The 72,089-nt window shown below is 39.4% G+C and overlaps 1 protein-coding gene across 3 annotated transcripts; it reads right to left on the bottom strand.

Annotated features, from left to right (window-relative positions):
- Positions 1-26,340: 26,340 nt before the first annotated feature.
- Positions 26,341-69,790, bottom strand: SOX30 (SRY-box transcription factor 30). Of its 3 annotated transcripts, XM_006058556.4 has the most exons (5): positions 68,502-69,790; positions 66,670-66,909; positions 65,226-65,402; positions 52,396-52,888; positions 26,341-27,392 (listed from the first exon to the last, which is right to left on the bottom strand). In XM_006058556.4, exons 1-5 carry the CDS (start codon positions 69,508-69,510, stop codon positions 27,011-27,013), a joined length of 2,301 nt encoding a protein of 766 aa, XP_006058618.4. In that variant the 5' UTR covers positions 69,511-69,790; the 3' UTR covers positions 26,341-27,010. The 3 variants fall into 3 exon arrangements, with proteins under 3 accessions (XP_006058618.4, XP_044803324.2, XP_025148114.2); XM_025292329.3 differs by lacking the exon at positions 52,396-52,888 and having other exon boundaries at positions 27,274-27,392; positions 68,502-69,776; XM_044947389.2 differs by lacking the exons at positions 65,226-65,402; positions 66,670-66,909 and having other exon boundaries at positions 68,502-69,783.
- Positions 69,791-72,089: the final 2,299 nt, after the last annotated feature.

The following is a 72,089-nucleotide window of genomic DNA, read 5'->3' as shown; positions in this document are numbered from 1 at the left end:
TTACTAGAGTTGCTTGGATCTAATTACTTAATACACAGAATTGTTAGATATATATATATAGGTCTAGGGCTGCCATTAAAAAAAATGACTGAGACATTAAAGGTGCTATGTATCAAGAAAGTTTTGGGGACTTTCCTGGTGGTCTAGTGGTTAAGAATCTGCTTGCCAATGCAGGGGACATGGGTTCTATTCCTGATCCAGGAAGATCCCACATGCTGCAGAGCAACTAAACAAACCCCTGTGCCATGACCACTGAAGCCCATGCCCTAGAGCCCATACTCTGCAACAAGAGAAGCCATGAGTGAGAAGCCTGTGCACCACAACAACCTGTAGACCCAGCTCAGCACAACTAGAGAAGGCCTGCATGCAGCAACAAAGACCCAGAGCAGCCCCAAACAAACAAACAAATAAATAAAACTGGGGGGCAAAGGAAGTTTCAGACCCTCACTGAGGCAGAGTATAGAGCATTCCCATGATTCCCACCCTGGTGCTTATGTTCTTGTGTGACTCGCCTCTTCATGAGTGTACAATGGACCTGTGACTTGCTTCTAACCATAGAATATGGCAAAGGTGATAAAATATATGTGATTATGTGTCTGTGATTATGGTACTTAAAATTGTAACACTCAACTTCAAAGGAGTCCCTCTCTTTCTCTCTCTCACTTGTTGGCTTTGAAGAAGGAAGCTGCCATTTTGTGAACTACTCCATGCAGGGAAGCATGCAGCAATGAAGTGAGGGCAGCTTCAGGCCAACAGGAAGCAAAAAAATAGGCCCGCAGTTGCTCAAACGACCGCACAATTGCACTCATCTCACACGCTAGTGAAGTAATGCTCAAAATTCTCCAAGCCAGACTTCAGCAGTATGTGAACGTGAACTTCCAGATGTTCAAGCTGGTTTTAGAAAAGGCAGAGGAACCAGAGATCAAATTGCCAACATCTGCTGGATCATTGAAAAAGCAAGAGAGTTCCAGAAAAACATCTATTTCTGCTTTATTGACTATGCCAAAGCCTTTGACTGTGTGGATCACAATCAACTGTGGAAAATTCTGAAAGAGGTGGGAATACCAGACCACCTGACCTGCCTCTTGAGAAACCTATATGCAGGTCAGGAAGCAACAGTTACAACTGGACATGGAACAACAGATTGGTTCCAAATAGGAAAGGGAGTACATCAAGGCTGTATATTGTCTCCCTGCTTATTTAACTTCTATGCAGAGTACATCATGAGAAACACTGGTCTGGAAGAAGCACAAGCTGGAATCAAGATTGCCGGGAGAAATATCAATAACCTCAGATATGCAGATGACACCACCCTTGTGGCAGAAAGTGAAGAGGAACTAAAAAGCCTCTTGATGAAAGTAAACGAGGAGAGTGAAAAAGTTGGCTTAAAGCTCAACATTCAGAAAACGAAGATCATGGCATCTGGTCCCATCACTTCATGGGAAATAGATGGGGAAACAGTGGAAACAGTGTCAGACTTTATTGTTTTGGGCTCCAAAATTACTGCAGATGGTGACTGCAGCCATGAAATTAAAAGACGCTTACTCCTTGGAAGAAAAGTTACAACCAACCTAGATAGCATATTAAAAAGCAGAGACATTACTTTGCCAACAAAGGTTTGTCTAGTCAAGGCTATGGTTTGTCCTGTGGTCATGTATGGATGTGAGAGTTGGACTGTGAAGAAAGCTGAGTGCCGAAGAGCTGACGCTTTTGAACTGTGGTGTTGGAGAAGACTCTTGAGAGTCCCTTGGACTGCAAGGAGGTCCCAGTCCATCCTAAAGGAGATCAGTCCTGGGTGTTTTTTGGAAGGACTGATACTGAAGCTGAAACTCCAATACTTTTGGTCACCTCATGCTAAGAGTTGACTCATTGGAAAAGACCCTAATGCTGGGAGGGATTGGGGGCAGGAGGAGAAGTGGACGACATAGGATGAGATGGCTGGATGGCATCACCAACTCGATGGACATGAGTTTGAGTGAACTCTGGGAGTTGGTGATGGACAGGACGGCTGGCATGCTGTGATTCATGGGGCTGTAAAGAGTCAGATATGACTGAGTGACTGAACTCAACTGAACTTGGCAGCCTGCAAGAAAATGAATTCTGCCAATAACCACATGAGTTTGATTGTAGATCCTTCCCCAGTTGAGCCTCTGATGAGACTGCAGCCCTAGACAACATCTTGATTGCAACTTTGTAAGAACCTGAAGCAGAGGAACTAATTAAGCTATGTCTTAACATAGCTTAGTATTGTCCACAAAACTTTAAGACAGTAAGTGTGTGTTGGGAATTTCCTGACAGTCCAGTGGTTAAGACTTGGAGTTTCCACTGCAGGGGTATGGGAACTGGCTGGGGAACTACAATCCCACGTTATGTGGCACAGTCAAAAACAAAAAGAAAAATAAGTATGTATTGTGTTAAAGTACACATTTGCAGGAATATTGTTACATAGCAATAGGTAACTAATACACTCACCATGTGGATATCACTTTGAACAGCCTCATTTAACGAAAATACCACTCTTTGCAGTGTCACGTCTGGCATAAATCAGACACAGCTTTTTAAATAATAATGAAGAGAAGAAACCACTCAAATTTCTAATAGATTTTTGATAAATAGATTATGATACATTTTATCCACTAGACAGAAAAATAGATGACCAATAAAAATCATGTGGGGAATAGCTAATTACATGGAAAAGTTTTCACAATATATAACTCAGTGAAAAAATGATTTATAAAATCATATGTTCTATTATATCTTAACTGTTTTATTTTGGCTGCACTGGGTCTTAACTGCAGCATGCAGGCTCTTTGTTCTGTTGTTCAGTTGCCATGCTCAGGGTTAGGTGTTCCTCGGCATGTGGGACCTTAGTTCCCTGACCAGGGATGAAACCCCCGTTCTCTCCACCAGGGATTTGCATTACAAAAATGGTGTTAAATTGCCTCTGAGAGAGGAAGGACCACAAGTGTTTAACAACCTTTTTGTGCATTTTAAAATTTTTCTACAGAGACAATGCCAAAAAATTTCCTACAAAGAGAACATGTTACTTTTATATACACAAATGTGTACACACCTATTATTTAAATTAAAGTCCCTGCCTTGAGGAATTTATAGGTGATAGGAGGAGACAGCTGCAGAAAAACAAGAGAATATAAAGTTAGAGACTGTACATTCATGATCATTTAGAGACACAATTTGAACCATCTTGATGCAAAAGCTCTTGGGCTGTGATTGGCTTTGCTTGGGTTATATACCATCCTTGGACCAACTGCAATATCTAGAATATGGGGTTCTAGGACAGGATCATGAGTCTACTCTATGGACTTTGCCTGTCATCAGCACCACATGGAGAGTTGGGGAGAGGGGATCTTCCCAAAGGAAAAAGAGTGCCATGAACAGAAGAAGAAGAAGGATAAGAAAGGAGACAGTGAAAGATCAGACAAGAAGCGATCAGTTTCACTTGGAGGAACATGGCACTTGAGCTGAGTGTCCAAAGGTGAGGAGGTGTTCTCAGGTATCTGGCGTCAAAAGGGTGTCCGAGGAGGAGGAGGGAATGAGTGATGTGAATAGTGGTAAAGGGAGTCAGAGAGACCAGATGATCCAGAAGTGGCTTCTGTATCAGCCTAAGGTGTTGAGCCTTCATCCTGAGGATAATGGGGAGCCCCCAAAGAATTGAAGGCAAGGACCAATGTGTCTGATCGCCTTTGCTTACCTTGCAAGGTACAATACCTGATGGATAAGCAAGAACAGTAATAATATTTTCTGTCTCCTGAACTGCCTTAATGAACTCTCCAGTGGCTGTGAGGAGGATACTTTGAGGAATCTTTTATGATAGCCTCCACTAAACCAGTATGTTTCCACATTTTTGACCATGACCCACAATAAGAAATACCTATACATCACAATTCAACTGGATTTCACTGAAATGTGTTTAAAATGAGCAAAACACTCCACTACTCTATCAGCTCCACAATGGCAGTGACCAAAACTGTAGACTCTTTTGATCATCACTATAGCTTCCATATCTGGCACAATGCTTTGACCTGTGGTGGGCTCATATTACTTATTACTATGTGTTTACTGAATGAATGAATACATGGAAGGATCAGTAAGTGATTCAAAATGCATTGCAAACTACAAAGAGTTACACAGATGCAAACAATTGCTGTGAGCATCCAACTAAAAGTTGGGCTTATGAGACTGTATGTCAGATCACCAGAGTGGGCAGTGGATGCTGAGGGCACAATAGAATTGGGATATAATGCCAACAGTCAGTGGTGCCCCATTCACCACACTGGAATGATTCATACAATTTCCAGAACCAGGGTCCCCCTCCACAGCCACACTTCCTCTTTAACAGACTGTGAGTAATTTCAGTGGCATATGGAGACCATGATTCAGAGGCTGGAGATGAGAGGATTTGAAGATTTTCTCTCACCAAAGGTACAAAGTAGTCTTTTTCACTGAATAGGGACCTGGGTTTTTAAAGTCACTGCTTTAGATATCTTGAAAGTGCATTTGGCTCAGGGAGAATCACCAGGGACCACTTAAGCCTATCATATCCTCCCTGCCTCTTGAAGCTTATTGATCAGTATCATTTGCAAGGCCCTTTCCTTATGTTCTCTGTAACCAAAGTTTTCTAAGTGAAAAGCCAAGCCAAAGAAGCAAGTGTAAAAGGAGCAGTTTTCCCAAATATTAGCAACACTAATGGGAGCTGAGAATTACTTCCTCCCAGCATCAATATTCCTGCAAGGTTTAAGGATTAGGAAGGGCTAGTCAGAAGAAATAATGGGTTTCTGTCCTTTTCAAAGAGCCAAAAACCTTCCTGATGAACAAAGTCATCATTAAAGATCATTAGTTTCAGGATTGCACTAACAAAAGTTTAATAGCTATAGATGACTAGGAGAGGGCTTCCCAGGTGGTTCTACTGGTAAAGAACCTGCCTGCCAATGCAGGAGAGGTAAGACACAGGTTCGATCCCTGGGTGGGGAAGATTCCCTGGAGGAGGGCACAGCAATCCACTCCAATACTCTTGCCTGAAGAATCCCATGGACAGAGGTGCCAGGCGGACTACTGTCCATAAGGTTGCAAAGAGTTGGACATGACTGACGTGACATAGCATGCACACACGCACATATGACTGTGAGGAGAATTTCCAATGTCAATCACATAGAAACTTTTTCATTCAAAAAGTAAGCCAAGAATTAAGACAACTTTTGAAAGCTAAGTAAAGTCCAAGATTAAAGGACTTTGGGAACAAGACCGAGGTTGGATTTCAGTCTCTCCCCTGTGCCCTTTAAGTAATCACTTTGCACAAGTTAGAGAACATACCTCTCTACCTCAAATTTCTCAGTTATAAAATTTCAAAGGAGACAAGGGTGTCCACTTTCACCACTATTATTCAACATAGTTCTTAAGTCTTAGCTACAGCAATCAGAGATGAAAAAGAAATAAAAGGAGTCCAGATCAGAAAAGAAGAAGTAAAGCTCTGTTTGCAGATGACATGATACTGTAGGTTGCCATTTCCTTCTCCAATGCATGAAAGTGAAAAGTCAAAGTGAAGAAAGCCCTAAAGATAGTATCAGAAAATTACCAGCTAATCAGTGAATTAAGCAAAGTTGCAGGATACAAAATCAATACACAGAAATCACTTGCATTTCTATATACTAACAATGAAAAATCAGAAAGAGTAATTAAGGAATCAATCCCATTCACCATTGCAACAAAAAGAATTAAATATCTAGGAATAAACTTACCTAAGGAGAAAAAAGAAGTGTCCACAAAAAATTATAAGACACTAATGAAAGAAATTAAAGATGACATAAACAGATGGAGAGATATTCCATGTTCCTGGGTAGGAAGAATCAATATTGTGACAATGACTATACTACCAAACTCAATCTACAGATTCAATGTGATCCCTATCAAATTACCAATGGCATTTTTCACAGAACTAGAACAAAAAATTTCTCAATTCATATGGAAACACCAAAGACCCCGAATAGCCAAAGCAGTCTTGAGAAAGAAGAATGGAACTGGAGGAATCAACCTTCCTGATTTCAGATTATACTACAAAACTACAGTCATCAAGAAAGTACAGTACTGGCACAGAAACAGAAATATAGACCAATGGAACAAGATAGAAAGCCCAGAAATAAAGCCATGCACCTATGGGTCCTTATTTTTTACAAAAGAGGCAAGAATATACAATGGGCAAAGACAGCCTCTTCAATAAATGGTGCTGGGAAAACTGGACAGCTACATGTAAAAGAACAAAATTAGAACACTTCCTAACATCATACACAGAGACAAACTCAAAATGGATTAAAGACCTAAATGTAAGACCAGAAACTATAAAACTCTTAGAGGAAAACATACGCAGAACACTCAATGACATAAATCAAAGCAAGATCCTCTATGACCCACCTCCTACAGAAATGGAAATAAAAACCAAAGTAAATAAGTGGGACCTGATTAAACTTAAAAGCTTTTGCACAGCAAAGGAAACTATATAAGCAAGGTGAAAAGACAGCCCTCAGAATGGGAGAAAATAGCAAATGAAACTGACAAAGGATAAATTTTCAAAATATACAAGCAGCTCATACAACTCAATACCAGAAAAACAAACAACCCAATCAAAAAGTGGGGAAAAGAGCTAAACAGACATTTCTCCAAAGAAGACATACAGATGGCTAACAAACATATGAAAAGATGTTCAACATTGTCATTATTAGAGAAATGCAAATCAAAACTACAATGAGATATCACCTCACACCAGTCAGAATGGCCATCATCAAAAAGTCTACAAACAATAAATGCTGGAGAGGGTGTGGTGAAAAGGGAACACTCTTGCACTATTGGTGGGAAAGTAAATTGATACAGCCACTATGGAAGACAGTATGGAGATTCCTTAAAAAACTAGGAATAAAACCACCATATGACCCAGCAATCCCACTCGTAGGCATACACCCTGAGGAAACCAAAATTGAAAAAAGACACATGTATCCCATTGTTCATTGCAGCACTATTTACAATAGCTAGAACATGGAAGCAGCCTAGATGTCCATTGACAGATGAATGGATAAAGAAGTAGTGGTACATATACACAGTGGAATATTACTCAGCCATAAAAAGAAACGCCTTTAATAAATATCATATTCTAACACATATACAGAATCTAGAAAAATGGTCCTGAAGAATTTACTTACAAGGCAGCAGTGGAGAAACAGACATAGAGAATAGACTGATGGACATGGGGAGAGGGGAGGAGAGGGTGAGATGCATGGAAGGAGTAACATGGAAACTTATGTTACTAAATGTAAAATAGATAGCCAATGGGAATTTGCTGTATGGCTCAGGAAACTCAAACAGGGGCTCTGTATCACCCTAGAGGGGTGGGATGAGGAGGGAGATGGGAGGGAGGTTCAAAAGGGAGGGAATATATGTATGTTGTTGCTGCTGCTGCTAAGTCACTTCAGTCGTGGCCGACTGTGCGACCCCATAGATGGCAGCCCACCAGGCTCCCCCGTCCCTGGGATTCTCCAGGCAAGAACACTGGAGTGGGTTGCCATTTCCTTCTCCAATGCATGAAAGTGAAAAGCGAAAGTGAAGTCGCTCAGTCGTGTCCAGCTCTTAGCAACCCCATGGACTGCAGCCTACCAGGCTCCTCCGTCCATGGGATTTTCCAGGCAAGAGCACTGGAGTGGGGTGCCACTGCCTTCTCCAGGATATATGTATACCTATGGCTGATTCATGTTGAGATTTGACAGAAAACAACAAAACCCTGTAAAGCAATTACCCTCAATTAAAAAATTAATTAATTTAAAATAATTTCAAAGACACTCTGAGGATTAGGAAAAAAAGTGTAGAAAAGAATTTAGTGCTGTATCTGGCACATTATGTGTTAGATAAATAGTTGTGGTAGTAATGATGATGATGATAGTGGTAGTGGTGATAATCTTTATCATTTTGTTCTAATGCAATATAACGAAATACAAAATCAGGTTCATATTCAGAATCCAGTTGGAAAAATGAGTTGGATTCCCAAGGAACCACAGTACCAAGCAGAATTCAAGAATAAGTACACATTCCTATCTTCCTGACTTTATACAAGCTGTTTCATCTTCTGGAAAAGATTTCTTATACCATGTTCACCTCTTCAAATATGGCCTGACTTTGTTTCAAATGCTATTATTCTATGGTACTCTTCTTGGTCACTCAAGTCAAGCAAGCTTTCCTGTAAGCCTCCTACCCTTCATTTGTGTGAGACTCCTCCTACAGGCTTTCAATAAACACTGCTTTCTATTTGAACTAATTTGAGTGAGTTTCTGCTTCTTGCAACCAAAAGAGCTTTGATTCAGATACTGCCAATGTGTATAGCTTTAGGCATATTGAATGTGAGGGTGTTGAAAACACAAGGGAGGATGCAGTCAAGCCAGGCGGAGGGTGGGATGTGGGAGTCACAGGCTGATTATCAAAGGTGGTTCAGAACCCATGAGATCTCTAGAGAGGCAAAAAGAGATGAGAGAAAAGACTGGAAACATGACTGATTTCAAGAAGAACTTAGATAAATTCTTGTCCCACTAAATGAAATCATACTATCACTCAGTGTGGTAGTGGCTGGGCACTGCCTAGTTACCAGGAGAGAATGTAAAGCAAACACAGCCTCTGCCCTTCTGGAAATTACAGCTACATCCTCTACTGAGTACAGATGAAGTGTAAAGATGACTATCTTGCGGTTCTTTGTCTTATTTACAGGGTCTTAAAAGATGAAATAGAAGAACTGGACAAGATCATACCAAGTAATATATTCAAAAGTGCTTCAGAAATAGAAACAGCTTTGTATATATAATTGATACTAGTATTCACTCCATAGTTAGGACCTACTGAGCCAAGCAAATCATTTATATATATATATATATATATATATATATCAGGGGCAAATCATTTATATATATCCTTTGAAGGGAAAAAAAGTACCCCAGAAGTAAACACTATTATCCCACTTTCCAGATAAGGAAACGGAGACGCAGAGAGGCTAAGTCTTGCTCTAAGGTCATGAGGCTGGTGAGTAGCAGAACTAGAAGTAAATTCACATTTGTGTTTAAGAGAGTTTTGATGGAAGGGGGAAAAATTATCTTCTCAATTAATGGTACTGGAACAACTGGATATTTGTATGAAAAAAGGGAATATTGAACTTTACCTCACATTGTATGCAAAAATTACCTTGAAATCGATTATAGAGCCAAAATTAAAAGTTAAAACTACAAATTACTAGAAGAGTCACAGAACATATTCACAACTGAGGGAGGCAAAGATTTAATGGACAGGACACAAAAGCATAAACCACAGGAGAAAAAACTGACAAATTAGATTTCATTAAAAAAAAAAAGCTTCTGCATTTTTTAGAAGATACTATTAAAAAATAGTATAGAAAAGTCACTTCAGTCGTGTCCAACTCTGTGCGACCCCATAGACGGCAGCCCACCAGGCTCCCCCATCCCTGGGATTCTCCAGGCAAGAACACCGGAGTGGGTTGCCATTTCCTTCTCCAGTGCATGAAAGTGAAAAGTGAAAGTGAAGTCACTCAGTCATGTCCGACTCTTAGTGACCCCATGGACTGCAGCCCACCAGGCTCCTCCATCTATGGGATTCCCCAGGCAAGAGTACTGGAGTGGGGTGCCATTGCCTTCTCCAATTAAAAGAAAAGATACTATTAAAAGATATAAACAGCAAGCCACAATCTAGAAGAAAATATTTGCAACGTAAATATCAGATAAAGGGCTTGTAACCAGAATGTATAAAAAGAAGGTAACTCAATCTTTTTAAATGGACAGAAGATTTGGATATACTCTTTATAAAACATGATATATGAATGGATAACAAGCACAGGAAAAGATGTTCAACATGACTGGTTATCAGGGAAATGCAAATTAAGACCACTGTGAGATACCACTTTTTATTCATTTTAGATGGACTAAATTTATTTTTTTACATGACCTTCCTAAAGTCCCTAACTATCCCTTCCCTCCCGCCCCCACCAACCATAAGTTCATTTCCTGAGTCTATGAGTCTCTTTCTGTTTGTAAATAAGTTCATTTGTATCATTTCTTTTTAGATTCCACATATAAGGAATGTCATATGATATTTCTCCTTCTCTGTCTGACTTACTTCACTCAGTATGAAACTCCGACTGAGAATCATAGGGAGAATGACTTCTAAAATGACTGACAATACCAAGTGTTGTTGAGGATGTGAAGCACCGGAACTTGCAGATATTCCAGTTTAGAAAACAGTTTGGCAGTTTCTTATTAAGTTAAACATATACTTATTCTATGACCCAGCAATTCCACTCCTAGGTATTTGCCCAAGAGAAATGAGTGCACACACTCACAAAAGTTTATATGAATGTGCACAGAAACTTCATCCAAAATAATCAAACAATGGCTAACTCAAAGGCTAAACAGATCATGGTACATCCATAGAACAGTATATTACTCAGCAACAAACAAAGAACTATTAATATATACAACAACATTGATGAATCTCACAAACTTTATGCCGAGGGAAGGAAGTTTGGGAGCAAAACACTATATTCTCTTCGGTTCAATGTATATGAGATTCTGAAAAAGGCAAGACTAAGCTGCAGCAGCAGCAGGTTGATCAGTGATGGCCTGGGGTCAGGGTGGGGGGTGGGGATTGCTTGGAAGGGGCGTAAGAGTTTTCTGAGGTTAGAGAAGTGTTCTAAATCTTGACTGTGGTGGTGGTTATAGCACGCACCGCTGCTGCTGCTGCTGTTCGGTCGCTCAGTCGTGTCCGACTCTTGGCGACCCTATGGACTGTATAGCCTGCCAGACTCCTCTGTCCATGGGATTTCCCAGGCAAGAATACTGGAGTGAGTTGCCATTTCTTTCTCCGGGGGAACTTCTCAACTCAGGGACCAAACCTGCATCTCCTATTTGGCAGGTGGATTCTTTAACACTGAGCCATCTGGGAAGCTCATATGGGTGCACGCTTTACTCAAAATTTATTGATCTGTACATACACTTAAAATGGGCACATATTACAATATGTAAATTATACCTCCAGAAATTTTTTAAAGAAATCTTGAAATGTGAATTTTCCCACAGGCACCATAGCAGGAAGGGTAGACATACTGTGGAAGACAAGGAGCTGGCAAGGGCCAGAAACTTTCAGGGACTAATTTTGTTTACAAAATCGCTCTCCATTTGATCTTTCACACTCCTAGAAGCTGCAGTCCCTCCTCAGGTCCCATCAGACATGGAGTGCTGAGCTGGCAGGAGCAGGACTGCCCACAGGACAGCTATTAACATATGGAGAAAGGGGTCTGTTTTTTCCTCTCAGCCCACTGAACCTAGGATGGATCATCTGACTTAATTCTGAGTTCTCCATAAAAGCCCTCATGGCCTCTCCCCTCCTCTGGCCTCACATTCCCACCTCACTTCCTTAGAGGGCTGTCTCTCTGGCTCTCACTTGGCAGCCAGAGGCCCCTCACAGACTTTTCCCCTCTTTGGGCAGCAAAGAGACTGTAATAGCCATCAGTTCTGAACCCTTTACCTTCTTCAGGCAAGCCACAGGAAACACTGGATGGAATAAATCCTACCAGTCACAAGCATTCAGACAGCCTCATAAGTACTGTTCTTTTAAAAAGCTGGAAAGATGGGTTGAGGAGTTTGGGGCTATTTTTAGCACCACACACTATAAAAAGGAAATGCCACTGATGATCTTAGATGGCTATATTTTTATATGGGATAATTCAAGCTTCCTTCTTAGAGTTTCCAGTCATAAGAAATTCTTAATAAAAATATTACCTCAGGTCATACCCTCAAACTCAGCTTAACATTGCTGAAATCCACTGGGGCTATTCCAGTCAGGACTGACTAGGAGAACTAGCATTGCATTTTTGGCCCATTTTTATGGCTACTCCCTTCTGAGTTGCTCAAGTCTGTCCTATCAGAAGAAAACAACCAATTAATCAACCTATGTACAAATATTTATTTGTAGTAACTATGTGGAAGCAGCATGGCAAATAGTTTGTATGCAGGCTCTTGTCAGACTTACCCAAGCTTGGTCCCTGTGTGGCATTAGGCAAGTGGCTCAGCTGTTCTGAGCTTTCCCAGTGAAATGGGTCTTTGTGAACCCTAAGACATTAACCCTGTGCTTAATGTCTGGCACTTAGTAAATGTTCAGTAAATGTTGGTTCATTATTATTATGTGTTCAGTATGCCTCTTACCACAGGGACTGCAAAAGTGTGCTTTTGCCTTTAGGAATTCTATACCTCATTTTGATACTCAAAACATAAAGACAGCAGAATAATAAAAGAACAACAGAAGTAATGATATCTCATGGGTAGCTCAGCTGGTAAAGACTCCGCCTGCAATGCAGGAGACCCCGGTTCAATTCTTGGGTCGGGAAGATCCCCTGGAGAAGGGATAGGCTACCCATTTCTGTATTCTTGGGCTTCCCTGGTGGCTCAGATGGTAAAGAATCTGCCTGCAATGCAGGAGACCTGGGTTTGATCCTGGGTTGGGAAGATACCCTGGAGAAGGGAATGGCTACACACTCCAGTATTCTGGCCTAGGGAATTCCATGGTCAGAGGAGCCTGGTAGGCTATAGCTCATGGGGTCACAAAGAGTTGGACACGACTGAACGACTTTCACTTTCACGTTAGTGAAGGTCCTAAAAAACTTGCACTGTAGTCTTACAGATACTGCTGGTCCCCTGCTTGGAGCTTTATTGGAGAGCAATTTGTCAGTGTGTATCAAAAGCCTTTCAAACATGTTTGTCCTTAATAAAGCAATCTGTCCGATTGTCTGGACATACAAATGAGGAGTGACATAGGAGGACCATGCCATTCCTGCATATAGACTAGATAACTTTAAGGTCTCTTAGAATTCCAAGAGCCTGGGGCATCTTTAAGAGAAAATATTAGTCTGAGTTTGCAAAGTCATAGGGGTTTGGGGTACCTAACTCCATGTATTCTGTTTAGCTAGGTTGTAACAGGTCACTAATTTCACAGAACCCAAGACAGGACTTGGGATTTACAGACATAGAAAATAGTCATGGCAGTTGTGTTTCCATTGTATTTGCACCCATCACCTCTCATTCCAAGAACAAGGAATAAATCTGCAGCTGTTGTCTGAACTTCTTCAATGTGAAACAATTTGAAAACTACAGCTGTTAGAAGCATAAACCTGATTCTGGTTTTGTCCTTGGTCCATGTCTCATGTTCCATGGAAGTCACTAAAAACCATGCTTCTGGGGGTTGAGTCAGAGAAGGCGACTTCTCCTAACCATCATCCTTCTAGAAAACAGAAGTGCTGAGGGCTGATTCCTAAGAGAACTTTCCAGCGTGAAGCAGAGTCTGTCCGTGCCTTGGTTCAATGGAACCAAACTCCCAGGAGGGGTGTTGACATTCCTAAAGTCCTACAAAAAGTTCAGCTGCCACCCAGCTTTGCCCACTGGCTAGCAGACATGGATACTATGGCAAACACCAGCATCTGGCTGCCAGCAGTCTGGCTATCTGGGGAAAGGGGCAGTCTGGAGGGCTTTAGTGCATCTCAAGTTAACCTCACTAATCTACCCTCACTTCCACAGAGAACAGCATACTGTATTCAGGGATCTCAGCAACAGCTGTGCCTTCCAAATCAAGACACTGTTCAGAAAGATGATCCAAATGTGGGCTATGTGTTTCAGCAGGATTTGGTGGGACTTTCCTACTCAAACGGTCTTTTGTGTGCTTCTCAAAGACAGGATATTGACTTCACGCATGGCTAAAGCATGATGGATGACTTGGAGTTCTCAATTTACATTTGGCTTGTGGTCAGAACTGAACTGTCAAAATGCATGGGTATCTGATGGACAGTGCCTGGCTTGTTCAGACTTGTTTCTGATGGAGTGAGTGGATCCTAAGGCTTTTGCTCCATCCAGGTTTGATAAGCTAAACATGGCTGGAATGTTACAAAGTTCCTCTTGAGGCAGCAGAATTCAGTGTCCTGAATTGGCAATCTCTTTTACCCTTTTTATTTATATTCAGCATCTTTACCTAATTCCAGATCTACTCTGACATCTGTCCATTTGTTACAAGGTGTGGTCCCACCCAGCATGGAGGCAGCAGGAGTAGAGAGCCTCTGTTCAAGTCCTCTCTCCCTGCTCCTTAAAGTCACCTGCTTGGTCTTCTTGCTTTCTCAGTAAGATCCTTTGCAAGTGGGAAGTGCTTCTGTCTTCATCAGGGCTCTGTACTGTTTTTTCAGGCCAAGGGGAGTCAGAAGCTGACCTTCCCTACCGTGCCTTGTACAGATTTACACAATTATATGACAAGAGTTCAACACTCCCAGGCTGGTAGTGGGGTGGAGGTTACCCCTACATTCTCCTACAAACCACACTGGACAAGGTGAAGAACTGAGCTTTTAGAGATTCTAAAATGATTCAGATGTTTTGGTTCCCAACAAAATCTGTGGGGAAGACTTAGCTTGCCTGTTGCACTGACCCCTTGACTAGGCCCAATGGCAAACAAGTTCTCCCATGGGAAGAGCTAAGTTCAGTACCTGTGGTGTCACAAGAAGTGATGAACCCAGAATCAAGGCATTATAAACCTAACAAAGGACCCAGGGGAATGAGCACTCCTCTGAACTGGCAGACCCTTCTCTCCACATGCTGAGTCTTTTCACTCAGTGTGATAAAGGTGCTGGGACTGAGATGTGTGGGCAGCTGGCCTGAGAAGAAGGGAGGCCTGGGTTGGGGTAGAGAATGGCTTCATTCTCCATCATGGAGCCCTGGTTCTATGTGTAGCCTCTGTACTGCTCACTGGCATGGGCAACAGTAAACCCAAGTGAGAGCCACCTCAGTAGAATGGAACTTATCCTTAGACCCAATCTTTGTGGGGTTTTTGTGCTTTGGCCTAGTTAGAGTGTAACCAAAAGTGGGGTCCAGCTGCTCGTTGCTCAAAAGCCAATAAAGAGGCAAGGTTGGTGGAGAGGAAAGTTTGCTTTATTTTGGATGCCAGCAACTGGGGGAGAGTGGGCAGACTCTTGTCCAAAGGCTGACTTGTCCCATTCCCCCAACAATCAGTGGGCTAGAGCTTTTATAGACTGAGGGAAGCAGGCTACATGTAGAAACAGTACAGTCAGCTCTGACAGTCATCTTGAAATTGGTCACTGGTGGTCTGACCAGCGTCATCTTGATTGTTTTAAGTACAGCTTGTCTGGCTTGTTTGTTCCCATTTCCTTGAGGCCAATTCTCAGAACTGTCACAGCTGATGTCATGGTTACAATCTGGTCATAATGTAGTTAACTTCTCCCATGTGGTGAGGGTTTCAGTATCTATAAGGCAGCTCACAGGATATGGCTCAGAATATTATATAGTCCTTAAGAAAGAACTGGGGCTTCCCTGATAGCTCAGTTGGTAAAGAATCCACCTGCAATGCAGGAGACCCCAGTTCAATTCCTGGGTCGGGAAGATCTGCTGGAGAAGGGATAGGCTACCCATTCCATTATCCTTGGGCTTCCCTTGTGGCTCAGCTGGTAAAGAATCTGCCTACAATTCAGGAGACCCTGGGTTGATCCCTGGGTTGGGAAGATCCCCTGGAGAAGGGAAAGGCCACCCACGCCAGTATTCTGGCCTGAAGAATTCCATGGACTATATAGTCCATGGGGTTTCAAAGAGTCAGACACGACTGAGCAACTTTCACTTTCACTTAAGAAGGAACTAAATGTCCTTGATTATGCTTAATGACTAAACTATTATTATTTGGTCTCCTTTGACTGTTTTACTTTGTTTTTGCATTTTCTATGGAAAAGTCATTAAAATGACTACTATGATTAAAACTTACTCTTTGGCTGAACTTTTTCTAAGAAAGCAGGCTGAGGACATGGGGTACAAGGACCATAGGGTCCTTGAAAGGCCCTTGAAAGGACCTTCATTTCAAGAGGAACCAAGAGAGCCTCTTAAAAGAGAGCCTCATGGAAACTTTTACAAGATCATACTTTTAAAGCTCTGGCACTGAATTTACTTACAGGAAATCTATTCAAAGAAAATAATTTGTTGTACTCTCAGTGTTGGTAATCACAATACATGTCAGAAATAATTTCAATTCCAGTAGAAAGGGATTGGTTAAAGAGATTATACCTATACAAGTAAACCATTAAAAATGTATTCTAGATTAGCACTTCCTTATAGAAATATAACCCACCACCAAGAAGTTCAAACCTGATCAAACCTCTAGATCTAATCACCAATTTATAGAGAATTCAGAAGGCAGAGAAGTATGTTAAATGACAGCAAGGCAATACAATCAGGAGAATTCAGAATGTAAGTATTCTACACAAATCTAGTCTATTCTCCAACAAGAAAAAAATAAAAGACCAAATGGGAACATACAGAGAAAAAGACTTAGGATATATGTGAACCAAATGCAATGGGTAGACTTTCCTTGAATCCTGAATCCTTTCCTCAAATATACAATTTTTTTTTTAAAAAGGTCATTTATGAGACAACTGGAGAAGGTGAACACTGTGGGCGTGTGATATTAATGAACGATAACAATTTTGTTGGTTTTTTTTAAGAGTCCCAATCTTTTAGTACTGAAATGTTTATGGATAAAATATAATATTTGCAATTTGTTTTTTAAAACTCCATGGCAGAGGAGAATAAGAAGCACAGAATTGGTGATTACTGAATATGAGTGATAGGTGTAGAAAATTTACAATAGCATTTATGCTCTTTTATATAGTTTGAAAATTTTCATAATACTAACTTTATAAAAATCATGTTGTAGAGGAAATCTAGTATCGTGGAAATGCTTATGGCATATTACATAAAAGAGGGGGTTGCATCTTAAGTTCCATTATGATCTCATTTTTGTAACTATGTATATGTCAGAAAAGTCTGCAAAATTATATGAACCAAAATGACTGATGAACTATGATTAATTCTGAGAGGCTGAATTACAGTGATTTATACTTTTTAGTATGTTCACTGCTATACATTTTTACAATAATCATTATTATTACAAGCATAAAATAACAATGAATATATTTAAAATTAGAAAAAAAAATTTCTAATTTTATATCTCAGGGAAGCCTGATGTGCTGCACTGCAGTCAGTCCATGGGGTCACTAAGAGTTGGACACGACTGAGTGACTGAATAAGAAAAAAATATATACATAATTAAATTTGCACAGAAAAGTTACAGAAAGATAGTCCTAGGATTTGGGGCCTTCTTGTGTTTTCCTAATTCACTGAAAAGAGTAAAATTTGTTATAGAAAGAAATTTAGAACAAAGCAATGCCAGCTTTATTTTAGGGCACTGACATGGTTCTGATCACCACCTTCAACGTGGGGTGGGATGGTGGTGTTGCCCACACCACCAACGGGCAATTCTCCATGACACCAGCTGTGTATCCTACAATGTAATTCAATTCTGACACCATCTACCTGAGCTAATGTCAGATCCCACAGGTGAAGGGGTCAGTCTCACAAAACTGTTTCCACCCTACTTCAGACGCCAGTCTTAAGCCAAGGTTACCACTTGTGCTTCTGACTGACCAGCTATAGACTGAAACTTCCCAGTTACCCTCTCCTAAGGTTCAGCTAATTAGCTAGAGTGGCTCACCGAACTCAGAGAAACATTCTACTTATTAGATTACCAGTTTATTATAAAATGGTACATCAGGACCATCCAGATGAAGACATGCAACAAGGCCAGGTATGGGGAAAAGAGAATAGAACTCCCATATCCTCTTAATGCAAGGTACTCTCCCAGAAGCTCCACGTATTCACCAACCTGGAAACTCTCTGAACATCATACTTTGGGGATTTTTTATGGAGGCTTTATCACAGAGGCATGATAGATCATTAACTCCATTTTTAGCCCTTCTCACTTCTCAAGACAATCAGGGGTGGGGCTGAAAACTCCAAGCCTCTAATCATGGCTTGGTCTTTCTGATTGACCAGCCCTCACCCAGGAATCAACCAGGAACCCACACAGAGTCACTTTATCAGAACAAAGACACTCCTCTCACTCAGGAAACCACAAGGGTTTCAGGAACCCTGTATCAGGAACCAGGGTCAAAGACCAACTACTAGACCAAAAGATATTCCTAGTGCTCTAATCACTTTGGAAACTCCAAGAGTTTTATAAGCTCTGTGCCAGAGACAAAAACAAAATCTATATTTATTGCTATAAATCATAATATTACAGACATTTTAATAAAATATTTGAATATGGCATAACTACCAATTTATGTACTCTATCTCTGTATGAAGTTGAACCATTCCCTGGTAGACTTGATTTCTGCTCTTGAATGGAGGACTTCCTTGATGGGACAAGTCAATTGCTCCTCACTGAGTCTCAATTTCTTCAGCTTTAACTTATGTTTTTTATGTGCTCAAAGGAGAGATCCAAGTGTACTGAAAGGCTTTATACAAATGTGAGGAGGTAGTAAGTGGCTGGTCCCCTCCTAACAATTGTATCATCACATCTTAAGGAAAAAGAAAAGCTAAACATGGGGGGCAGGTGAACACTTGAGTAAGATGAAACTAATTTCTCTCCCAGTCATTTTTTCCAAGTTGGCCTCATGATAGTAACTTGGAGGTTTCAAAATGGATGTCCCAGATACAAGATAGAATGGGGAGGGGATGTTGTGTGCTGTTGCTGAAAACACAAGAGGGAAACATCAAGACACAACTGCTGCTAGTAATATGCACCCAGCACTGTGTATGGGCTTCCCAGGTAGCATAGTGGTAAAGAATCTGCCTGCCAATGCAGGAGACATGGGTTCAATCCCTGGGTCAGGAAGATTCCCTGGAGGAGGAAATGGTAATACACTCCAGTATTCTTGCCTGGATAATCCCATGGACAGAGAAGCCTGATGTGCTACAGTCCATGGGGTCATAAAGAACTGGACATGACTGAGCATGCACATCACTGAGTACAGTCATTAATCCTCAACAATAATCCTATGAGACTATTATTATTTTATTGTTATTATAAAAAACACAATTATTATTTTTATTGTTCAGAAAACTGAGGTTTCAAAGAGGTGAAGTTACTTGCCCAATGTAACATAGCTCCAAAGTGACAAAGCCAGGCCTCTTCCCCAATTATGCCTGATCCCAAAACTGACAGAAATTCTTAAACACTAGTCTCTATGGCATCACTAGAGGTAAAAACTGTGCAATGTCAAGAGTATTCCCTGGGTTTCAAGATGTTAGATGGCTCCTTGAATCCCACAAAGGCGCCTCTTTATATGTCCCCATGTTTGTCCAGACTAATTTGCAAAACGTAGAAACCCACTACCACAGCAAAAAAAAAAAAAAAAAAAAGCTTGAACTAGCTAACTGGCTCAAGTAGCAGTGCAGATGTGAAGTTGTGCTCTGTAGCGAAGGGAACCCCAAACTGAGTGTGGGTTCTCTCTATGTCATCCTGTCTCTACTTCCCTGTTGGCATCATGTGCTTCTACAAAGATAAGCTTTACCAAAAATAAAGAGAACATGGCCATGGTGGCTCCAAAGCTACATTCTTGGAGAAAAGTTTCTACAAAAAAAGTAAAGTTGCTCTATCATGTCCACTTAGAAGAATGTTTGCATGAATATGAAGCTGTGAATACAGGGCTGTGTTTGTTATTCTGTTGGCCATCATGTATTTATTTTTCTCGTTTCTAGAATATTTGCTCTAGTTGGCTCTTAAGGAACTTAGAGTGTAGTGGGAGATATAAATAAAGGCGTTGTATAAAGCAGAAACAACTAAGTCTCTGAGGATTAGAGAAAACTTTCTGGAGTGCAAGTATTCTGAATGAGCTAGAATTTGGTCCAGCAGCATGTGATACAAAACACAAAACTGCAGCGGATTAAACTAGTTAAAATTTACTTTTACCTCACATAAAAGCCTTGAGGAAAGTAATTCAGTGCTGGTATGGTGTTTTTACTTCTCTCTTGTTTTTCTACCAACCTCAGCATGAGGTCTCTATGGTCCAAAATGGCTACTCAGATTCCAGCCATCACTTGCATATTCCTGCCAGTAGAAATGAAAAAGGGACAAAGAAAGGGCTAACCTCTCTTTTTGAGGGTATTTTATGGAAGTTGCACGTGAAAGTTCCATTGACATCTTATAGTCAAGAACCTTAGGTACTTCACACCACACCTTGCTTCAAGAGATGAAACATAGCTAAAACTACAGGGTTCTATTACTTTAAAAGAAAAAAAAGCAGTCATTAGGAGAAAATTGACAGATATCTAAACTGAGATATGAAGAATGATTAGCAATTAAAATGGGAGGCTGCAAAAATTGTCCAGAAAGAGGTACTGGTATGTTTCCTTTGCAGGAAGGGTCACTGTGCAGCACTTTTCTTTTCATGTCCTCTGTTCAACATCCTTTGCATTGTGACCCAAAGTCCAATCTAGGAATGAGACTGCTTGCTTTAGCCATTCAGTCCTCTGATGTAAAATGACCTCTAAAATGACATAAAAACCCAACATATCACTGAAATTATTATGGCTGCTCAGAGTATCTGTTCCCCTAGTCTGTAAAAGTGCTCACTGAAATCTTATCATTGAACCTTACTAGGACAAATTACTGAAACCAATTTGGAAGAAACTGCAATCCTAACCCTTTCATGTGATTATGGCATATCCGTCTGAAGCAATATTATGCAAACATGAAAGGTCATTTATGAAGCTATACAGTATGAAAAACAGCTCATGATAAAATATTGAGGAAATGCAAATTTGCGTATATGCAAAAATTGTGTATGTGTTGTGATTACAATTGTGTGAAAATGTGTGTATATGGGCAAATATAAATATAGAAAGACCATCATAAAATAAAAACAATTATTGATGGATCACAGATGTTTTCTTCTCTGAAAATCCCCTTTAGCACAGTTACATTGTTTTCATGGCAAAATGTTAAATACCTTGCAAACTTTACATGGTGTAAATGATAAGACTGCTTAAGAATAACTTGAAGAGCTTATTAAAAATGAATATTCCCAGGTTCCAGCCAGAGAAATTCTGATTCTATAGATATAGGGAATGGCTGTATTTTTAACAAGGATCCCAGATTATTTTGTTGGAAGCAGTGTACTGACCACATCTGTAACATAGCTAGTATCTCAGAGGTACTTTAAAAAACTATAGAGTTAGAATATTAGGTGTGCCCAAACAGCGCAGATTTGCATTGTACTAAAGACTCTGGCGGGTGCTTCCCTGGTGGTTTAGATGGTAAAGAATCTGCATGCAATGCAGGAGACACAGCTTCAATCCCTGGGTCGGAAGATCCCCCTGGAGAAAGGAATGGCTACTCACTCCAGTATTCTTGTCTGGAGAATTTCACGGACAGAGGAGCAAAAGGCCCTTATGTTAGGAAAGATTGAAGGCAGGAGGAGAAGGGAACGACAGAGGATGAGACGGTTGGATGGCATCACCGACTCAATGGACATGAGTTTGAGCAAGCTCCAGGAGATGGTGAAGGACACACAAGCCTGGCGTGCTGCAGTCCATGGGATCACCAAGAGTTATACACAACTGAGCAACTGAACAACAACATAAGACTCTGGCCAATATCCCACCATCATTCTTGCGGAAACGGTAAAAAAGTTTAAAACAAAGACTCCATATTCACAAAAATGCTTTCACTCTGGTTTATAAAGTGAAATATCACTAAAAGGTACAGCTTTGATCATTTTTGTCTTCCAAGTAAGGTTGAAGTGGTCTGATAAAAGCACCCCATACTAATAGCTATGTGTCTCCAGTTCTCTTACAGGCTCTATGCATCCTGGCACTTACCCCATGCCTTTCGAATAGGCCTGACACAAGTTCAGCTATAATCTGCTTTTGTGAGTGAAGTTCAGTGATTTAAAACTCTACAACTGCTTAGCACAACATGAGTAAGTATAGATCTACACAGATCCAGATGATCCAATATTAATTTTAATCATTAGAATGATCAGCTTATCTCAATTTGCCCAGGAATTTCCTGGTTTTAGCACTGGTCCTAGATCCTCCCCTCCCCCCCAACCTCGCCCCTCAGTTCTGAGCACACCAGGACCATTGGTCATCCTATACATTTCCACTACTGTGACCCAAGTGATTATGCACAGCTTAAAAGAAAAGATCCTTTCCAGGAGGGGTTATCAGCCTCCACAGACCATGTCCAATGTAATACAGGCGAAAACATAGCTTTTGGAAGCTCTTCCTTTGAAAAAACAATACATATAAAATGCTGTTCATTATTTTTTAGAAACAAAATATTTCCTGAAGTGGTTTCAGAGGAGCCGGAGGTATAAAAGTATACCAAACAGTTCTCCACCTACATCTCCATCTCCCCGCTTTTTCTGCAAGCATTCATCATTTAGTGAAAAGTTAACTAAGATTCCTATGTGTTGCTGCTAAGTCACTTCGGTCGTGTCCGACTCTGTGCGACCCCATAGACGGGAGCCCACCAGGCTTCCCCGTCCCTGGGATTCTCCAGGCAAGAACACCGGAGTGGGTTGCCATTTCCTTCACCAATGCAGGAAAGTGAAAAGTGAAAGTGAAGTCGCTCAGTCGTGTCCAACCCTCAGTGACCCCATGGACTGCAGCCTACCAGGCTCCTCCGTCCAAGGGATTTTCCAGGCAAGAGTACTGGAGTGGGGCGCCATTGCCTTCTCCGTCCTATGTGTTACACATCAGAAAGAAGACATGTAGGGTTAGGTCAGGCAGTTAGAAGGAAGAAGGTAGAGATAAAGGGTAAATCTGTCTAGAGGATGTGGAACTTCTCATCAAGTAGAATTAGAAAATAACTTGCTTACAGAAAAGTAGTTTTATACTTGAAGCCCTTGGAATCTCTCTAAAATCCTAAAAAGATGATTCAGAACGCTGGAAAAGGATGTTCCTCAGTAGAATCTATCCTAACACATAGGCTAGATTTTTTCAGACTAACACTGTTCACCTCAAAATTATATCTCTTTAAGATACTGCAAGTTGTGCATAGAATCCCCAGAACTTTATTTTGACATCAAATGATAAAAGTTCCAAACTAGTACTTTCAAAAGTACTTGCATTTTTGGCTCAGAAATAATCCATCTGACAGCTGGTTTTCACTGTGAAAAATATACTTTTATGGGAATTTAATACATTTGTCCACTTGAAGCTTTGGATGCAGTATCAACTTTCATTAAAAAGCAAGTTTAGTGGACAATCAAAATTTATAACAACTCTAAGTTTCAGCTCTTCAATCTTTTAAGACCATCAGATACATAATGCAGAAAACAGTTTAATGAGCCACCACCTTCTTTCAGTAAAGGATTTAAGGATTTTTCCAGTTAATGCAGAAAACCAAATTGGAAGCCAGCAATTGAAAACTGAAGCAACCAACTATAAGTAGCATTTTCCAGAGTAGATTCTGTTAGTAGACATTATGTTAAAACAAACAAATAGAAAAAAGTATACTCAAGCTAAGGTAGAAAAGCACAAGATAAACTGAGGTCAACATAGTTCTTCATGGCAAGATTTTTGAGAAGCAAGCAGGGGCTACTCTCTAGTTGTGATGCATGGGCTCTCACTGCAGTGGCTTCTCAGTGGCAGAGAATGAGCTCTAGGTGTGCAGGCTTCAGTAGCTTGGTGCATGGGCTTGGTTGCTCCATGGCATGTGGGATCCTCCTGCACCAGGATTGAACCAGTGCCCCTTGCATTGCAAGGTGGATTCTTAACCATTCGAACACCAGAGAAGCGCCTCCAGTTTATAATAGGAATGAACAAGGCATCGAAACCTATTAGAATGCACTTGTGGTTTCCAGCTTGGAGAATTTCACTCTGACAACTTGCAGAGGCAAATGAATTCATTCCTAGGGCAGCACTCTGTTTGTCGATAGGGTCTCTAGTCAGAGCTAACAACGGTTTGAAGAGCTATAAATGAGCAGATATGGGCATTTGTATCTAGGCATGCTTAACTGCTACTGGATATTGTTTCACCTAAGAGATACCCATATTTCCCAGCCCAAATTATACTGTAGATCTATAAACCATCTAACTGACTTCCGTTCCTAGCATTAAGGAAGAGGAGGGAGAAGATAAAAAAGGGTTGCCCTGACTCAACAGTCATTAAAATGAAGATGGAGGGGTTAGAATTTGCAGTGCAGGACTAGCCTAAAGACAAGATAGTTCGGAAATACTGAACCATGCTCTATATTATTCCACTGCCTTACAAAGGCATTCCCCCAACCAATTTGTAAGAACAAATTCTGTTGGAAATACTGTCCCACACCTCTCAGGATGGCTATCACCAAAAAGTCTACAAATAACCAATGTTAGCACAGATGTGCAGAAAAGGAAACCCTAGTCAGGTGGCGCTAGTGGTAAAGAACCCGCCTACCAATGCAGGAGACATAAGCAATGCGGGTTCGATCCCTGGGTCAGGGAGATCCCCTGGAGAAGGAAATGGCAACCTACTCCAGTATTCTTGCCTGGAGAATCCCATGGACAGAGAAGCCTGGTGGGCTACAATCCATGGGGTCAAAAAGAGTTAGATATAACTGAAAGCAGCTTAGCACATACTATACTATTGGTAGAAATGTAAACTGGTAAAGCCACTGTGGAAAACAACATGAAGGTTCCTCAAAAAACTAAATATAGAGGCGCCGTATGACCCAGCAATTCTACTCCTGGGTATGTACCTAAAGAGACTGAAAACATTAATTTGAAAAGAAACATGTACCCCAATGTTCACAGCAACATTATTTACAATAGCCAAGATACGGATGCAACCTAAATGTCAATACATGAATGGATAAGGATACACAAGCACACACATACACACACAAAATAGAATATTATGCAGTCATAAAAAGGAATGAAATTTAGCCATTTGCAACAACATGGATGGAATTGGAGAGTATTATGCTTTTTTTTTTTTTTTTTGACTGTGCCATGCAGCATGCAGGATCTTAGTTCCCTGATCAGGGATCAAATCCATGCCCCCTGGAGTGGAAGCCCACAGTCCTAACTACTGGACTGTCAAGTAATTCCTTATTATGCTTAATGAAATTAGTCAAATAGAGAAAGACAAATACTGTATGTTTTCACTTACATGAGGAATCTAAAATATAAAACAAATGAATATAGCAAAACAGAAACAGATTCACAGATACTGAGAACAAACTAGTGGTTACCAGTGAGGAGAAGAATTGGCAGAGGGGCAAAATAGGGATGGGGGTTAAGAGGTACAAACTACCATGTATAAAATAAGCTACTGGATATAGTGTGCAGAACAAATATACCCAGTATTTTATAATAACTTTAAATAGAGTATAATCTATAAAAACACTGAATCACTATGTTGTACATCTAATACTAATTAGTATAATATTGTAAATGAGCTATACTTCAGTAAAAAAGAATAAGTTACTCTAAACCCAGTTTAGTCACTAAGGTGTTATTAAAATGAGATGGGATAAAATGGCTCAAACTCACATACAATGGTGTAGACATCTATCAGGTGTAGACATTAAATGTGCTGTAGTTCCAACATGAAGTTACATGTTCATTCTCTACCAAGAAATTCAAGTTTTGGTCCTTAACCACATTCACATAACACTGCACAGAGTAATAATATAAAATATGAAAATAAAAATTTTATTGGGAAAAGGAAATGCTACATACAATAAGTCTATGGTTGATGAAATATATTACATTAACAGCCTTTGCTTAAAGGACAAATACAGGTTTAGCAAAGGAAGAAGTTGGAAGCTTAAAACAGGTATCCATACACAACTTCCAAGCAGTTTTAAGTAAAAAAAAAAAAATCTCAATTTGCATAAATTATACAGATCATTGAGGGAAAGGTATATTGGTTTGTGGTTACTTCTAATCATCAATTCACTTTGTGTCTTGTATTAATAGATCTCTTCTACCCTGATCCCAGCTCTGGTCATTCTGATCCACTTCTAATATGGCTCTCTCTGTTTTTTTACCAAGAGGTATTTACCAAGAGGTCACACTGCAAACAGAATTCTTTCACTCATTGTGAATTAAACAAATCCCACGTGCTCTTAAATAAACTCTATGGTTTTAAAGACAACTGCCTGAACCAAATTTGGAAGAGCTCTTCCACTGAGGCGAGTGCTTAAGTCATAGGTACAATCTGTAAAGAGTTTGGAAATGGCACCAGAATATGTGCATACCATCTTCATTGATACAACTTCAAGTAAGCTAATAGGATCTGTACAATTCAACAGACTATTAAGTAAAAGTAAATTCTGCATGTGGTATGGACACCATTCTCATTTGAAAAATACTCATTTGACTTACTTCTATCCCCTTAACAGAAAACATCCAACAAGAACAATTTTCTCTATGTTTATTTAATTATAACAAAAGTAGAACAATGCACACCAAATGGAAATATATCCAAAAAAGATGATAAAAATGTTTAGGAACAGAAATGACTAATTTAGCTGAAGGAATTACTCAGGTTCCATTAAAACACATTTGCAACTTATAATTGGTTATTAGTGTAAATTAAATTTAGTAACTGAGTCCCAATTTACTACTAAAAGTTATCAAAATATTTTCAAAATGTTACATAAAAACTGAAATATCCATAAGTATTACATAAACACCAAACAAAAAAATTATATAAAGAAAAATAAATGCATCCTGAGATAAAATACAAATCACACTTAAGACAAATTATACACTCCCTTTCCTCTCACATATAATTGTGAGGATTCGGTATTTTGCACATTCCAAGATAAAGTAATGATAATATATGCTGATGCAAATTTCAGCCATAAAAATAAACTATTTCATATCTTAAATATTCCTATGATGAAACATCAGACTCCAGTTTCACTAATCAAAACTTTATGAAGGCATAAATTGCATTTGGTTTTGACTCCTCAAATCATGGCTGAAAACTCTCAGCAAAGCATTCTAGGCTTTTTTTTTTTCACACCAAGTGACCCAGAATATATTTAAGAAATGTTTATTTTCTGTGCATATTTGTTTTAAAATTATAAATTCCTGAGCACTTTTTCTTCTTCCTCCTCATCACTGTCAGTGACATTGACTTGCTGGATACTAGAAGGAGTTGATGTCGGGGCTGTGAAGACATTCTCCAAGGCTCCAATGTCCAGCTGAGGCATGGGATTTAAGTATTCTTCCCCACTGTGGCAATGACTGTTATAGTAAGAAGTCCCATCCATGTTCTCACAACTTCGAGAATCATCATTGTGAGCACGTTCATCTGGGTAGTCTCTAAAAGGATAGTCTCTATTTAAAGCTGAAAACATAGCCTCATGTTTTTGGTACCTGTCTTCATAATAACCAAGGCATTCTGGCATTGAACTTGGAAAATTTCCATAGCCAAAAGGCGGCCGACTATAAGGGCACGTGCTGTAGCAGAAAGACAAAAAAGGAATTATATCATACATTGCCCACATGTTGTCTTGTGTGCAGATTAACTGAGCAAGTTTAACTACACCATCTTTGGAGCCTACAGAGCTCCCAAGATAACTTTTTGCAACCACTTCATGTATTCATCCACATGTTGCCTAGTCCTAACAGGAAATAAGTGGCAAAGTAAGCTTGTAACTATTATCTCTCATCAGCCTCAGACTTCGTATCTTTTGGTAGCCTCGATAAAAGAAAAATTATTAACAGTTATTTGGTCCTTTATCTCACAACTCTTTATGCCATGTAAGGTTTTAGAAATGCAGGCACCTGTTGTGCTTGCTTAAAAACTGACACTTGGTAAGCAGTGTAACAATTGTTCTTGCTACTAATGAAACAAACCTTATGGTGCGGGAAATGTGAAACTGGTTGAAACCAAGAATTCTTGGGGGTGGAGGGAGGGCACTCAGAGGATAGCAATTTAACTTTTAAATTCACATTCAGTAATGAATTATATTAAAAACACTCAATACTAGAATGACTTGAACTGATATTCAACTGTAATTTTTCAGACTTTCTCAAAAAAGAAAAAAATTTGGAGAATGGGGATATGAAGAATTAAAAAGATTATTTTGCAGTTTTACAAACCAATGGTTATTCTTTTAAGGCAAATCTAAAGTTCTGCCATTCAAGCTTACTTACTTTACTTACTTTTTACGTAAGTAAATAATTACTTATGTCGATTTTTTTTTTTTAAGTATTATTCTCCATTTCAAAGGCACAAAACAGGAATCATAGGAAGAGATATACAGAAAACTCTATCCAAAATTTGCCTGGACTCATGGTCTCCATCTAGTGACAGATAAGCATTAGTCGCGCAGTAGTGTCTGACTCTGTGACATCATGGACTAAATATATATAGCCCACCAGGCTCCTCTCTCCACGAATTCTCCAGGCAAAGATACTGGAGTGGGCTGCCATTTCCTCCTCCAGGAGTGACAGATAATATAATTACCATGCTCATTAACAAAACCCAAGACAAGCTGGGTGTTTCATTTCACGCTCCCACTTCTCTTTTCAAGGTTAACTTTGTTTCCTTCTCTTTAAAAAAAAAAAAAGTACAACTAACAGACTCCAATCTCAAATTCTTTGGAAATGCAGGGTTTCTTCAGTGGTGGTGTTCTAACCCAAATCTTCAGTGCTAGAGACTCGACCCAGGTTCAATACTACAAAGATGAAGCATGGCTTCTGAAATGTTCCAGATTTCCATTCTTACTGCCACAGCCTCATTCAGGCATTTTAATTTAATATATATGTACTGAACGCATAGTACGGGAAGTTACTAACACTATGACTTGGCTCCTTAGCTCTTCCACCTTTATGTCTCTTCATCTGTTGGATTCCACAAATAATTCATATTCCACAAATATTCCACAAAGGTCAGTCCCTCAGTTGCGTCTGACTCTTTGCAACCCCATGGACTGCAGCACGCCAGACCTCCCTGTCCATTACTACCTCCCAGAGTTCACTCAAACTCATGTCCATTGAGACAGTGATGCCATCCAACCATCTCATCCTTTGTTGTTCCCTTCTTCTCCCATCTTCATTCTTTCTCAGCATCAGAGTGTTTTCAAATGAGTCAGTTCTTCGCATCAGGTGGTCAAAGTACTGGAGTTTCAGCTTCAGCATCAGTCCTTCCAATGAATATTCAGGACTGATTTCCTTTAGGATGGACTGGTTGGATTTTCTTGCTGTCTAAGAGACTCTCAAGAGTCTTCTCCAACACCACAGTTCAAAAGCATCAATTCTTTGGTGCTCAGCTTTTTTTATAGTCCAAGTCTAACATATATACATGACTACTGGAAAAACCATAGCTTTGACTAGACGGACCTTCGTTGACAAAGTAATCTCTCTGCTTTTTAATATGCTGTCTAGGTTGGTCATAACTTTTCTTCCAAGTAAGTGTCTTTTAATATCATGGCTGCAGTTACCATCTGCAGTGATTTTGGAGCCCAAGGAAATAAAGTCTGTCACTGTTTTCACTGTTTCCCCATCTATTTGCTATGAAGTGATGGGACCAGATGCCATGATCTTAGTTTTCTGAATGCTGAGTTTTAAGCCAACTTTTTCTCTCTTCTCTTTCCCTTTCTCTTTCCTCTTTAGTTCTTCTTTGCTTTCTTCCATAACGGTGGTATCTGCATATTTGAGGTTATTGATATTTCTCCCGGCAATCCTGATTCCAGCTTGTGCTTCATCCAGTCCAGCATTTCTCATGATGTACTCTGCATATAAGTCAAATGAGCAGGGTGACAATATACAGCCTTGATGTACTCCTTTCCAGATTTGGAACAGTTTGTTGTTTCATGTCCAGTTCTAACTGTTGCTTCTTGACCTGCATACAGATTTCTCAGGAGGCAGGTCAGGTGGTCTGGTATTCCCATCTCTTTCAGAATTTTCCACAGTTTATTGTGATCCACACTGTTAAAGGCTTTGGTGTAGTCAATAAAGCAGAAGTAGATGATTTTCTGGAATTTTCTTGCTTTTTTGATGATCCAACTGATGTTGACAATTTGATCTCTGGTTCCTCTGCCTTTTCTAAATCCAACTTGAACATCTGGAAGTTCACAGTTCACGAACTGTGAAGTCTGGTTTGGAGAATTTCCAGCATTACTTAGCTAGCATGTGAGATGCCTGCAACTGTGTGGTAGTTTGAGCATTCTTTGGCATTGTCGTTCTTTGGGACTGGGATGAAAACTGACCTTTTCCAGTCCTGTGGCCTCTGCTGAGTTCTCCAAATTTGCTGGTATATTGAGTGTAGCACTTTCACAGCATCATCTTTTAAGATTTGAAATGACTCAACTGGAATTCCATCACCTCCACTACCTTTGTTTGTAGTGATGCTTCCTAAGGCCCACTTGACTTCAAATTTCAGGTGAGTGAGTGATCACAGCATTGTGATTATCTGGGTTATGAAAATCTTTTTTTGTATAGTTCTTCTGTATATTCTTGCCACCTATTCTTAATATATTTTGCTTCTGTTAGGTCCATACCATTTCTGTCCTTTATCAAGCCCATCTTTGCATGAAATGTTCCCTTGGTATCTCTAATTTTCTGGAAGAGATCTCTAGTCTTTTCCATTCTATTGTTTTCCTCTATTTCTTTGCATTGATCACTGAGGAAGGCTTTCTTATCTCTCCTTGCTATTCTTTGGAACTCTGCATTCAAATGGGTCTATCTTTCCTTTTCTCCTTTGCTTTTCACTTCTCTTCTTTTCATAGCTATTTGTAAGGCTTCCTCAGACAACCATTTTGCCTTTTTACATTTCTTTTTCTTAGGGATGGTCTTGATAACTGTCTCCTGCACATGTCATGAGCCTCCGGGCTTCCCTGGTTGTGCAGACAGTAAAGAATCTGTCCACAATCCAGGATACCCAGGTTCAATCCCTGGGTCAGGAAGATCCCCTGAAGAAGGAAATGGCAATGCACTCCAGTTTCCTTGCCTGGAGAATTCCATGGACAGAGGAGCTCGACAGGCTACAGTCTATGGGTGTCTCAAAGAATCAGACACAACTGAACAACTAACAAATATTACAAGGGGGGACTCAAATCAACTTCCTCCACAAAGCCTTCTTCTCTTCAGCTAGAAACAATTCACCTACTAACTAGTCTTTCAGGACTCAGTATAGGCAAGACACCAAATCACAAGATTTAGTGGACAATTTAATTTAAAAAAATCTAAAATCCAAGTAGTATATACTTGATATGTGCTAAAGTGTGCTGTAATGCAAACATCACATGGCTATATTGGTGTGGTAAAACAAGTTAGTATTATATCTGGAGAACAAAGACAAGAATAATCCTAAAAGGTTACATAGATGAAAATGAATAACTGCAGATGCATCGTGGTGTAGTGGGAAAAGCACTACCATAGTGATAACTCAGTGTTGTTTAAATTTGCAATTCCCTAATGATACATGATGTGGAGCATCTTATCTATGCTTGTCATCTTTTTATGTTCTCTGCTGAGGTACCTGAGGAGGTCTTTTGTCCATTTTTAATTGGGTTGTTCAGTTTCTTATTATTGAGTTTTCAGAGTTCTTTGTATATGTAGATAACAGTCCTTTATCAGATACATCTTTCAGAAATATTTTCTCCTAGTCTGTGGCTTGTCCCCTCATCCTCTTGATAACACATTTTTTGACACTAAGTATTAAATAGCATTGTGGAATTTGAAGCAAAGAATTGTGAGTCTTCCATCTTTGTTTTCCTTTTTTAAGATTTTTTTTACTATTCCAGATCGCTTACAATTCCATATAAATTTTAGAGTCAGCTTTTCCATTTCTGGAAAAAAGTCATTGGGATTTTGAAAAGGATTGTATTGATTTTGCAAATCCTTTCGGGAAGTATTGTCATCTTAATAATAAGTCTGTCAATGCATAAGCATGAATACCTTCCCATTTACTTCAGTCTAATTTATTTCAGCAGTGTTTTATGGATTTCAGTTTACCAGTTTTGTACTTCCTTGGTGAGATTTATTCCTCTATATTTTACTCTTTTTAATGCTACTATAAAAAGTAATTGCATTCTCAATTTCCTTTTTGGTTTGCTTACTGCTAGTGTACAAAAATACAACTGAATTTTGTAAATTGATCTTACCCCCTGCAACTCTGCCAAATTCATTCTTTCACTCTAATAAATTTTTGTGGATTTTTTAGGACTTTCTATTTATAAGATTATCCATATATAGGATCATGTATGAAAAGAGGTAATTTTGAATTAATGTCTTTAATTTGAATATCTTTTTTTCTTGCCTAATTGCTCTGGCTAGAACTTTCAGTACCATGTTGAATAGCAGTGGTGAAAGCAGACATCCTTATCTTGTTCCCCAAATTACAGAGGGAAAGCTTTTGGGCCTTCATCATTGAGTATAATGCTAATTGTCAGTTTTTTGATAAATGTCTTTTATCATATAGAAGAACTTCTATTCCTATTTTGCTAAGTTTTGAAATCAGGAATTAATTTTTATCATGAAAAGGTGCTGGATTTTATCAGATGTTTTTTCAGCACCAGTTGAGATGATCGGATGGTTTTGCTCATTCATTGTTCTAATGAAGTGTATTGAATATGACACTGATTGATTTTCTGATGTTAAACCACACTTAGAATTCCTGAGGGAAATCCCACTTGGTCGTGGCATATAATCTTTTTAATACACTGCTGGATTCAGCTTACTAGTATTTTGTTGGTCATATGTTTCTATTCAAAAGGCATTTTGACCTGCAATATTCTTTCTTGTGATGTCTTTTTCTGGCTTTGGTAACAGAGTAATGCTGGCCTTAGAATCATTCCCTTTTATATATTTTGGAAGAATATGAGCAGGATTAGTGTTAATTCTCCTTTAAAACTTTAGTAGAATTCACCAGTGGAGATATCTAGTCCAGGGTTTTTCTTTGTTGGGAGGTTTTTAATTACTGATTCAATCTCTTGATATATTCAATCTCTTGATATATTTAGTCAAGACTTATTTCTTGGTAAGTCTGGTTCAGATTTTCTATTTCTTCTTGAGGCAGTTTTGGTAACTTGTGTGATTGTCCATTTCATCTAGGTCATCTAACTTGGTGTATAATTATTCTATAATTATCATCCTATAATCATTTTTATTTCTATGAGATCAGGATAATATACCTGATTTTATTTCTATAGATTTCATTACTATAGATTTAGTAATTTATGTCTTTTTTCTTGGCTTAGCTATAAAAGTTTGTCAAAGTTGTTATCATTTCAAAAAGGTAATTTTTTTGACTTTTTTTTCTCTATTTCATTAAGCTATTGTTTTTCTACTCTTTACTCCATTTATCTCCAATCTTTATTACATCCTTCCTTCTACTAGCTTTGGGTTTCATTTGCTCTTTTGTTTCTAGTTCCTTAAGGCATAAAACTAGGTTGTTAATTTAAGATCTTCCTTTTTAAATGTAGGCTAGGGCAGCTGTGAATTCCTCTATCAGCACTGCTTCTGTTATATAATTCCTTAAGTTTGGGTATGTTGTGTTTTCATTCATCTCAATGTATTTCCTAATTTTTCTTATGATGTTTTATATGACCAATTGGTTGCTTAAGAGTGTGTTGTTTAATTTCCAATATTTGTGAATTTTTCAGTTTTTATTTCTGTTATTGATGACTAGTTTCATTCCATCATAGCTGGAAAAGAAACTTTGTATGGTTTCAAACTTTAAAAAATTTCTGAGACTCATTTTGTGATCTAACATATGGCATATCCTACAGAATATACCATTTTCACTTGTTAAGAATCTATAGCCTGTTGTTGGGTTCATATATATATATGTCATATATATATATATATATATATATCTGTTAGATCTAGTTGATTCATAGAGTCTTCTATTTCCTTTTTGCCCTTCATCCATTTTTAGATGAATGATCTTCCACTGTTGTATAAAGTACTCATAGCTAACATCATACTCAATGGTTAATAGTTTATAAAGTTTTTCCTCTAAAATCAGGAACAAAACAAGGATGCCTACTCTTGCTACTTTTATTCAACACAGTACCAAAAGCCCTAGCCAGGGCAGTTAGGTAAGTAAAAGAAATACAAAGAATTCATATTGGAAACAAGGAGGTAAGATTGTCTCTATTTGCCAATGGCATAATATATCTACAAAACCCTAAAAACTCAACCAAAAAAAACCTGTTAGAATTAGTGAACTCAGTAAAGCTGCACAATACAAAATCAATATGCAAAAATCAGTCACACTCCTATACACTAACAACAAACTGCCAGAAAAAGAAATTAAGAAAATCAAGCCCATTTACAATTGAAACAAAAAGAATAAAATACCTAGAAATAAATTTAACCAAGGGTGTGAAAGACCAATACACTGAAAACTATAAGATACTGATGAAAAAAAATTGAAAAATGCACAAATAAATGAAATTATTCTGTGCTCATGAATTAGAAAAAGTAATATTGTTAAAATGTCTGTATTATCCAAAGCAATCTACAGATTCAGTGAAATAACCTATTAAAATCCAGTGGCATTTTTCACAGAAACAGAACATATCATCCCAATTTTTTTGTGGAAACACAAAAGACAGTCAATAGTCAAAACAATCTTGAGAAAGAAGAACAAAGCTAGAAGCATTACAATCTCTGATTTCAAACTCTAGTAACCAAAACAGCATGTATTGGCATAAAAATAATGCATAAGCTCAGTGGAACAGAAAAGAGAGCTATAAATAAACCCATGCCTATGTGGCTAATTAATTCATAGCTATTAATTAACAAAAATAGACAATGGGGAAAAGACAGTAACTTCAATAAATGGTGTTAGAAAAATTAAGATAGCCAAATGCAAATGAATGAAACTGGACCTCTATCTTGTATCATACACAAAACTCAAGTCAAAAACTCCTAGAAGAAAACATAGGCAATAAGCTCCTGATATCCAAATTGGTGATGTTTTTTTGGATTTAACGGCAAAGGCAACAAAAGCAAAAATTAACAAGTGGGCTACATCAAACTGAAAAGCTTCCATACTAAAAGGAAGCCCATCAACAAAATGAAAAGACAACCTACCAAATGAGAGAAAACATTTACAAACCATACAAAACATTTAATACAAAATTAATATCCAAAATATATGAAGAATTCATATAACTCAATAGCAAAAAAACCCCCAAACAAACCTCATTTAAAAATGGGCAGAGGATCTAAATAGACAATTTTTTTCCACAAAGAAGTCATACAGGTAGCCAACAGGTCCAAGAAAAGGTGCTCAATATCACTATTATCAGGGAAATACAAATTAACACCACAATGCTATCAGGAAATGCTGCCATTTGCCACAAAATGGATGGACCTTGAGGACATTATGTTAAGTGAAGTAAGTCAGAGAAAGACAAAAACCATTTGGGCTCACTTATAAGAGGACTCTAAAAACAAAAACCAAACAAACAAAAAAACCCATCTCATAGATACAGAACAGTTGGGTGGTTGCCAGAGATTGGGAGTGAGAAGTGAGCAAAATGGATAAAGGTGGTCCCAATACGCAAACTTTTTGTTTAAAAAATAAGTAAGCCCTCGGGATGTTATGTAGAGCACAGTGACTACAGTTAATAATACTGAATTGTATTTTTGAAAGTTTCTAAGTGATTAAATCTTAAAATTCTCATCACAAAAAAAAAAAAAAACTTACGTTTTATACCTGAAACTAATGTCAATTATATCTCAATAAAAAATAAAGTAGTTAAGTCTTCAACAATTATTACATAACTGGATTTTCCCCTTCAATCCTGTCAATTTTTGCTTCATGTATTTTAGAGTACTGTTATCATATGCTATGCTAAGTCACTTCAGTCGTGTCCGACTCTGTGTGACCCCATAGACGGCAGCCACCAGGCTCCCCCGTCCCTGGGATTCTCCAGGCAAGAACACTGGAGTGGGTTGCCATTTCCTTCTCCAATGCATGAAAGTGAAAAGTGAAAGCGAAGTCGCTAAGTTGTGTCCGACTCTTAGCGATCCCATGGACTGCAGCCTACCAGGCTCCTCCATCCATGGGATTTTCCAGGCAAGAGTACTGGAGTGGGGTGCCATTGCCTTCTCCGACTGTTATCATATATGTATGTAATTATAATTGCTATATCTTTTTAATGTTTTAAAGTAAATATATGGGAGTTCCCTGGTGGCCTAGCGCTTTCCAGGTTTCCAGGTTTTCACTGCTGCAGCCTGGGTTCAATCCCTGGTCAAGGAACTGAGACCTTGCATAGCCAAAATAGAGAGAGATAAACAAAATATGTAATGACTTTGTCTCTTCTAACAATTTTTAACATAAAGTTTATTTTGTTTAATATTATTGTAGCCATCTCAGCTGCGTGGAATATCTGTTTCTGTTTTTTCACTTTCAACCTATTTGTGTCATTGGATCCCAAGTGAGTCTCTTTCTGGGAATTCCCTGGTGGTCCAGTGGTTAGGATTCTGCACATTCACTGCAGGGTGCACAGGCTCAATCTCTGGTCAGGGAACTAAGATTCCACATGCCACATAGCGTGGCCAAAACCAAAAAAAGTTAAAATCTGCTCAGTGAGTACCATGTTTATTTAGTGTATGTGCTGCCAAAGCGAGCACTACCATGTTTATTTAATAAAGTGAGTTTCTTACAGATAAGATTTTTTCCCCCAATTTCTTCTAGGCTTTTTCAGTCTGTCTGCTGCTTGTCCTGTCTGTTGTCCCTTAACCCAGGCAGCTGTGGATAGTATTACACCTTTAAATATTTTCCACAAACACAAGCTGGGAGGCCACCCCAGCCCTAAGGGAGTTCTTAGGAGAGTCAAATTAAGGTTCCCCCCGAGCCAACTCCTCAGGAAGTCACCAGACAGGTCAAAAAGCACAATCAAAATGCTCTCTTTAAGAATAAGGTCTGTGTTGCCTCCTCTAATAGCAACAACTCACACGAGGAACATGAGTCACCATCTCCTTGGCCATCACTGAACAAGATAACCAGGGATGGTTGTGGCAAGAATTCCACAATGCTATCTTATCAAAATTTAGCAGCTTCTTTCTTCATTAAACACCTCTTCAGATGATTCTGACACTGTTTCTGCCAATATAAGTATTGCTTCAGTGGAGAGGTAGATTCTTAGAGATCCCCATCGTGCAACTCTTTGTAACATTCTACCTCAACGGTATTTCACGTCTTGCAAAGTTTTGAGATTATGTTGTTAAATTTATTTCAAAAGTTTTTAAACTCTTCATTTTATTGTAAATGGAATTGTTTTCTCAATTTCATTTTCTGTTTATTCATTGCTACTGTATAAAAATACAATTCTTTTATATATATACAGGTCTTATATCCTGAAAACTTGAATTCTTGTGTTACTTGTAATAGCTTTTCTATGGATTCCTCAAGGTTTCCTGAATATAAGATTGTGTGATACATAAATACAATTTTACTTCTTCTTTTACAATCTAGATACCTTCTAAATACCTTTTATACCCTTTCTTTTTCATGTCTAATTGTCCGAGACTAGTGAGAGTGAAAGTCACTCAGTCATGTCTGACTCTTTGCGAATCCATGGACTATAGAGTCCATGGAATTCTCCAGGCCAGAATACTGGAGTGGGTAGCCTTTCCCTTCACCAGGGGACCTTCCCAACCCAGGGATCGAACACAGGTCTCCTGAATTGCAGGCAGATTCTTTACCATCTGAGCCACAGGGGAAGTCCAATGGTCCTAGACTAAACCTCCAAAGAAATACTGAATAGAAGTGACAAAAATGTACATCTGTATCTTATTCTTGATATTAATTGGATCTTGCTGATCTCCAGTCTCTGCCATTAAGTATAACGTTAGGTGTTTTTTGTTGACTGTGAGGGTTACTCCATTTCTTCTAAGGGATTCTTGCCCACAGTAGTAGATATAATGGTCATATGAGTTAAATTCACCCATTCCAGTCCATTTTAGTTCACTGCTTCCTAAAATATCAATGTTCACTCTTGCCACCTCTTGTTTGATTACTTCCAATTTGCCTTGATTCATGAACCAGTGCCAGCTTCCTAGGCAATATTGCTCTTCACAGCATTAGACTTTACTTCCATCACCAGTCACATCCACAACCAGGTGCTGTTTTTGCTTTGGATCCGTCTCTTCATTCTTTCTGGAGTTATTTTTCCACTGCTCTCCTGTAGCACATTGGGCACCTGCCTACCTGAGGAGTTCATCTTTCAGTGTCCTACCTTTTTGCTGTTTCATGCTGTTGATCGGGTTCTCAGGCAAGAATCAGTTCAGTTCAGTTCAGTCACTCAGTCGTGTTCAACTCTTTGTGACGCCAGGCCTTCCTGTTCATCACCAACTCCCAGAGTTTACTCAAACTCATTCCATTGAGTCAGTGATGCCATCCAATCACCTCATCCTCTGTCGTCTCCTTCTCTTCCCACCTTCAATCCTTCCCAGCATCAGGGTCTTTTCCAAGGAGTCAGTTCTTCGCATCAGGTGGCCAAAGTATTGGAGCTTCAGCATCAATCCTTCCAGTGAATATTCAGGACTGATTTCCTTTAGGATGGGCTGGTTGGATCTCCTTGCTGTCCAAGGGACTCTCAAGAGTCTTTGCCAACACCACAGTTCAAAAGCATCAAATCTTTGGTGCTCAGCTTTCTTTATAGTCCAACTCTCACACCCATACAAGACTACTGGAAAAACCATAGCTTTGACTTGACGGACCTTTGTTGGAAAAGTAATGTCTCTACTTTTTAATATGCTGTCTAGGTTGGTAATAGCTTTTCTTCCAAAGAGCAAGCAAGAAATTTCTTCTAATTTCATGGCTGCAGTCACCATCTGCAGTGATTATGGAGCCCAAGAAAAAAAAGTCTGTCACTGTTTCCCCATCTATTTGCCATGAAGTGATGGGACCGGATGTCATGATTTTAGTTTTCTGAATGTTGAGTTTTAAGCCAACTTTTTCATTCTCCTCTTTCACTTTTATCAAGAGAATTTTTAGCTCCTCTTCACTTTCTGCAATAAGGGTGGTGTCATCTGCGTATCTGAGGTTATTGATATTTCTCCCGGCAATCTTGATTCCAGCTTGTGCTTCTTCCAGCCCAGCGTTTCTCATGATGTACTCTGCATACAAGTTAAATAAGCAGGGAGACAATATATAGCCTTGATGTACTCCTTTTCCTATTTGGAATCAGTCTGTTGTTCCATGTCCAGTTCTAACTGTTGCTTCCTGACCTGCATATAGGTTTCTCAAGAAGCAGGTCAGGTGGTCTGGTATTCCCATCTCTTCCAGAATTTTCCACAGTTTATTGTGATTCACACAGTCAAAGGCTTTGGCATAGTCAATAAATCAGAAATAGATGTTTTTCTGGAACTCTCTTGCTTTTTCCATGATCCAGTGGATGTTGGCAATTTGATCTCTGGTTCCTTTGCCTTTTCTAAAACCAGTTTGAATATCTGGAAGTTCACGGTTCACGTATTGCTGAAGCCTGGCTTGGAGAATTTTGAGCATTACTTTACTAGCATGTGAGATGAGTGCAATTGTGCGGTAGTTTGAGCATTCTTTGGCATTGCCTTTCTTTGGGATAATTACTTTTAAAACCAGTCAAAAGAAGATTCATACTGCCTTTATGCTTATAGAATTTTTTGTTAACTTTTATTAGAATATAGTTGATTTACAATGTGGTTTGTAAATTATAGCTAGTTTCTGCTATATTGGAAAGTGAAACAGTTATACATATATATATGTGTATATATATATATCTACTCCATTTTAGGTTTCCTATACTATCTCAACAGTGGAAACAGTGTCAGAATTTATTTTTGGGGGCTCCAAAATCACTGCAGATGGTGACTGCAGCCATGAAATTAAAAGACGCTTACTCCTTGGAAGAAAAGTTATGACCAACCTAGATAGCATATTGAAAAGCAGAGACATTACTTTGCCAACAAAGGTCTGTCTAGTCAAGGCTATGGTTTTTCCAGTGGTCATGCATGGATGTGAGAGTTGGACTTTGAAGAAGGCTGAGTGCAGAAGAATTGATGCTTTTGAACTGTGGTATTGGAGAAGACTCTTAAGAGTCCCTTGGACTGCAAGGAGGTCCAACCAGTCCATTCTGAAGATCAGCCCTGAGATTTCTTTGGAGGGAATGATGCTGAAGCTGAAACTCCAGTACTTTGGCCACCTCATGGGAAGAGTTGACTCATTGGAAAAGACTCTGATGCTGGGAGGGATTGGGGGCAGGAGGAGAAGGGGACAACAGAGGATGAGATGGCTGGATGGCATCACTGACTTGATGGACGTGAGTCTGAGTGAACTCCGGGAGTTGGTGATGGACAGGGAGGCCTGACATGCTGTGATTCATGGGGTTGCAAAGAGTTGGACACGACTGAGCAACTGAACTGAACTGAACTATCTTTTGTAACTGTATTTTTACCTTTACTGGGGCTCTTCGGTATTTTGTTTTTATCCCAACTACCATTAGAGATCATTTACTTTCAGCCTGAAGAACTCCCTTTGTATTTCTCATAATGCCAATGTGCTAGCAATCTCAGTTTTGGATTATCTGAGAAATGTCTTTACCTTGGCTTAATTTTTTAAAAATGGCTTCACCGAATATAAGATTCTTAGTTGACTGGGGTTTTTCTTCAGTACTTCAAATATATATTCTAGCCTCCATTGCTTCTGATGGAAAGTCAGATGTTAGTTTTATTGGGGTTTCCCTGTACATGATATGAGTGTCTATCTGCCTGACTCTCTCACTTTCTCTTTGGCTTCAGATTTCAGTATTTTACTATGATGTGGCCCTCTGTGGATCTCCTGGCTTTCTTAAATGTATAATATTTTTCATCAAATATGAAAAGTCTTCAGCTATTATATCTTCAAATACTTTGTTTTTCTTCTCCTCCCTTCTGATACTTTTATATATACATTGGTGCACTTAATAATGACAGTTCTGATGCTCTGTTCATTTTTCTTCATTCTTTTTTCTCTTTATTCTTCAGGTTATATAATCACTACCAGTCTACTGTCAAGGTTTCTGATTCATTCTCATGTCAGTTCAAGTTTACTTTTGAGCCCCTCTAGTGAAGTTTTCATTTTGGTTATTGTGCTTTTCAATTCCAGAATTTCCATTTGGTTCTTTTTATAATTTCTATGCCTTTAATGATAGTATTTGTGAAGAGACAACATCATCACAACTTCTTTTACTTCTTTAAAAATGGTTTCCTTTAATTGTTTGAATATAGTTATAAAGTCTTGGAAGCCTATGTTAAATTTGAGATACGAGCCCTACCACAGGTAGCTTCTGTTGCTTATTTTTCTCCTCCATGTATGAATGGCGCTTCCCTTTTCTTTGCATGTCATAATTTTTGGTTGAAAACAGGATATTTTCAGTAACTCAGGAGCAATAACTTTCAGGAACTCGGGACAACAACTCTCTTTCACTTTTCCAAGTCTAGTTTTTTTTTGCCTTTTTTTTTTTTTTGACTTGAAATTTTAGTGAAGTGTATTTCCTCTGCAGTGTAAACCCTGAGTGTCACTTTTTAGAGGGCACAGATTTGGACATGAATACAGTCACCCTAGGATGATAATGGTTTTAGCAGGACTCTATCTCTTTCTTTGATTTTTGCATTTGCCATTACATACAGCTTGAGGATTATACTCATTGCTGGTTGATTGCTCCAAGGTTTCAAAATGTCTTGGGGCAGAGATTGTTCCACAGTCTGACCCAATTAAATTCAGACAGGGGTCAATTGTGAGCAGTCTCTGAGGTTTGTTCTGACTGCAGGAGGGTTCTTAGCGTTTCTTTCCCTAGTTTTTTTGTGTACTAGCTGGCATACAGTTAGATTCTTAGTCTGAGTTCTCAGATCAGGTATCAAACCCTTACCCCTTGCAGTGGAAGCCCAGAATCTTAACCAGTGGACCCTCAGGGAAGTCCCTAGCTTCTTAGTTTTGATTAAGTGATGCCTCTTTTATTTGCTTACCACCAGAATCTCCTTGTTTTCAAGAATGTCCTTATGCATGAACTTCCCCACACTGTTTATGAAAAGTCAAATTCCTTTTGGAGAGAGTTTCTGAGCTCTCTGTTCTTATGGCAAAATTTCTGGTCTTCTTCTGCCAGCATAGAACATCTCTTCTAAAAGTGACCTGGATCAAGGATGCTCAGGGTCACAGTACTCTCTGTTTGTCATCCTTAAGAGTTGAACAGTTATCCTGTTAGCAGGTGCTGAACAAAGGAAAGGAACCTCCAACCTCTTGGTCACACTTACCACGAATTTAACCTCTTTAACTAAGAGTTGGAGAGGATGAGAAATGCTACATCTCTAAGATATTGTATTTCTTGATTAGGAGCTGAGGGGAGAGAAAGCTATCTTCTTGGCCACTCAGAGTTGGATTCCATCAAGTTAACTGAGGGTGCTGCTGCTGCTGCTGCTAAGTCACTTCAGTCATGTCCAACTCTGTGCGACCCCAGAGACAGCAGCCCACCAGGCTCCCCAGTCCCTGGGATTCTCCAGGCAAGAACACTGGAGTGGGTTGCCATTTCCTTCTCTAATGCATGAAAGTGAAGTCTCTCAGTTGTGTCCGACTCCCAGCGACCCCATGGACTGCAGCCTACCAGGCTCCTCCAACCACGGGATTTTCCAGGCAAGAGTACTGGAGTGGGTTGCCATTGCCTTCAGTAAGGGATAGTATTTTTCATGGCCCAAGGATCATAGACTCTTGCGCTTCTTACCAGGTTTTAGGGTGTATTCTTGAATAAATGTTTCCTTATCTGCTATATGCCCTTAGGACACTTCCCAGAGAATTTAAGTGGTTGGTCTTTAAAAATAGTTTTTACCAGTTATGCTTCTTTGCTTGGGAGTAGGTTCACAGAACTCCTCATGCTGCCATTTCAGAAAGGAAATTCCCTCTCTCTTATCCTTGTAATCATACTATTTCTATTAATATCCTTAAACTTTGTTTTGGATACAGTTAGTTACTTGAAAATAGTAACTTTGATCACTTCAGGTCTTGATTTTAAGAGTTTTTAGATAAAACCATAGCAACATTTAGTCTCAGTTCAGTTCAGTCACTCAGTCGTGTCCGACTCTTTGCGACCCCATGAATCGCAGCACGCCAGGCCTCCCTGTATATCACCATCTCCGGGAGTTCACTCAGACTCATGTCCATCGAGTCAGTGATGCCATCCAGCCATCTCATCCTCTGTTATCCCCTTCTCCTTCTGCCCCCAATCCCTCCCAGTGTCAGAGTCTTTTCCAATGAGTCAACTCTTTGCATGAGGTGGCTAAAGTACTGGAGTTTCAGCTTTAGCATCATTCCTTCCAAAGAAATCCCAGGACTGATCTCCTTCAGAATGGACTGGTTGGACCTCCTTGCAGTCCAAGGGACTCTCAAGAGTCTTCTCCAATACCACAGTTCAAAAGCATCAATTCTTCAGTGCTCAGTCTTCTTCACAGTCCAACTCTCACATCCATACATGACCACTGGAAAAACCATAGCCTTGACTAGATGAACCTTAGTTGGCAAAGTAATGTCTCTGCTTTTGAACATGCTATCTAGGATGGTCATAACTTTCCTTCCAAGGAGTAAGCGTCTTTTAATTTCATGGCTGCAGTCACCATCTGCAGTGATTTTGGAGCCCCAAAAAATAAAGTCTGACACTGTTTCCCCATCTATTTCCCATGAAGTGATGGGAGCAGATGCCATCCATGATCTTCATTTTCTGAATGATGAGCTTTAAGCCAACATTTAGTCTAGATCTAGCTAAAACAAGACTCTCCAAGTAGTCAATATCCCATCAAGGTTTTCTAATCTGTTTGGTTAGAAAAAGAAATATTCCCAGCCTGGTGTGAGTGCTGGGCACTGCTGTCTCTGATTTGTTGGACAGTTTTTTCACCAATCTTGGGTAATATTCCTCACATGCATCAGCTGATCAGCATTCAGCTGAATACTCAAAAAGGAACCTATGCAGAGATCCAGAATTCTTGCATTGTGCAACCTTCTTCTCTCAAGTACTCTATCCCAAGAATCCTAGCTGACTTGGTTTCACTGGACTCTCGGTTCTATGTCCTCAACTCAGCAAGTCTACAAGGATCTCCTTGTGTTTCTCCTTCCTGTTTCCATGGTTTCCATGTGTTGTGCCTTCCTGTTTCCATGTCTCCTTCCATGGTTTCCAGGCCAGTAAGCAGGGGAGATTTCAAGGCTTACCTCATTTATTTTCTCTCTCTCAGGGATCTTCATATTCATTGCTGATAAACAGTGTCTTGCCTTTTTTTTTTTAAATCATTTCAGATGAGGGTAGATTCAGCCCTAATCTTGGCTGGTACAGAAGTCCTCTTTAATTATTTCAAATATGGTTTTTAGTCTCTTCCTGATATTCAGTTCTGAAATCTGAAATCAGTTCTGAAATTCTGAAAGAGATGGGAATACCAGACCACCTGACCTGCCTCTTGAGAAACCTATATGCAGGTCAGGAAGCAACAGTTAGAACTGGATGTGCAACAACAGACTGGTTACAAATAGGAAAAGGAGTACGTCGAGGCTGTATATTGTCACCCTGCTTATTTAACTTATATGCAGAGTATATCATGAGAAACGCTGGGCTGGAGGAAGCACAAGCTGGAATCAAGATTGCCAGGAGAAATATCAATAACCTCAGATATGCAGATGACATCACTCTTATGGCAGAAAGCGAAGAGAAACTAAAGAGCCTCTTGATGAAAGTGAAAGAGGAGAGTGAAAAAGTTGGCTTAAAGCTCAACATTCTGAAAACTAAGATCATGGCATCCAGTCCCATCACTTCATGGCAAATAGATGGGGAAACAGTGGCTGACTTATTTTTGGGGGCTCCAAAATCACTGCAGATGGTAATTGCAGCCATGAAATTAAAAGACGCTTACTCCTTGGAAGGAAAGTTATGACCAACCTAGACAGCATATTAAAAAGCAGAGACATTACTTTGCCAACAAAGGCCCATCTAGTCAAGGCTATGGTTTTTCCAGTGGTCATGTATGGATGTGAGAGTTGGACTATAAAGAAACCTGAGCGCCGAAGAATTGATGCTTTTGAACTGTGGTGTTGGAGAAGACTCTTGAGGGTCTCTTGGACTACAAGGAGATCCAACCAGTCCATCCTAAAGGAGATCAGTCCTGGGTGTTCATTGGAAGGATCGATGTTGAAGCTGAAACTCCAATATTCTGGCTACCTGATGCGAAGAGCTGACTCATCTGAAAAGACCCTGATGCTGGGGAAGCCTGAGGGCAGGAGGAGAAGGGGACAACAGAGGATAAGATGGTTGGATGGCATCACCGACTAAGTGGACATGGGTTTGAGTGGACTCTGGGAGTTGGTGATGGACAGGGAGGCCTGGCGTGCTGCAGTTCATGGGGTCTCCAAGAGTTGGACACGACTGAGCAATCGAACTGAACTGAACTGATATTCAGTTATTTCAGATTCTTGGGTATTATTCTTACTATTTGTAGCATGTATTGACTCTTGCTCTTAATGAATCCTTTCCTTGTGTTCTATATGCTAAAGCTCACCTTTAATAATAATTCTCTCCCTTTGGAAATTCCTAAGTGGCTTGAATGGTTGAGGTATCTCCTTTAGAATAGTTGTCCCAGGTAAGTCATCCCAGAACTAATTTATGTGTTAGTTTATCAAGTGGATAGGGTGATTTTAGATTCTCAATCAGTGTGCAGTGTAATCTGGAGTTTTTATATCTAACAGAAGACCTTTTTCCATATATAGCCCTGGATAAAAACAAATTTCCTTTGTGCTTTGTCTGGATCAGTGATAAAAAAATCTTCTATTCCTTTATCAAGGTTTAGAGGCCTTTCTACGGTCTTAGCTTTATGAAGGGGTTTCCCTGGTGGCTCAGATGATAAAGAATCCACCTGCGATCGAACCTGCGGGAGACCTGGGTTCTATCCCTAGTTTGGGAAGATCCCCTGGAGGAGGCCATGACAACCCACTCCAATATTCTTGCCTGGAGAATCCCCTTGAACAGAGGAGCCTGGCGGGCTACAGTCCATAAGGTCACACAGAGTCAGACATGACTGAAGTGACAAAGTAGCAGCAACAGCAGCTTTATGAAGAGGTTTTAAGTTTCACCTCCTCACCTTGAGAAGAGTCAAAACCTCATTTTCTCTCCTTATGTAGGCATTAAAACCCAAGTTTATAAATGCTAAGACTATTTCTGAATCTACAAACTATCCCCAGGACCACTGTACAAGTTTTCAGCTTATTGGTCATTTTGACAAAGGGGGATTTATTTTCCTTTTTTGTGATTTCAGCTACGTATTAAATTGTTCATATTTAAATTCAACATTTATAATAGTTATAGCAGAAAGTAATCCATATTAGCTGAATCTATCTTGTTTTGGAACTATAAATTCTATCCTCTATAAGAATTAGGCAAAATATTGTATATGTATGTAAGTGTACATTATAATAGGAAATAGGTCCAAAACCTCAATCAAATTCTTTAATAGGTCTATAAGCGAAACAAGGATTAAGGATAACTGCTTTGTAACTTTTGATCTGCTTGTCCAAAATCTTACAGTTAAGATGCTATATATTCCCACAAATTTAGAATTTTTGGACTTAACTTCCCTAACAGATATATAGATATGTTTGATTATAGCTTCCCTAACAGATATATAGATATGTTTGATTATAGTTTTATATATTTCAAGCTATGCTATGCTAAGTCACTTCAGTCGTGTCTGACTCTGTGCGACCCCACAGACGGCAGCCCACCAGGCTCCCCTGTCCCTGGGATTCTCCAGGCAAGAACGCTGGAGTGGGTTGCCATTTCCTTCTCCAATGCATGAAAGTGACAAGTGAAAGAGAAGTTGCTCAGTCGTGTCTGACTCTTAGCGACCCCAAGGATTGCAGCCTAACAGGCTCCTCTGTCCATGGGATTTTCCAAGCAAGAGTACTGGAGTGGGGTGCCATTACCTTCTCCGATTTCAAGTTAATAAATTCCAATTTATCATTCATATACATTCTATATCCCTAATCGCAACACACTTTTGAACACATATATTTACTCAATGGCCAATAGAATGAAGATTCTAGGTATCTCCTTTGTATGTGAAAGTATAAATCCTGTGAGAAGTAGGAAGAATAGAAGAAAAGGTGGGGGTAAAAAGGATAACTAAGAAAGTAACAGATTGATTATATTCTTTGCAGCCAAAGATGGAGAAGCTCTATACAGTCAGCAAAAACAAGACCGGGAGCTGACTGTGGCTCAGATCATGAACTCCTTATTGCCAAATTCAGACTTAAATTGAAGAAAGTGGGGAAAACCACTAGACCATTCAGGTATGACCTAAATCAAATCCCCTATGATTATACAGTGGAAGTGAGAAATAGATTTAAGGGACTAGATCCAATAGATAGAGTGCCTGATGAACTATGGACGGAGGTTCATGACATTTTATAGGAGACAGGGATCAAGGCCATCCCCATGGAAAAGAAATGCAAAAGAGCAAAATGGCTATCTGGGGAGGCCTTACAAATAGCTGTGAAAAGAAGAGAAGCAAAAAACAAAGGAGAAAAGGAAAGATATAAGCATCTGAATGCAGAGTTCCAAAGAATAGCAAGAAGAACTAAGAAAGCCTTCCTCAGCGATCAATGCAAAGAAATAGAGGAAAACAACAGAATGGGAAAGACTAGAGATCTCTTCAAGAAAATTAGAGATACCAAGGGAACATTTCATGCAAAGATGGGCTCGATATAGGACAGAAATGGTATGGCCCTAACAGAAGCAGAAGATATTAAGAAGAGGTGGCAAGAATACACAGAAGAACTGTACAAAAAAAGATCTTCATGACCAAGATAATCACAATGGTGTGGTCACTAACCTAGAGCTAGACATCCTGGAATGTGAAGTCAAGTGGGCCTTAGAAAGCATCACTACGAACAAAGCCAGTGGAGATGATGGAATTCCAGTTGAGCTATTTCAAATCCTGGAAGATGATGCTGTGAAAGTGCTGCACTCAATATGCCAGCAAATCTTGAAAACTCAGCAGTGGCCACAGGACTGGAAAAGGTCAGTTATCATTCCAATTCCAAAGAGAGGCAATGTCAAAGAATGCTCAAACTACTGCACAATTGCACTCATCTCACACGCTAGTAAAGTAATGCTCAAATTTCTCCAAGCCAGGCTTCAGCAATACATGAACCGTGAACTTCCAGATGTTCAAGCTGGTTTTAGAAAAGGCAGAGGAACCAGAGATCAAATTGCCAACATCTGCTGGATCATTGAAAAAGCAAGAGAGTTCCAGAAAAACATCTATTTCTGATTTATTGACTATGCCAAAGCCTTTGACTGTGTGGCTCACAACAAACAAGCTGTGGAAAATTCTGGAAGAGATGGGAATGCCAGACTACCTGACCTGCCCCTTGAGAAACCTATATGCAGGTCAGGAAGTAACAGTTAGAACTGGACATGGAACAACACACTGGTTCCAAATAGGAAAGGGAGTACTTCAAGGCTGTATATTGTCTCCCTGCTTATATAACTTCTATGCAGAGTACATCATGAGAAACGCTGGGCTGGAAGAAGCACAAGCTGGAATCAAGATTGCCGGGAGAAATATCAATAACCTCAGACATGCAGATGACACCATCCTTATGGTAGAAAGTGAAGAGGAACTAAAAAGTCTCTTGATGAAAGTGAAAGAGCAGAGTGAAGAAGTTGGCTTAAAGCTCAACATTCAGAAAACGAAGATCATGGCATCTGGTCCCATCACTTCATGGGAAATAGATGGGGAAACAGTAGAAACAGTGTCAGACTTTATTGTTTTGGGCTCCACAATCACTGCAGATGATGATTGCAGCTATGAAATTAAAAGACGCTTATTCCTTGGAAGGAAAGTAATGACCAACCTAGACAGCATACTCAAAAGCAGAGACATTACTTTGCCAACAAAGGTCTGTCTAGTCAAGGCTATGGTTTTTCCAGTAGTCATGTTTGGATATTAGAGTTGGGCTGTGAAGAAAGCTGAGTGCCGAAGAATTGATGCTTTTGAACTGTGCTGGAGAAGACTCTTGAGAGTCCCTTGGACTGCAAGGAGATCCAACCAGTCCATTCTGAAGGAGATCAGTCCTGGGTATTTTTTTGGAAGGAACGATGCTAAAGCTGAAACTCCAGTACTTTGGCCACCTCATGCAAAGAGCTGACTCATTGGGAAAGACTCTGATGCTGGGAGGGATTAGGGGTAGGAGGAAAAGTGGACGACAGAGGATGAGATGGCTGGATGGCATCACCGACTTGACAGATGTGAGTCTGAGTGAATTCCGGGAGTTGATGATGGACAGGGAGGCCTGGCGTGCTGCAATTCATGGGGTCGCAAAGAGTCAGACACGACTGAGGACTGAACTGAACTGAACATAGTACAGAAAGAGAGTCTTAATAAGCATAGTATGAAGATGGTTACGATATAAAGGCAGGAGGATTTAGCCTCAGACCTAGGGATCAGTATTTCTAAGTGCCTCTCTGTCTCATAAAATGATTCCTTGATTAAAATGCCTAAACTCCGTGGTTTTTACTCTAGATACACAGGGCAAAATATCAAATATGTATATTTGGTATACATTTACCAAATATATACATCAAATGTCATTATTATTATGGTATTGGAATGGCTGAATAATTCCATATGTAATTTGATTAGATTAGGGAAGAAATATCTTTATAGGAGATTCTGTTATTAGTGGGAGAAGAGCCAATTGAAAAATTGAGAAAGAATCAATTAATTCTGTTATTTAGCTAGACTGGATTTTACTGAAGTATATTATCTAAACAAACATAAATAAGATTACCCATATCCTTGGGGAAATTACCATTGCACAGATTACAGGCAGAAGTTATAAAGGAAATTAGACAATACTATAATTTATAAGGCTGGTCTTGTTTTGGAAAACTATATTCGGCTTAATGATTTACAGCTGACATAGTTCTTTGACATTCTTACATGAAATAAAATTCAGTATAATACTGCTGACTCACTTCATTTGGTTCATCTAATAGCATTATTATTAATTAGCAATAATACCATTCAAGATGGAGATATATTTTCTGTCTCCTAATGACATATTTTCCAGAGTTTGTTTCCAAAATGTTCTTTAAGCTATCAATGGTTTGTAAATTAACAGCCAAATCCTGTAAGTCTTGTCATGAGTAAGGAAGATAAATTTCCTATGATTTTATTTATTTATTGTATAAAAAAAAAATTTCCTGCCCAAAAGTCTACTTGACTACACTACTTTTCCATTCAAAAATACAGTATGCATTTTCCATGGGATTCTCTTCTAGCAACTAACATCTCCCAAGCAAGAGAAGCCATTATATTGAGAAGCCTTAGTGATATAGTGAAAAAAAACAAACAAACACAGAATTAAAAATCAGACAGCAAATCTAAGTTTGACTACTGGCTCTGCCATTTACCAGTTGTATGACCTTGCTGCTGCTGCTAAGTCACTTCAGTCGTGTCCGACTCTATGAGACCCCACAGACAGCAGCCCACCAGGGCTCCCCCATCCCTGGGATTCTCCAGGCAAGAATACTGGAGTGGGTTGCCATTTCCTTCTCCAATGCATGAAAGTGAAAAGTGTGACCTTAACAAAGCTATTTATCTAACAGTTGATCAGTTTCTTTATCTGAAAAAGTAAAGGGATAATTATGCCAAAAACAAAGAATTACTGTGAGAATTTTAGATAAAAATACCAAGTTCTCAAAATGCTAAAAAGAAAAAACAACAACTGGAGTAAGATTGTGCTATACACCTATTCTAGATGCCTCTTCTTCAACTTTAATATAAGTACTGTTCAAGTCTTTCTTGTACTACAAAATGAATTATGTAACAAAGATAAAATTTCACCAATTTTAAGTTTGTGAACCTCAAGGTTCTAACTAAGAGTGATCTTTCAAACCTACTCATTTATTAAATTCCAGCTATGTCCTTAGCACTCTTCTCATATGTTAAAAAAAAAACAACACTGTTAAAATTCTCTAAAATTCCTATAAAATCTCAGACCCTAACAGATAGCGATGAGAAGAGATCCTAGCCTTGCTGCTGCTGCTGCTAAGTTGCGTCAGTCGTATCCGACTCTGTGTGACCCCATAGACGGCAGCCCACCAGGCTCCCCTGTCCCTGGATTCTCCAAGCAAGAACACTGGAGTGGGTTGCCATTTCCTTCTCCAATGCATGAAAGTGAAAAGTGAAAGTGAAGTCGCCCAGTTGTGTCCGACTCTAGCAACCCCATGGACTACAGCCTACCAGGCTCCTCTGTCCATGGGATTTTCCAGGCAAAAGTACTGGAGTGGGGTGCCATTGCCTTCTCCGGATCCTAGCCTTAGGAGTCTCTTAAAGTTTGATTTCTTGAACTAAAAGGCTCCTGAAAGCTGTTAAAGAAGAGCCCATTGGAAAAACAAAACAAACCACAAACAGCAGTATCTCCCTTTCTCCTAATCTGATCCTCTATTTTCACTTTCTTTTAGTTCTGTACTAAAGACTTGAAAGCAAGCAATTCCACTATGAATTGAAGTAACATAATATATGCTGAAAAACTTCTTTGAGGCTTTGGTACACCCAAGTAGGGAGTAGTTTTACTTTCTAAATAAGTAACAATAAAAGATGGGTATTAAACATTCTCAACAGAAACCATCTCTGTTTATACATTTAACAGCAACTGAAAAGTAGAGGTTAGTGCCACTCTATCAAAATGCTTTCAAATTTAAATTCTATCACTCCAAAATGAAAAGTTACAAATCTGTTTTCCTTAGATACATCCCTGTGAAAATAATTTCTCTTACTGATAATTTACCTAAGAAACTTTTTGGTTTATTAACAAGGGTCCTGAGAGGGTAAATAACTTTGGACAAGTCATTCAACCTCTTAGGCCAGTGCTCTCTATAGTCTTGCTATTCAAAGTATTCCACAAACCACAGAATTGACATCACTTGGGAGCTTGTTAGAAATGCAGAATATCCGGTTTACTGTAACCCTGTATGGGAACCTACTGTAACCCACACCTACTGACTCAGAGTCTGCATTTTATTAAGATCACATGTGATTTATATACATATAAGAGTTTAAGAACCATGCTTACTATTCAGTAAGGGGGTTGGACTAAATGATCTTAAGGTCACTTACAACTGATGATTTTTTTCCAGAGAGAAATCAGATCTGACAACACTGGAGCCTGTATTCTCATGTGGCAACAGTAGGCTGGAACTCAGTAGCAACTGCCCCATAAGATGGGGCATGCACTCTCCTTGGCTCCTATCCAGCCCCTCCATATACTCATGCCAACTGGTTGGCCCCGTCTAGCCACTAAACTAAATTAGATACAAAACAGGATTGAGGAAGTTCCTTTTTCAGTAAATAAGAGGCTTTCAGGGGTAAAAATTCATTAACTATGAATGAAGTTTTAGGTGAAAGGTGAAAGCACTTTCAGGTGAAAGGAAATAAACTATTCACTTACCTTGATGGGAAGTAGTGAGGTCCAGGTAGGAAGTAAGGGTGATGAAAAGAGAATCTTGGTGGTGTCCCAAACAATGCAGCTGGATGGCCAAGGGGAGGGGGCTGGAAGACGTGTGAGTGTGGAATAGGAGGAGCCTGGGAAATTGGAGTATTTCTGGGACAAGTAGAAACGCTGGGATACTCCTTGGGAGGTTGGATGGTTGAGGTTGCAAATCTGGAATGGGCAGGACTTGCACTAGTCGGAATCCTGTTGGTGTTCTCCAGAGAAACAGGAGTGGGTCTCTTCACAGAGCGATTGACTCCAGAATGCAGCTGATGAGTGTCTGCTTGGGAGGGCCCAGCAAAGCGCTGGGGTGGGAGTGCTGGACGGAGGGGCAGACTTGGAGCCTGGACAGCCACCTGGGCAGTACTGGAGACGCTGGGCTGGAAAAGTGTGATGGGGCTTGGACGCTGGACTGCAGGTGTGGGCAGCTGGATGGTCGGTGGAGATTCACCTTCAGAAATAAAAACAGCCTACATCAGGCATGAATTGAGTCACTATTTTTTCTTTTTTCAGAACTTAATGTACTGTATAACCTGAAGCCTCCACTAACCTTCTGACCTAAGAACATCATCACTCTATTTCTTTCATAGCATCCTGACAAACTGAAGCCATCTTGTTCATTTATTTTACATTCTTGTCTCTCTTTCCCACCTAGATTCTAAATGCCCTAAGAGGAGAGACCTTTTCTGTTTTGTTCATTGCTGGATCCCCAGGGTTCAAAATTCTGCCTGACACAGAATAGGTCCTTAAAAAAATATTTTTGGATGAATAAATAAATGAATAAAATGTCTGAGTGAAAGACAAATACAAATGCTGGTATATATAAATATTTCTAAAAGAAATAATATGAAACTATTGATAGTGGTTCCTTTTAAAAGACAGTCATCTGGAAGAGGAGACTGGGCCATGGGAAGCCAGACTTTCATTTTATACCTAGTGGGACCATTTGAATTTTCTGTTCTCTAAATATATCAATTTTATGTATTAATAGAGGTTTCATCATAACAGTATGGGTCATTTTTTTAATTTTGTATACTCTATGATAAACTAAATTATGAATGACATTTTTTAATTGAAAAAAACTAAAGAAACCATCAGTAAAATTATTTTGCTTTATTGCATCCAGTGTGAATACATAAGGAAATTCCCAAAAGAGACTATGACTTGCCATCGGTCAGCAATTTGTGAGATAGGAAAGAATATTATTGCAGCATGGCAAGATGGAGATAGCAGAATTTTTAGAGGCAACTAAAATAATCATGTATTTTATCTTTTTGATCCTGAAGAAGAAGGACTGCTGACTGAGTTACTAAGTTACTCAAAATACACATTTAGCCTAAATTTAACTAACCTTCTCCAAAGAAATACAGAGAGAAGCCAAAGTAATAGATTCATGATCGAGTTTACTTCAGTGCAGTTACGTCTCTATTAATATAGAAGATGCAGTCCAAGAACAGACTCTATGGTTAGAAATGTTTCTGTCAGAGGCCAAAAGGATTGTCAATCTTCTCTCAGTCTTGGCCAGGTAACACATTCCTCTCCTTCCTTCTCTCCAGGTAAGTCAAATAACTATCACCCTTAAACCTGGAGGTAGGGAATGAAGAGATATATCCATCTGCTTCAAGATGGCCTCTGACCCAATGAAATAGAGGATGAATAGACAGATGAAGCTGTCATGATTCTCAGTTAATGGGGTTAAATGGACTAGCCTTCTCATATGTGAGGCATAGGCTTTAGGCCTTCCTGATTAATCAAGCATAAAGTAATCTCCCTTTTCATGTTCCTTCAGAAACTATAAATCACATATTATAAAAATAGTGTAAATTTGCAGGTCTGCCACCCTTACCACAAAACTGGGAGCTCAAGTGCAGGAACAGTTTAATTCATAGTAGTAGCCCCATTATCTTTTGCACAGAACCTGGTTAATAAGTTAAGAAAGGTATGTATGACTGCTGCTGCTGCTGCTAAGTCGCTTCAGTCATGTCCGACTCTGTGCGACCCCATAGATGGCAGCCCAGCAGGCTCCCTCGTCCCTGGGATTCTCCAGGCAAGAACACTTGAGTGGGTTGCCATTTCCTTCTCCAATGCATGAAAGTGAAAAGTGAAAGTGAAAAGTGAAAGTGAAGTCGCTCAGTCGTGTCCGACTATTAGCGACCCCATGGACTGCAGCCTACCAGGCTCCTCTGTCCATGGGATTTTCCAGGCAAGAGTACTGGAATGGGGTGCCATTGCCTTCTCCCTATGTATGACTAGATGAAAGAAAAAACAAACAAGCTTACAGCTGACAGAATCTCTATCTCTGATCTTGTACAAAAAAACTCCTCTAAATACATATTACGCCAGGCTGACTTGTAAAATCTCTCAAAGTTTTATTCACTGAATTATCACTGCACTCAAGACATCTGCTCCTAAAATCTACCTCTGATGCAGATTTTCTTTTCCTGCACAGTATGAAGTTAAGTAAGAAGTGTTGTGTACCGCTTCTGAGACTGGCCCCTAAAAAACTCTCATGCACAATCCTCCAGGCTGTTAGTCCTCAAAAAAGAAATATACTCTTTTTAGGCAAAGGAAACAAAAAATTATAGGAGCTGTAATTACTTCAGTTACTGAAGAAGAAAGGGACTCAATCTTTTAGCTGATACCAAATGTTCTTTCCTACCAAAGATATTTTTTATAAAATAAGGGGAACCAGTGAAGCATGAGGTGATAAAACCATGCACTCATTTACTTAAACAAACATTTACCAAGTAACTAACATTTTGACCTGAGGTATAAAATCAGATGCATAGAGAGTTATATGGAAGTATAATAAAGATGTCCTAAATGTCAAAATTCAGGTTGTTACACCGAGAGTTTAATGCCTCCAACACCTAATCATCACTGATAAACTCAGTGAATAGGGAAGACTTGTGGAAAGGGCAGAGATCTAATATATCGCACTGCAGATAAGGTATGGAAAAGACTATCCAGTCACTTGGTTTCTCTCTTACTAGCTCACAGCTAGGTTACATTTTCCAGCCTGCCTTGCAGTTAGGAGCGGTCATGTGGTTCAATGTATACCCCTTCTGAGACTGGACCAGAAAAAACTCTCATGTACAATCCTCCATGCTCTTTTCCCTTCTGCAAGTTCATGCACACTTGGATACTACATATCAAAGATGGAAGAGCCACAGGGTAGAAGAAACCTGTGTCTATATCCCTTGGAAGAAATCCAGAGATATTTATTTTGGACTTTACATGGGTGAAAATGTAAACCATGATTCTGTTTAAACCATTATGTTTAGGAGACAGTTCAAGCAGCTAGCATTATCTAATTGTCACATGAAGTAAAGAGCAGAATCTTAGATCTATACTACACTATGATAAGAAAAGGAAAAAATTAGTTATTAATAGCTGTCCATAGTTTCGACAAATCCCTCTCACCCATTCCTAACGAAGAAGAGTCTACTACCTGTGCTGAATGGATGAAGGATGTAACCAGGCTTTTGCCTGACTGGGATGAACAGAAAGGAGTAGAGAATGGCAGAAACTGAGGACAGACCAAATTTCTGTACAAGAAAAAGCTGTAACGAAGTAGAAAGAAGGATAGGAAGACCAGCATATGGCTAAGAAGAGAGAAACAGAGGCGGAAAAAGGGGGAGAGGAGAGAGAGAGAAATAGGGTAAGAGTCAGAGACATAGAGACAGAGATGGAAAATAGAGGCTTGGGAAGAACAGTTACATAACTGCTAAGGACGGTGGGGCTTTGGGGAGAGAAATGGTAAAGAGGAGTCCTAAGAAGACTTAGTATAGTTTGAGCCATATGATTCCTCCTCCTTTGCTCCACAAGAAAACCCACAATAATGAGCTACATCACTTTTCAAGGAATTTTCAAGCCATATCTTTGTTTCTTCTGAACATAAAACTCGGCAAGAACTGATCTTTAGACAAGGACAAGATAAGATTGTTTTTGGATTACAAATATATTAGAATGTTGGAGGTTTTTTGTGTTATTTCTGTTAAAAAAGAAGAGATGGATAAACCAAAATGATATTATATGTCTACTACCAAAATATTAAAATAGTAGTAAACATTTTTAAAGTCAAAATTTAGAGAAAATGTATGAATTCAGAAGAGTAAAAGATATCAATTGAGTTTAGATGTAATAAGGAAAATTCATTTCAGGTTTCAGTAATAAAATGTAAAGAATGAAATAATCTCACCAGAAAATTCATAAATATATAAAACTGACATCTGAAAGCCAGGCTAAAATAAATATTGCTTCTACCAGATTTCTAGAAACCTTAAAAAAATAACGTGATCAATTTAATAGATTTATACAAGAAAGATCTTACTGAAGCCTTCCTCAGTGATCAATGCAAAGAAATAGAGGAAAACAACAGAATGGGAAAGACTAGAGATCTCTTCAAGAAAATTAGAGATACCAAGGGAACATTTCATACAAGGATGGGCTCGATAAAGGACAGAAATGGTATGGACCTAACGGAAGCAGAAGATATTAAGAAGAGGTGACAAGAATACACAGAAGAACTGTACAAAAAAGAGCTTCATGACCCAGATAATCACGATGGTGTGATCACTCACCTAGAGCCAGATATCCTGGAATGTGAAGTCAAGTGGGCCTTAGAAAGCATCACTACGAACAAAGCTAGTGGAGGTGATGGAATTCCAGTTGAGCTATTTCAAATCCTGAAAGGTGATGCTGTGAAAGTGCTGCACTCAATATGCCAGCAAATTTGGAAAACTCAGCAGTGGCCACAGGACTGGAAAAGGTCAGTTTTCATTCCAATCCCAAAGAAAGGCAATGCCAAAGAATGCTCAAACTACCACACAATTGCACTCATCTCACACGCTAGTAAAGTAATGCTCAAAATTCTCCAAGCCAGGCTTCAGCAATACATGAACCGTGAACTTCCAGACATTCAAGCTGGTTTTAGAAAAGGCAGAGGAACCAGAGATCAAATTGCCAACATCTGCTGGATCATGGAAAAAGCAAGAGAGTTCCAGAAAAACATCTATTTCTGATTTATTGACTATGCCAAAGCCTTTGACTGTGTGAATCACAATAAACTGTGGAAAATTCTGAAAGAGATGGGAATGCCAGACCACCTGACCTGCCTCTTGAGAAACCTATATGCAGGTCAGGAAGTAACAGTTAGAACTGGACATGGAACAACAGACTGGTTCCAAATAGGGAAGGGAGTACGTCAAGGCTATATATTGTCTCCCTGCTTATTTAACCTCTATGCAGAGTACATCATGAGAAACGCTGGGCTGGAAGAAGCACAAGCTGGAATCAAGACTGCCGGGAGAAATATCAATAATCTCAGATATGCAGATGATACCACCCTTATGGCAGAAAGTGAAGAGGAACTAAAAAGCCTCTTGATGAAAGTGAAAGAGGAGAGTGAAAAAGTTGGCTTAAAACACAACATTCAAGAAAACTATAAAACACTGGTGAAAGAAATCAAAGAGGACACTAACAGATGGAGAAATATACCATGTTCATGGATTGGAAGAATCAATATAGTGAAAATGAGTATACTACCCAAAGCAATTTATAGATTCAATGCAATCCCTATCAAGCTACCAACAGCATTCTTCACAGATCTAGAACAAATAATATCACAATTTGTATGGAAATACAAAAAACCTCGAATAGCCAAAGCGATCTTGAGAAAGAAGAATGGAACTGGAGGAATCAACCTACCTGACTTCAGGCTCTACTACAAAGCCACAGTCATCAAGACAGTATGGTACTGGCACAAAGACAGAAATATAGATCAATGGAACAAAATAGAAAGCCCAGAGATAAATCCACGCACATATGGACACCTTATCTTTGACAAAGGAGGCAAGAATATACAATGGATCAAAGACAATCTCTTTAACAAGTGGTGCTGGGAAATCTGGTCAACCACTTGTAAAAGAATGAAACTAGAACACTTTCTAACACCATACACAAAAATAAACTCAAAATGGATTAAAGATCTAAACGTAAGACCAGAAACTATAAAACTCCTAGAGGAGAACATAGGCAAAACACTCTCTGACATACATCACAGCAGGATCCTCTATGACCCACCTCCCAGAATATTGGAAATAAAAGCAAAAATAAACAAATGGGACCTAATTAACCTTAAAAGCTTCTGCACATCAAAGGAAACTATTAGCAAGGTGAAAAGACAGCCTTCAGAATGGGAGACGATAATAGCAAATGAAGCAACTGACAAACAACTAATCTCGAGAATATACAAGCAACTCCTATAGCTCAACTCCAGAAAAATAAATGACCCAATCAAAAAATGGGCCAAAGAACTAAACAGACATTTCTCCAAAGAAGACATACAGATGGCTAACAAACACATGAAAAGATGCTCAACATCACTCATTATCAGAGAAATGCAAATCAAAACCACTATGAGGTACCATTTCGCACCAGTCAGAATGGCTGGGATCCAAAAGTCTACAAGTAATAAATGCTGGAGAGGGTGTGGAGAAAAGGGAACCCTCTTACACTGTTGGTGGGAATGCAAACTAGTACAGCCACTATGGAGAACAGTGTGGAGATTCCTTAAAAACTGGAAATAGAACTGCCTAATGACCCAACAATCCCACTGCTGGGCATACACACTGAGGAAACCAGAAGGGAAAGAGACACGATTACCCCAATGTTCATCGCAGCACTGTTTATAATAGCCAGGACATGGAAGCAACCTAGATGTCCATCAGCAGATGAATGGATAAGAAAGCAGTGGTACATATACACAATGGAGTATTATTCAGCCATTAAAAAGAATACATTTGAATCAGTTCTAATGAGGTGGATGAAACTGGAGCCTAGTATAAAGAGTGAAGTAAGCCAGAAAGAAAAACACCAATATAGTATACTAACGCATATATATGGAATTTAGAAAGATGGTAACAATAACCCTGTGTACGAGACAGCAAAAGAGACACTGATGTATAGAACAGTCTTATGGACTCTGTGGGAGAGGGAGAGGGTGGGAAGATTTGGAAGAATGGCATTGAAACATGTAAAATATCATGTATGAAACGAGTTGCCAGTCCAGGTTCGATGCACGATACTGGATGCTTGGGGCTGGTGCACTGGGATGACCCAGAGGGATGGTATGGGGAGGGAGGACGGAGGAGGGTTCAGGATGGGGAACACATGTATACCTGTGGCGGATTCATTTTGATATGTGGCAAAACTAATACAATTATGTAAAGTTTAAAAATAAAAAAAAATAAAAAAAACACAACATTCAGAAAACAAAGATCATGGCATCTGGTCCCATTACTTCATGGGAAATAGGTGGGGAAATAGTGGAAACAGTGTCAGACTTTATTGTTTTGGGCTCCAAAATCACTGCAGATGGTGACTGCAGCCATGAAATTAAAAGACACACTCCTTGGAAGAAAAGTTATGACCAACCTAGATAGCATATTCAAAAGCAGAGACATTACTTTGCCAACAAAGGTCTGTCTAGTCAAGGCTATGGTTTTTTCAGTGGTCATGTATGGATGTGAGAGTTGGACTGTGAAGAAAGCTGAGCGCTGAAGAATTGATGCTTTTGAACTGTGATGTTGGAGAAGACTCTTGAGAGAGTCCCTTGGACTGCAAGGAGATCCAACCAGTCCATTCTGAAGGAGATTAGTCCTGGGTGCTCTTTGGAAGGAATGATGCTAAAGCTGAAACTCCAGAACTTTGGCCACCTCATGCGAAGAGTTGACTCATTGGAAAAGCCTCTGACACTGGGAGGGATTGGGGGCAGGAGGAGAAGGGGATAACAGAGGATGAGATGGCTGGATGGCATCACTGACTCGATGGACGTGAGTCTCAGTGAACTCCGGGAGTTGGTGATGGACAGGGAGGCCTGGAGTGCTGCAATTCATGGGGTCGCAAAGAGTCCGACAGGATTAAGTGACTGAACTGATCTTACTGACCCAGATAACCATGATGGTGTGATCACTCACCTAGAGCCAGACATCCTGGAATGCAAAGTCAAGTGGGCCTCAGGAAGCATCACTACAAAGCTAGTGGAGGTGATGGAATTCCAGTTGAGATATTTCAAATCCTAAAAGATGATGCTGTTAAAGTGCTGCACTCAACATGCCAGCAAATCTTGAAAACTCAGCAGTGGCCACAGGACTGGAAAAGGTCATTTTTCAATCCAATCCCAAAGAAAGGCAATCCCAAAGAATGTTCAAACTACTGCACAAATGCACTCATATCACATGCTAGTAAAGCAATGCTCAAAATTCTCCAAGCCAGGCTTCAACAGTATATAAGCCAAGAACTTCAAGATGTTCAAGCTGGATTTAGAAAAGGCAAAGGAACCAGAGATCAAATTGCCAACATCTGTTGGATTATAAAAAAGCAAGAGAGTTCCAGAAAAACGTCTACTTCTGCTTTAGTGACTATGCCAAAGCCTTCGACTGTGGATCACAACAGTGGAAAATTCTTAAAGTGATGGGAATACCAGACCACCTTACCTGCCTCCTGCAAAACCTGTATGCAGGTCAAGAAGCAACAGTCAGAACCAGACATGGAGCAATGGACTGGTTCCAAACTGGGAAAGAAATATGTAAAGGCTGTATATTATATATATATATATATATATATCTTAATTATTTAACTTATATGCAGAGAACATCATGCAAAATGCCAGGCTGGATGAAGCACAAGCTGGAATCAAGATTGCTGGGAGAAATATCATTAACCTCATCTATGCAGATGATACCACCCTTATGGCAGAAAGTGAAGAGGAACTAAAAAGAGTCTGCTGATCAAAGTGAAAGAGGAGTGAAAAAATTGGCTTAAAAGTCAACATTCAAAAAACTAAAATCAAGGCATCTGATCCCATCACTTTATGGCAAATAGATGGGTAAACTATAAAAACAGTGAGAGGCTTTATTTTCTTGGCTCCATAATCACTACAGATGGTGACTGCAGCCATGAAATTAAAAGATGGCTTGCTCGTTGCTTCCATCTAGTCAAAGGTATGGTTTTTCCAGTAGTCATGTTATGGATATGCGAGTTGGAGCATAAAGAAAGCTGAGCACCAAAGAATAGATGCTTTTGAACGTGGTGTTGGAGAAGATTCTTGAGAGTCCCTTGGACTGCAAAGGGATCAAACCAGTCAACCTGAAAGGAAATCAGTCCTGAACATTCATTGGAAGGACTGATGCTGAAGCTGAAGCTCCAATACTTTGGCCACCTCATGCAAAGAGCTGACTCATTTCAAAAGACGCTGATGCTGGAAATGATTGAAGGCGGGAGGTGAAGGGGACGACAGAGGATGAGATGGCTGGATGGCATCACTGGCTCGATGGACATGAATTTAAGCAAGCTCCGGGAGTTGCTGATAGGCAGGGAAGACTGGCATGCTGCAGTCCATGGGGTCACAAAGAGCTGGACACGACTGAGCGACTGAACCAAACTGAATTTAATATAAAATTAAAATGTTGGCGTAACTGGCATCAAAGACATTTGATAAAGGGAAGTATCTAAAAAGTATTCTGGACTATTAAGCTGTAAGTACTTTCAGAAACTGGAAACAGGAGATAGGCTCAATATGTGGGATTAAACGTGAGAGACAAAATTAGATTTTTGGAACTACAAATACGGGTTAGGAAAATAAGGCTGATAGGGATAACTAAAATAAAAAGTTTATAGAAGAATGAAGGTTATTTTATATGATAATGCTAAAAACCCAGAAGGAAAAAAATGTGCCTTAAAAATCAAAAAGCTGTTGTGGCTAACTGACCAAATCAAAGTGGAAGTGAAGTCATTCAGTCGCGTCTGACTCTTTGTGGCCCCATGGGTGGTAGCCTGCCAGGCTCCTGTCCATGGGATTTTCCAGGCAAGAATACTGGAGTGGTTTGCCATTTCCTTCTCCAGGGGATCTTCCTGACCCAGGGTTTGAACCCAGGTCTCCCGTACTGCAGGCAGACTCTTTACCGTCTGAGCCACCAAGAAAGCTTGACCAAATTAAAGAGTACCCACAGAAAGGAAAGATGTCTTTAAAATGAAGAGTTCGTCCAAATCTGTAAAAGAGAAGCCAAAGTGTGTAAGTGAGATGCAAGTAAAAATTAGACAGTTTAAAAGAAAACTGAAGAAATTACATCTATGGGACCTTAAAATCAATAGTAAGTGACTTTTTAAATACTTTTACAGAAAGAAGAGACTTAATGGAATCAATGGGATAGTCATTACGGTGTAAAAGTCAACTGAAAGAATGGAGAGACTCAAAACCCACTTCCTACTAAAGATCTTAAGAAGATATCTAAACCTACTTCATTTTCACAGCAGATAGTTTAAAAATATTACATCAAATGCAGTATAATGGCAAGTTCACAGAATGTTCTAATCCAAATTGATAAAATGAATATATGAGATCTTAGGTGGCATTAACCTAAAAGCTTTAAAGAAACTCAAAAGTTAGAAATGAGAAAATATTGGATGAAGTAGATACAAATGGTCTCTCTGCCAAAAATGTCAATCCAGAGCATTTTTGGAAAGTCAACATAATACCAGGTTATCAGAAGTAGTGAACTTGTTTTTGGAAGTAGTAAGTTTACTTGAGAGCCATAGTTTGGTGAGTCAATTTTCTACACTTGAAAAGCTGGTGAAATCTATACAATATATTTGTATGCAAATCTTTCTAGAAAAAGAGCAAATTGTTTCTGACTCATTGGAAAAGACTCTGATGCTGGGAGGGATTGGGGGCAGGAGGAGAAGGGGACGACAGAGGATGAGATGGCTGGATGGCATCACTGATTCGATGGGTGAACTCCAGTAGTTGGTGATGGACAGGGAGGCCTGACGTGCTGCGATTCATGGGGTCGCAAAGAGTTGGACACGACTGAGCGACTGAACTGAACTGAACTGATACCTCACTAATTTGGTATCTTTCTTCCATGGAAATAAACAAGTTTGAAAAACACAATTACCATGATTTCATATTTAGAATATAAACTTGGTTGAACAACAACAACAAAAAGGAATGGTATAAACATTTGTATCCGTAGATAATGAGCATTTAAAGGTAGATTTTAAAAGTAGATTTTCTGAGGTATTTGTGCTATAATTTTTTCTTATTTAAGAGTTATATAAATGATTTAGAATGTAAAATATACAGTGACATTTCCAAATCTGCAACTGATACCAACTCCTCAAAGTACTATACGCCAAGCTGATGAGTAAAACTAAAAGAACATATTTCAAAAGCTGTATGATTGGGCAGCAGAACAGCCAATAAGTCTCATCATAACTACTGTATAACAATTATATATATGTAACTATATATATACCTGGGGAAAGAATTCCAAAATTTTATATTTAAAAGATAATGATTTTTATAATTTGAGGTCCAAGAAACAAAACCTTACTGATACTACCTAAGAAGAAATAAGAGAAATTTAAAAAGAAAAAAGCCAATCAAAAAAATACCTAGATTTGATTACTTTGTATATGGTTCAAAAAGGCTTCCTATAATTTTATTTTTCATACTTATATAAAACATCATGAATGTAACAGCTCTACCACTTTCTATTTCCCCAAACCTTTGCTCAGAATTGCATAAAGTTAATATATTGTATTAAAATGTCAGCTGCCTTAAGTAAGAACATTGATAAGTATGTTTCTGAGAAGAGAAAACATACAGCATTTATTTAACTGTGTATAGAATTACATGAAAGAAAAGCTTTAGAAAAAGGTGTAAAAAGAAGAAACACAGATGATAAAAGCGTAAATCTTAAATAACATAACATTACACAAGGTAAGTTTTTTTAAAAAAAAAAAAAAGCATAATTAAGTCCAGTTTGAATACAGAATTAAAAGAGATACTACAAAATAGCAAAAGTACTGGGAGAAGAACAGGGTGATAGGATCAGCTTTCTTTGCCTTGAGTCTGGATACCCTTGATGTGGCCTTGTTGGTATTTATTACTATAATAATATACAGGGGAAAAACCAAAAATGCCTAAGTTCCTAATAAGTCAATTTTAAAACTGGAAAGAACAGCAGTTTTAGGACAAGTGATAGTAAGCAGGGAATGTACAAAGCTCTGCCTAAGAGATGACTAAAATAGGCTCTGGAAGAACAAACTAATGATGGATCAGATCAGATCAGATCAGATCAGTCGCTCAGTCGTGTCCGACTCTGCGACCCCATGAATCGCAGCATGCCAGGCCTCCCTGTTCCTCACCAAAGTTCTTAAGATATTAAATTCTCAATTTGGGGTTCTTAAATGCAAAAGACAGGAATGTTGTAAAGAACTGATAACAGAGGAGAAATTTTAGGGAAAGACAATATAATGAACCAAATATCTGGTAGAAGATAGATTACTTCCATTGCTTTTTCTAGAGCAGCAAAAAAAAAAAAAAAAGGTCTTAACAGGTCAGTCACCATTATTAAATTCCAGAACAGGATGCCTCATACCTCATCAGCAAGGCATTCTTTTATGTTAACACTAAAAACACATTCCTATTTCCCACTGAATTACCTCAGTCATTTTCTGCATTATCTGCATAATCTATGGACTCATCCTGATTTGCTTAAAAGGTCTGACATGGAATATTTGCTGGTCTAGCAAACCAAGGACTTTGATGTCTACTGAAAATTTTCCTTCTCTGATTTAATGTTTTCACTTTCTCACTTTTGATTTTTTTCTTAATATTGTTGTTTAAACTCTTAAACTATCAGAAGCAAAATTTCAAGTTGAGAGGTAAAATGATCACATAAGCCATTACAAAATTATAATCTACAATAAAACCAACTCACCAACTGGATGAGTGATGGCGTTCTGTAGGCTGGGAATTACCACAGAGTAGGTAGGTGAGCGATAAGGATAAATTGTTGGATTTGTAGAGATGATATTCTGTGTGGTACCAGAAAATACACTAGAAACGCTTAGAGGGAAGCGTTTTCGCTTCCCTGGACGAGGTTGATAAACCCAACCTAGAGAAGAAGATTAACCATTTTTAATTTGAACCTACATATCCTATTTAGCCTTTAAATAGTTCTTTTCACATTAAAAGTACAAAACACTTCTAAGTCTTAGTTGTCTAAAGTATCTTTTCCACTTCTATGATACTATTTTTGTGCATTTCAGCATATCTATCCATATGGCTCCTACCTAGTGGCCAATGTTGTAACTAATAATTCAAAGGAAGACCGAGAGTAAATGTCTTTTCTCCAAAGACACATAATGAATTTACAGTAAAATCAACATTAAAGGCACTGAGTCTGAATTTCAAAGTTTTTCCTCTACCCATTTAAAAAAAAAAAAATGCCCCAGTAAGACGCTATTTGTCTCCTCCCATTTTTTTTACTTTCTGTAAGATACAATTATCTATGTCTTACAATGAAGCGGTTATTAATGACCAGTCACTATTTTTATGCCTTATTTGGGAAAAGTCACCCTCTTAGACTTGGCAGTCTCCAAATCTACAAACCACCCAATTTCCTTCTAAACTCAGAAAAATGGAGTTATGGCAGTTTTTGCCAACCAAGAGTATCACTGGTTCCCCTTAACCACTACTCTGACCATTCCCAGCCTGAATCTCTCTGCTATTACTTAAGGAAAAAAATTCTTTTCCCTCCACGCACAATGTGTTGGTCATACCAACATATATTAAGCTTTTACCAAGCTTAATAACAATGTCCTCACTGCTGGGGAGAAAGTCAGAATTTATTTCAAACTATATCATGATGAGGATAAATTTATCAGGCAGGAGGCAGGACTAGATTCTGATAACCATATAATATTAAAATGGAGCTTGGTGCTAATGCCTGCAGTGTCCACTGCATATTTTTTCTGTTGCTATGAGCTGAACACTTCATTTGCTAATATATTTGAAATATCATAGCATAGAACTCTGGAGCTTCACCATCATTAAATTTATATTTTTATATTAAATCAAAACCACTGTAAAACTGTATATCCCCAGGTTTGCATTAGTAGGCAAATATAAGACCAGATCAGGTTTGTGTTGGTTGGCAAATATGAGACCAGATATCGTTCTACTTTGTTCTGTTTAAGAAAACTTATGTCCAGTATCAATTCAATCATTACTATAATATTAACCACAATTTTCTCTATTGTACATATCAGACCAGAAAAAAATTACATTTTGTCTTTCAATCTCATCCTAACCTATTCTTTACCTAAATAAATAAATTTAAAAGAAATTAGAAAGAGGCTTTGTTCATTTCATTTGATTACCAGGAAATTCCTCTCTGTGCTTTTCTTTAATCTTTTGTGCTTCATCATAATAGGGTTTCTTTTGTTCTTCACTAAGTTTGTTCCACTCTAACCCGAGCTGGACACTGATTTCTGCATTGTTGGCTGCTGGGTTAGCTTTGGCTAGTGCTGGCCGGTGGATCCTTGCCCAAACCATAAATGCATTCATGGGTCGCTTCACATGACCATTTCTGTCCTTACTGAAGGGAGTATCTGGTATTCCTACATGACAAAAATTAAAAGACTAAATTAATGTGCCACACACACACACAATTTTAAAGTGAAGTGCACCTCCAACTATATTTACTTTTTAAATATATGGAGAAAATATTCACTTCAATATAGCCAAAGAACTGCCAGTATTCCAGAATTCTTCATAACCCTTGAACTCAGCATTCTAAACTGTGGTTTAGAATGATTGTTCTTTTCCTCAGAAAGAATATTATTATTGAAGACACTGTAAAATGCTGTCTTATTACTTCCTTGAGTTATATTAATGCTTCTAACAACAATTAACATTTGGCTTATTTCCCACTAAACATATTCTATTAATGGGGAACAGGAACTATAACTTATTCATGACTATAATCCTAGCACTAGGTGGGTGTACCCTAAAAGTTTAAAGGAATTCACCTACATGCCGCTGGAGTGCCCATTCAAGCAAAAATACTTATAATATTATAGTGTTAGTTATATTTCATTATTAAAGTGAAGCACCTGCCAAGGTGGGTCATTAATACTAGTCCCATGGAAAAAAGAGGAAAATAATAAAGGTGACTTTTTGAAAGTTACAGGGGCAACTGAAATTACAATAAAGGAAGCTGTTTAAAGTCACATTTCTTATATAATTCATCAAAAGCCACTGTCTATAAAGTTCATATATTCTCTTTATCTTAAGGTTACTTGACATATAAAATTTTTAAATGCACAAAGGATGAAACAAGTATTATAAAGAAAGTTTTCCCTTTCTCTCCTTTAGAAAATGAAAACAAAGTTTAAAAATTACTAAACGTGAAAAGCAAGGGGGGAGGTGGAAAGCAAGAGGAGGGTAGGGAAGGAAGAATCAATAAAGAAAATAAGAATACATTAATACATTAATATAAAATTAATGAAAATATAAAGTGAAGATTAATGTGAATTTCCAGATTTACGGGCATAATAGTCTGTCTGAATTAAATCTTAAAATAAGAATTTTCTAGCTATGTATTTGGAAATAATGGATAGAAATAAGATGTCTACTTTTAATTGTTACTACTATAATTATGGTCCTTTATTTGAAAACTTTTATTCTACTTTCATTTTCTGTATTTCTGTAAGCTTTTAGAATACTGTTACAATTAATTATGTAGTCTTTTCTCCTAGAAAATGCTTACTCTTCGTTTTTAAAAAAGATAAATCATTTATAAATCCAGTATAAACTTTCCTTTTTCTTAAAACTTTTTTTATTAATACACGTAAAAACACTGAGCTACTATCATACAACATTTTAAAATGTTGATTATCTGCAGCAATATAAACTGATAATGTTGTATTTACCTAGAAAGACTATTTCCATTTTTGTGTATAAGCATTAGTCACACCTAAATCTCATTTAATGGACCTTTAAAAACATAGGTTATTTTTAATGTTTGGGAATCTTGAACGTGTTAGTGTATTTTACTGGTATATGTACAAGTCAGAAGTGATACCTGTGCAGACTTTGCCCTGAATCCATGATTTTATTTTTCTAGTTTAGGCTTCTCAACAGCTGATATGTCAGCTATGGGCAATAGACGAAGTCTGAAAACCAGATTGATTCCCCTGCTGTCTAATACCTGCATCTGAGGGAAGCACCGTGAGCGGGACATCTTTGGTTTCAATTTTTACAGAAGGCTCCAGTAAGGACTGCATTTTAATAGGCACTGGTGTCAACGGGACCTTGGTCAATCGTATCAGCTCTGAAGGTGGAGGTCCCTGAAACTGGATCCGGGCCCCAGGGGGTACGGTGTGAAGAGTTAAAGGGATCCTGAGGTCTTGCTGATGTGGCCCAAAGGCACTGGACGGCTGGGTCAGGATGACATCCTTGCTGCCATGGGCCAGGCCATTGGACGCGGGCTCTGTACTGAGCCTGCAGTCCTCTCGAAGTCTCTCAGGCACCTCCGTTTTGATGACTCCTTCTCTGAGGACTGCCAGGCTTTTGCCTTCTTCGCCTTTTGCTGCGTAGCTTACTATCTCCTCCGCCTCCAACTTGCCCTTCTTCTCCTCCCCTCGGCGGCTGTTGAGGGGCCCAGAGCCTTCTGCCTTCACCCTCCTGGAGGTTTTAGGGCACGCCTCGACGGCCCTCCGAGGCCCAGCCAACAGATCCAAGCCGGGTCCCGGCTCCTGCTTCTCCGCCTTAACGTGCAGCGCTCGGGGCTGCAACGGGTGCAACTCAGGCCTGCAGGGGATGCCCTCAGATGCGGGGGGCGGCGGCGGCAGCAGGAGCAGCTCGGACCTCAGCTGCAGCAGCCGCGCCTGCGCGGGAGAGGTGGCGGCGCCTTCCTCCCGGGCCTGAGGCAGTGGTGGCCCGGGTGGCAGCAGTAACACCTGCTCCGGCTTCACCTGCAGCAGCCGTCGTGCCGCTGGCTGTACGCCCGACGCAGAGGGTTCCCCACACGACGAGGCGACGGTCGCAATGGCGGCCGCCCACGGGGTGGGCGGCGACGGAGAGGGCTCCGTGACCGCTGCCCGGAAGGAGGCGCCCTCGACGGGCAGCGGGGGCGCAGCAGGGCGCAGCGGGCGCGACGGAGTCGCCCGCGGCAGTTGGCGCTGCTGAGGCGGCTGCTCTGGCCTGGCTCTCTCCATGGGGGGAGGGGGACGCCCCGGCCTGGTCCCAGAACGGATTGTGAGCTCAGCCGTTTGTTGGCGACCTTCCCCCTACCCCTTTCAGTTAAGACGCTTCCAAGGTCTTTGCTACCCAGAACCCTACGCGGTTCAAAAAGCAGTCCTTGGTCTTGGCCTCGCCCAATCACAAGCGTTCTGGTACCCCGGCCCGCCAATCATAGGGGCGTTCTCCGGCCCCGCCTGACCTCCGCGCTCCTCTTGTGCGGAGCCCTCGAATCACTCTTGATGGCTTGGGCCGCGACACGTGCTGCCTATTTTCCCCGTCTGACTCTCCCTCTCTTCCGGAGTTCTCTTCCGGCCGTTGTCCTTAGTTACCCCTCCCCCGCCCAGAGCGCCCGACAATGGCGTTGCCCGGAAACAGAGCTGTTCGAAGCCACTGACCTCCAAGGGGTAAAGTCTCGTGAGTTATTTACTAGAGCTGGAGATCTTGGCCTTGTATACGCAGTTTGCGCTTCTGGAATAACCCATGGACCCCGACCCTCAAGGGGGACTTTGGATTTATGCCACGGGAAAGGGCAAATTTTGCAACGTCTCAATAACCTCATTACTTAATTTTGCAGGGAAGAGTGTTGGACTTAACCATTAGTGCTAGACTTTAATCACCACTCCTGTGGGCAGAAATACACCACTCGTACTTCCAAAACACATCCCAAATTCTTCCACCTCTTTCGGTTTTTCCCATTACTCCTTTCTGATCTTACATCATCTTTTCACCTGGATACTGCTATAGCTGTATATTAGTAAATAGTTTTCTTGCTTTTCATTTTGGTACCACTACACTCCAGTTGCCAAGAATCTGAAAAATACAACTCTAGTCTTCTCATAACCTTCGCCGCTCCGGCCCCCAAAAATCTTCTCAGGACATTCCACAGGTCAGACATTAAGGGTTTAATATTCTTGGCAGAATCCATAAGGCCTCAAATGGCTTGGGCTCTAGTTCTCCTACTTAATCACTCTAGCTCCAGCTTCAACTACTGCTACCTCTCATCATTTCTACTGCTTCAGAAATGTTTGAATATGCCCTCAGTTGTATTTTTCCCTTGTGTCTCCTTAACATCTCCTTCTGGCATTTCAAATAGTTCAACTAGCACTTCCTCAAAGACATGTTCTCTGACTCGGAAAATAAGGTCAAATCTCCTTTATGGCCTCCTATCTCTATCACTTCTTTTAAAGCTCTTACCACAATTTGTAATTATGTATCTCTTTGTCATTATTCTCCTGCCTTCCTGACTTTGCTTTACAGCAAGCCCCGTGCATAGGAATGTTCCCAGAGCACCTTTATAAATTGAATTTGTAAGTCCAGCAGACGTACCCAGCAGAGGTATCCTAGGTACCCAACTATACATAAAACAAAAATAAAACATTTTTAATCTTATAGTAGTGTACCTTGAAAAGTATGGTAGAACAGTGTGAAGATTGGCATACAGGGGCAGGCATCAAGGGAATAAACAAGAAAGGTGGGAAGTTGTAGAACTGCAGTGTTGTCAGCAATAGGAGACAAAGAGTAAGCTGCAGTTTCACTTGTGACTTCCGTGATTGGACATGCAAAAACACGTTTGCATCTTTAAAATTTTGCAACTTGAAGGTTGGTGTGTAGGGGACTTGTATTCTCCTTGAGGACAGACTGTGTTTTGTTCATTTCTGAATTGCCAACGCCAGTCATGGAGCCTGGTGTATAGTAGACGTTCCATAAATACTTGCTGAATGAATGAAGACTGCCATAGTCTAACAATCGGAGAAGGCAATGGCACCCCACTCCAGTACTCTTGCCTGGAAGGCTGCAGTCCATGGGATCCCGAAGAGTCGGACTGAGCAACTTCACTTTCACTTTTCACTTTCATGCATTGGAGAAGGAAACGGCAACCCACTCCAGTGTTCTTGCCTGGAGAATCCCAGGAACGGGGGAGCCTGGTGGGCTGCCGTCTATGGGGTCGCACAGAGTCGGACACGACTGAAGCAACTTAGCAGCAGCAGCATAGTCTATAATAATCACTATCTATATTAGGGGCTTACTTTTATCTAGGCATTGGTTCAAGTTCTTTGCATTCTTTTTGCCTCTTCTTTATCTAGAACTGTGTTTGTTTCCCTTAAATATCACCAAGAAAAAGAAAGAAATCTTGTATTAACATTTGTTACATTTCTAAGTAATGTCCTGACCAAAAGCTATAGATTTATCTTGAAGCAGATAATTATTTTGTCACCAGGACAAGTTAGCTCTCAAAGAAGACCTGAACCCAGCTCTCTTTCTAATACCCTGTCGTCAAATGTGGCAAAGAGGAGTTCTTACAACTGGAAGGTAGATAAGAGCAGTGGTTCTCAAAACTTTTATCTCAGGAATCCTTTATATCCACAAAAATGAAGGTTCCAAAGAGCTTTTATTTATGTGGTTTTATTTATCAATATTTGCCATATTATAAATAAAAACTGGAGGACTTAAAAATAGTTATCAATTCAAGTATCAATAATAAACCCATTACATATTAACATAACACATTTTCATGATAAAACTATGTTCCCCCCCAAATTAGAAGAGTGGAATT

The sequence above is a fragment of the Bubalus bubalis genome, chromosome 9 (genome assembly GCF_019923935.1).
Source record: "Bubalus bubalis isolate 160015118507 breed Murrah chromosome 9, NDDB_SH_1, whole genome shotgun sequence".
Classification (NCBI taxonomy): domain Eukaryota; kingdom Metazoa; phylum Chordata; class Mammalia; order Artiodactyla; family Bovidae; genus Bubalus; species Bubalus bubalis.
This window is presented reverse-complemented; position numbering and strand designations above follow the sequence as displayed.

What these genes read in the sequence shown, in the direction of transcription:
- SOX30 (XM_006058556.4), bottom strand. Translation starts at nt 69,510, where the DNA reads ATGGAGAGAGCCAGGCCAGAGCAGCCGCCTCAGCAGCGCCAACTGCCG. An exon ending in GCACAGAGAGGAATTTCCTG is followed by an intron (nt 65,403 to 66,669) that starts GTAATCAAATGA and finishes CTTCTTCTCTAG; the next exon opens with GTTGGGTTTATCAACCTCGT. An exon ending in CCTCACTACTTCCCATCAAG is followed by an intron (nt 27,393 to 52,395) that starts GTAAGTGAATAG and finishes TTTCTGCTACAG; the next exon opens with CACGTGCCCTTATAGTCGGC.